Source organism: Diplotaxodon limnothrissa, linkage group LG6, assembly GCF_057381915.1.
Source record: "Diplotaxodon limnothrissa isolate DT_005_m linkage group LG6, D_limnothrissa_male_GT1.1, whole genome shotgun sequence".
NCBI classification, from domain to species: Eukaryota; Metazoa; Chordata; class Actinopteri; order Cichliformes; family Cichlidae; genus Diplotaxodon; species Diplotaxodon limnothrissa.
Window position 1 is genome coordinate 203,573 of NC_140601.1, and position 71,943 is coordinate 275,515.

At 41.5% G+C, this 71,943-nt stretch overlaps 4 protein-coding genes across 4 annotated transcripts in view; 2 read left to right on the forward strand and 2 right to left on the reverse strand.

Annotated features, from left to right (window-relative positions):
• The first annotated feature begins 6,206 nt into the window (after nucleotides 1-6,206).
• LOC146629836 (fibrocystin-L-like) lies at nucleotides 6,207-25,019 on the forward strand. Its single transcript, XM_085355420.1, has 4 exons — nucleotides 6,207-6,261; nucleotides 6,362-6,439; nucleotides 6,718-6,862; nucleotides 24,851-25,019. The coding sequence occupies exons 1-4, from the start codon at nucleotides 6,207-6,209 to the stop codon at nucleotides 25,017-25,019; spliced, it is 447 nt and encodes a 148-aa protein (XP_085211546.1).
• Nucleotides 23,152-57,420, reverse strand: LOC146629837 (CD48 antigen-like). The gene is made up of 4 exons (XM_085355419.1): nucleotides 57,373-57,420; nucleotides 35,985-36,314; nucleotides 23,378-23,671; nucleotides 23,152-23,261 (listed from the first exon to the last, which is right to left on the reverse strand). The coding sequence occupies exons 1-4, from the start codon at nucleotides 57,410-57,412 to the stop codon at nucleotides 23,152-23,154; spliced, it is 774 nt and encodes a 257-aa protein (XP_085211545.1). The 5' UTR covers nucleotides 57,413-57,420.
• Nucleotides 57,421-63,375: 5,955 nt separating this feature from the next.
• Nucleotides 63,376-64,245, forward strand: LOC146629838 (uncharacterized). The gene has a single exon (XM_085355376.1). The coding sequence runs from the start codon at nucleotides 63,388-63,390 to the stop codon at nucleotides 64,243-64,245; it is 858 nt and encodes a 285-aa protein (XP_085211502.1). The 5' UTR covers nucleotides 63,376-63,387.
• Nucleotides 64,246-67,908: 3,663 nt separating this feature from the next.
• Nucleotides 67,909-71,943, reverse strand: part of pex6 (peroxisomal biogenesis factor 6) — a 21,530-nt gene continuing 17,495 nt past the window's right edge. Inside the window, exons 16-18 of the mRNA XM_085356674.1 lie at nucleotides 71,483-71,560; nucleotides 71,057-71,196; nucleotides 67,909-68,186 (exon numbers count right to left, since the gene is read on the reverse strand). Coding sequence (XP_085212800.1) covers nucleotides 68,050-68,186; nucleotides 71,057-71,196; nucleotides 71,483-71,560 — 355 coding nt within the window. The 3' untranslated portion in view covers nucleotides 67,909-68,049. The remainder of the gene's footprint in view (nucleotides 68,187-71,056; nucleotides 71,197-71,482; nucleotides 71,561-71,943) is intronic.

Here is a 71,943-nt window from a genome sequence, read left to right on the forward strand (position 1 = left end):
CTAGCTTTTAATAAATAATTATCTGACACCCAAAGTTTTAATTTGATGTAAAATGAATAGAAGTCAATTACTGTATATAGTAACTATTAAGTCTAATATAGTACTTTTTCCTTTGGGAAGGTACCATCTGTGCAGTCTGCAATTTTGTTGAAGAAAGATGTTGAATCTATTTAATATTTCTTGAAAAATAATTGATTTCTGTGCATTTTTTTTTCACACTGCATCAAATTAAGGTTGATTACGTCGATTAAGCATCATGAGGTGGAGCGTGAGGGGTGGTTCCCTATTTTTTATTTATTTATTTTTGTTGTTCCTGGGAGTTGGAACCCTATTAGTTAGGTTGCTTAATATTTACGCTAAGTACTCTTTAAAATACCAGAATAGGGAGGATGGTGTAGGTTTAAGTTTATTAGATTGATCAGTATTGCTGAACTATGAAATTTTTTTTTTTTTGCATACAGGTATAACAGAATAGCTTTAGTGTAGTTGTTGTTTTAAACTTGAGTATGAACTTATACAAAATGCAGCAAGATATTTTAAAAAAAAAACAGTTTTGTTGATTAAAAAACACTATATCGGATTCATATCGGTATCGGCAGATATCCAAATTTATGATATCGGAATCGGTATCGGACATAAAAAAGTGGTATCGTGCCATCTCTAGAATACACCCCAACCCAGCACCAGAGCCTGAACTGGTAACAAAGGCAGTGATGAACAGTTCATTCATAAATCTGTGATATAGTTTGTTTAATTTGCATCTGTATTTCACTTCCTTTGAATAACGTAATTTATCTAGTTTCACACTGAGGTTTGAATTTTAGCTCATTGGTTTCTTTCTTTATCCATAGGGTCTAATATGATGTCATCCTACCCTGTGCAGCTACAGGTTTGAGCTGGTAAGGTCAGACACCAGTGTTGGATGAGAAGCCCTGGCTTATAGTCTCTGCTCTAATTAATTTCAGAGGTGTTCTTTCAGGTGCAGGCCGTGTTATTACTGGTCCATTTTGACCAATAACAATTCCTGGTCTCTTCTACTCAGGGCAGGCCACTTGCTTGTAATACACCTCGTCTTGAGCTGCATACTTCACATCTGTGTGACGAGTCTGTGTCCGCAGTGCTCTCCATATTCTCTGCGAACTTTTTGCTTCTGTAAAAACTTTCTTGATGCATCTAAAGCACAAGTGTGACTTGCTGTCACGGCTCAACGGCATGAGGGAACAGGGATGGACACAGGCGCAGAAACCAACCCGGAAGCGAGGTGACAGAAAACAAATTATTTATTTCCGCCCACAGGTAAACAAAGGTGAAACACAAAGCGACGCCACCACACTAGTGGCGCGTAGGATTCGTCGGTGATAATGAGGGCGACCTAGACACCTCTAGGAGACGGCTGAACAGCGGGGACAGCGGGGAGGTAGAAACAGGACTAGGTAGGGGCCGGGGGCACTGGAACAAGAGGAGATCACGATCAGAGGGATCCAGCAGACAACCAATAATCCTCCGCAGTTGAATTGAATTGCCTTACTTGGTTTCAGATGGAGGGGACAGGTGGAGCGGAAAACCCGGAAGCGGTCGAGGCGTGGGGAGGCAGGCAGGTGAGCGGTGGGCCGGCAGGCCACGTTGTGTAAGCAGCTGGCGGCCCAGGTCCAGGAGGACGGGAGCGAGGGGAACAAGATCTCCACTCCGGGTGCTATCGCTGAGGACAAGAAAAGACAGGTCAGTCATCACACGGCGTTAAGACAAGGTTTAGGATGCTCCACTGAACTAACATGGGAATAGCAGATACTCAGGCGATGAGTGGTTGAGAGCGCAGGTCTGATATACCGCTGGCACGATTGCTCACAGGTGGTCAGCCAGGGAGGGGCAACCGGACTCCGCCTAAAGGAGGAGGAGCCGCTGTCTGAGACCTGCAGGTGCCCAACCAGACCATGACACTTGCTGCCTAGAAGGCACAGCAAGGAGTGTTGTATTGTAGCCAAAAATGTGTTCTTTGCCATAAGAGCCCAGTCCATTGCAGTGTTCCACTGGCAGCAGTTACTTGCCTTGACATTTTTATTTCTGGGAGTTCTTGATTGCGTTCCTCAAGCAGTCCATTACTCCATGGGTCGTATGCAGCTGTTGTCTTTACCTCTGTGTTGAAATTTTCTGCCATGTCTCTCACGTCATTGTCATTAAACTCTCCCCCATTGTCACTAAGTTGTTTGAGAGGAGCCACGTGCACGCATCGCGTCATGAACAAAGTGTTTGACAATTTCAAAACATTTCTGTGAGTTTAGGATTCTGCCTGCACTAAACTGGTCAATAATGTGGGGATACCACTCATGGTTAAAGTTCACACAGTTCCACAGACACAGTCTCATTGTATTCAGATGTTGGTGTTGCTAGTGCGAGTTTTCTTGTGTCTTTGACATATCAATATTCACAAACAGTTTTCTGCAGGATTGTGTGGCATTCTGCATCGTTGTCCTAAGCTTTTTAAAGTCACATGTAATCGTGATTCCCGTTTAAATCTTACAGGAAAAAGTAGAATAAAGTTACTCTGTGATGTTTTTTCAACTTGTTTCAATTTTAACGATTCCGTTTTTTGAGCAGAAGGTGTCCTGCTTGCCGTGGTGCTGGGGACAGGAGCTCGGTGAGGGGGCGCTCCTGGCACAACCCCCCTTTGTGTGAAGATGCACCAGCACTGCTGCCCGGTCAAAGTCTTCAATATCATGAGCAACCTCAAACTGTCACCGTGTAAAAGTGGCTCGACACCAAGACACTCACCACTAAGCATGTGCAGCAGGTGCTGCGGTGGAGGGACTAGATTCAGGTGAAACGCTCAGCCGGCTTTTAAACCCGCAGCTCTGTCTTTACCTGATCATTTTTTCCAAATTTAGATTTCTTTGACTGCCAACATTAAGACCGCCAACACTACACGAAGGTGGTGGGAGGGGCACACAGCCTAACAGGACGCTGCTCAGGAGGACGCAGAGACAGCGTGATGGAGGCTGGACTGGGTTCTGCTGCGTACCCGAGGTCATCACAGGTATGTCATCATCGGTGCTGCCGGACTGTGTTTGAACCTCTGAGGAGGTCTTTCTTTTTCTCATGATGAGATGGTGACAATCTGATTATCCCATATGATCATGAAGCATCCTGAAAGAAAACATTCAGCTTTTCGAGCAGCTGTGGCTGCAGATGTTTGCTCTGTGTCAGCTGACCTGTGTTGTGGTGGTTTCTGTGTGAACAGGGGCGGAGGGCTTCTACCAGTAACGAGTCAGGCAGGAGCTGAAGTGGTGCGTCGATGTGGAGAGTAGGTCAGCAGAAGGAGAGCACATGTGGTACAGACATACACATAATCCTTAACATCCTGAACTAAAATGAACCACCAAAACAAACTGAAGGAGGGTATGTTGCGATTGTTCCCAGGATGGCTGGTGTGTGCAGAGTAGATACCTTGTGAAGGGACACTAGAGGGAACATACTGGCGATTGGGGGTTACGGCATCTCTCTTTGTGGGTTACAGGACGCATGTCTGGAAGCGATAGTGAAGTTAAATTGTGTGAAAAAAAGGAGACCATCTGGCTTGTCCAGCGTTGAGTTGGTTTGCCGTCTGTCGTTTGGGTTCGTTGACTATTTTACCCACCTGCACATCAAAGTAAATCATAAAGTCACGTGGCCGCTGAAAGACTACACCGTAAAAAAAATCCTAAAAAAACAGTTATATTCCAGCAGCTGGGGCGCCAAAATAATACCGGAAAATAACGTTCTCATGAAAATACGGTTATTTTCAGTAATGACAATACAGTTTGTTGCCCTACTTTTACATGGGCTTTTGCCTTTTTCAATTGCTTTTAAACATTAAATTAGGAACATTTTAACGTGATTAAACAATGAAATTACCTATAATCAAGGTCATTGAATGCAGCAATATGAATAATAATACTTAAATGTACAGAAACATACAGTTAACTAATAATGGATTGCATTCATATAGCGCTTTATAATTCCCCTCTGGCCGTCACCAGTAGGGGAAGTGTCTTGCCCAAGGACACAACGACCCAAAGTGTCCGAGCCGGGGCTCGAACCGGCAACCTTCTGATTACAAGGCGAACTGCCAACTCTTGAGCCACGATCGCCCTAAATAGCAATAATAGTAATTATTATGTGATTTTAAAAAAGTTTATACGAATCATTTTATATATTTTTCCATAGCATTACATTTGTCATGGTGTCCATGCCTGCCCGGACGGCCCCACAAGGCTACATTTGCTGTTTCGGTTCTCTCCCTCTCTGCCTGGGCGGAGCTCACTGTGGGCTCCCGCCCTTGGCCCACACACCTGACAACAATCACCTGTCATCACCGAGAGCACTATTTGAGGCTGGAACACAGAGCCTCTCATCGCTGGATGATTGTACTACTGACGTTAGTGTTCTCACAGCTCCTGTGGATTTGTGCTTCGTGATTTGTGATTAGTTTGTGACTTCCCTTCTCTTCTGCTTCAGACCTTCCCCCCCGGACCTGCGACCTCCCTGCCGTGTGAACGTGTGTGAGTGTGGGCAAGAGGACGTGAGCGAGTGTGAGAGAGCTACCCTGTGATTCCCTGGAGTTTTGGATTCCCTTCACTGTATACAGTATATATTGTGCACTGGAACTGTAAATAACTGCATTTTGGAGACATCTAACCGCTCTGCGTTTGAGTCCCTATAACCAGATCGTGACAACATTTGAATTTAAATGTTCAATCTTTCAAATAACGGACAGATATTTGTGAAATCATGACACATTTCTGAATTGTTGTCGGAGTGTTAAAGAACAGCTTTGAAATTCTCATGAGTTGTTCGCATAAAAGAAAAATCAACATCATAATGCGGCTATCCCTTCGGCGCCAGCTGTGGGCTGAAGGCTGGAGCCGAACAAAAACACCCTGATAACGACTGTGTTTAGACTCTTCTTCCCACTCCATGCAAGGCCACCTTGTTGGCTGGTAGACTTTACTTAGCCTGGTAGGGCAAAGGACACTGTCTCCGCTGAACTATGGACCAAGGTTTTAATAGTTTTGCAATTTTCATTAGTTTTTATTTTTATTTAGTTTTGACTTCAGATTTTCAATTCTATATCAGTTTTAATTAGTTTTTACCATTTGTTTGGTAGTTTAGTTGAGTTTTTATTTTTTGAAAATCCTTCGTTTCAGTTTAGTTTTTATTAGTTATAGTTATAGTTTTAGTCTTGTTTGCAAAATGAGCCACATACCAGGGGCAAGACTGGTTTTTTTTTTTTTTCTTTCTTTATTATTATTATTATTATTATTATTATTATTATTATTTACTGTTTGCCAGTTTTAGATCTGTTTTCTTTTTATGGTTCAAGGCACAAATTAGTTGAATAGGAAATCTACAATTAATATAAGGTTGCAAGCATCATAAGGAGTTTTATTTATCATTGTTATGATCACAGACAGTTTTGCAAACACTCAAAGACTGAAATGCGAAGCACTACTGTACGATATGTTTTATAAATGAAACGTGGAATAACATGACAATAACAGAATAACATGAAGACCACTTCAAGAGCACATTGTGCAAGTGGAGAATGATTGCACTTTAATGCAAATTTAATCCAACGGTCATGAAACGGTGTGAAAAAGTCAAAGGCTACACAAAGACCATATTTACTGAAGGACTGAACAAATGCAAAACGTGTATAACTTTGCATACTTTAGCTTTTTATAGCTCCACTTCTTCCTCCACATGTTCATCGCTAATTACGTCCCGTGTTCATGGAGCCATTATTTATCACGGTTTTTGACTCACTTTCGCTTTTGTTTTTAAATGCAGACATCTTGAAAATCTGATAAATGCAGCAAAAACTTCTTCCAGTCTCCTCCCAGTTTCAGGTGAGGGGCGGGACCCTGAGCACGTTATAAAAAGGTAGTGCGCGTCCCTGAACTGACAGTTTCCCAATCAACAGGTAAACAAAATTTTCTCACAGCAGGTGAGTTTTGTTCACTTAAATGTCACACTGGAAAATGGAAAATACAATTTTTTAAAATAATATTTGTTTTAATAATTGTACATTTTACCACATATATTTATTCTATGGCTGTCAATAAATTTCAATTATATTTTTGTTATAAATAGTACTTTTGTGTCACGTGATTCACAATCGGTCGAGAGAGGGGCGCAGGTGAGGCAGCAAAGTAACCTGGGAGCTCTTCAGGATGGAGGTCAAGTGGAAGGCCGCAGCTCTCCTCTTCGCTCTTTGGTGTTGCTGCGGTAAGTTAAGTCAACTTCTATTCTAAACTCAGTTGTTTTAGCTCGCTGTTCACACTCGAGGAAAAAAGATTTCTCATGCGGTTTTAATTCAATTTTGCAGATGCTCAGCGCATAACCTCCGTGTCCCCACGCATAGGAAGCGTCAATGGAGCCACACGACTCACCATTCAAGGAGATGGTAGGAGATCCGTAATGAGGTTTAGAAGTAAATTTAAAAAGTAGTGTGGGCATTATTTTACTTTGTAAAACAAGTTATGATGGATTCTTAGATATAAGTCAATTTTAAGCTATTCTGTAGCTAAAAGATGCAGCTGAAGAAGATTTGTTAATGCAGTTGTAACTGTCCTGAGAGTCCTTGTGCCTGCTGGCCTGGTGGGATGATGCTGAAAGATGTGACTCTAAGCCTCAAAAACAATTACCTTCTGAGATTTTGTTGCCCCCTTTTTTCCCTTCCAGGTTTTGCACAGGAGCGGCAGTTCCAGCTGAATCCAGTAGACGACATGTTTGGAAACCGTGTGACCCTGGTGTCAAACACCCTGTCAGTCCCCTGTGATGTGGAGAGAGACTCCACACACCGCAACCAGATTATGTGCTACACCAGGTACAGTCCAGGCATACTTTAGCAGCACGTCTGTATTTACTTATTTCACAAGTTACTTAATTATTTCACAGGCACTTTATATTGTCACTTAAAGACCCTACAATAATACAGAAAAAAACCCAACAATCGGACGAAAAGCTATGAGCAAATACTTGGCAACAGCAGGATAAAAAACTCCATTTTAACAGGAAGAAACCTACGGCAAAGCCAGGCTCAGGGGAGGCGCAGTCATCTGCTGCAAGTGGTTGGGGGTGAGGGAAGGGAGACAGGAAATAAAACACTTTGCCTAAAATAAATTCCCCTCTGAGCGCCCCTAGTCGTCCTTGTGAATAAAAGATTAATTAACTTTCTAGATAACTTAGCTATAATAGCTGTTGTTTAATACTGGTTAATTGATTAGTCCTTGCATATTGGCTCTTTTTTTTTTTTTTTTTTTTTTTTTTTGGTTAAAAAAAGACTGTTAAAAAAAATGGAATTAAGTGTAACAAAATCCCAGTTTCATCATATCCATCCATCTTCTTCCACTTATCCTTGGATAGGTTGCTATTCCAGCTACCATACCCTGGTGCACCCTGGACAGGTCACCAGTCTGTCGCAGGGCTAACACATAGAGACAGACAACCCACATTCCCACCAGGCAACTATAAATGATATATGGCTTTAATATTTAGTAGACACATTTACAACAGCATCTGAAAAGCAGGTAGTGTAGATAAACAGAGCTTAGCCAACTCTAAAGTAACTTGGATGAAATTTAATTTAAACATTAGGAAGCCCAACATTCAATGCTGGCATTACAGCTGTGATAAAACACTGCAACTGACTAGCAATACAATAACACAACACAAAAGCCAAGCCATCATGAGTAAATTTTAAGTGTTTAGTTATACATTAGTAAAACATAAAAAAAAGCAACAAAAAAAAAAAGCACTGAACTGAACTGCAAGTGTTGATCTAAAGGAAAACTCGCTGCTCCAGAGATGTGGTTGTTCAGTTTCTCAGCCCAAATGACAGGAGTCCACACAGAAAAGATGCGTTCCACAAATGCTTGTGAAGCAGGGGCACTAACAAGATCTAAAGCTACTGGGGCAAGTTTTGGATAGACATCCTGTCTTGCTTTCCAGAAATGCAGCGATGCTGTATCTGGTGACTGAAGAATCAGTGAAACATTTGGATCCAGCAGGCAGGCTCCTGCTGGTGTAGCATCAAACTGTGTGGAATCAGGATTAAGAATACCAGCAAACCGTTCCCTTAATTAAAGACTTCAGAAGCACTTGAGCTAAAGGATTCCTAAAAGGACTCGTCAGCAGATGTGCCTCAAGGTTGAGCAGACATGGCACTACTTGTGAGAGTGACTGGCTGTCACTCTGAAGCTGGTCTGTATGAATGGCAAAGGGTTCAAACAGCTTGACAAGGTTCTCCAGCTTGGCCCAATCACTTGTGAGAAGTATCCATCTCCAGCTGCTCAAGCAGTTGGTTTAGTTCAGCTCTGGTTTCTAGCAGTTGTCTCAACATGTCAAAAGTACTGTTCCAACGAGTGGTACAATCCCGGATCAGAGTTTTGCCACACCTTTTGATCATTTCTTCATTTGCCACTGATGATTTTCTTACAGCATGTACCAGTTTTCTTGCTTTAGTTATGACTGAATCAGCAGTCGGGTGTTTCATGGCATCTTTGATTGTGAGCTGGAGAGTGTGTGCTAGGCACGGCATTCTGTGGAACTTGCTGCTCTCCCCATATTCTTGCAGCTCAAGGTCTTAAAAAAACAAAACAGACAATTATAAAACATGTAAACATTATAAACATAGAAGCAATAGTCTAAAAATGTTGTTATATTTCCACTTGAGGTATGTATTTGATTTAATAAAAACTATTTCGTAAACTATGGACATTAGCTCTGTGCTGCAGGTCTCTTAGGTAAGCAGACCTGTTTCAATACGTTTTACTTCTTAATAGTGTTATCCCCATAGCCATGAGTAGGATCACAGCAGAAGCACCGATTAAAGCTTTTACTGGGGATTGTGAGTAATGTGGGCAGCCTTTTATGTGAATTGACTATGTGCACGTTAGCATATGCTACTTCCGGTGCGGAAACTCCTGTGGGGAGCTTTGTTTCCGGTGTCCTATTCGCGCCTGGTTTACGGTCCAAAACAAGTTAAGCAAATGAATGAATCAAGCCGCGATTTACATTTCTATAGATGTCTTGGGCATTTACCCAATATATCTGTAAATGATGTTCATCGACTTGTCGATATTTTTCCCCTGCGCCTCAGAGCAAAAGAGAAAATATTCAAATGTTATATTTCTCAGTATCTGTATACAGCGGTCCCTCGTTTATCGCAGGTGTTATGTTCTAAAAATAACCAGCGATAGGTGAAATCAAGTAGCCAATGTTATTTTTTGACGGTACAACACGTTTCGTGGACATCGTGGACATACAGCACTGCACTTCAGAGTCACACTGCTAGCATTGATGCAGCAATTCTGTACTGTACAGGAGAGACGTCACGGAGGAGATCGTCTGCAGCGATCAGGACGCAGGACACAATGTGATGTAAAAAATAAGCATGCAAACTTGCACTAAAAAATCTGTGAAACAGCGAGGTGAAAGGTGAACCGCGTTATAGCGAGGGACCGCTGTAATTTTGAAGGTAAGTTACAACATACCCTTCGTAAATACTAATGTATAGAAACCGTTACCAGCAATCATTCATTTTTGTGTGGCTTTTTTCACAGTTTGTTAACATGCTGTGTAGGTGTGTACTTGACTAGCTGATCTCGACATAACGGGGAAACATCTGGTTTGACTATTCTTCACCTGTAGTTTGAATGCTGAACATTTGCCTGTTTAAATCATGAGACCAGTCACTATACAGAGATGTGCTTCTGAATGTGGACGATGTGTCTTCTGCTGCAGTGATGCAGTTCTGCTTGTGTTGAGTGATGTAAACAACTGATCGATCTAAACTCTTTAAACGTCAAAATTGATCATTAGATTTTTTGTGACACAACAGTGGTGAGTGTTCCCACCTTCTGCTCTTTGTAACTTAACGCCATCTTTCCGTTTTCGAGTTTTGGACATGATTGTGGAGGATATCTTCACAGTAGTGATTGACCACAAAGTAAAGCTACCGGAAATGTACAACCCCACATCCGGTCTCAAACCAGGAAGTTAGCATTTTCTCGTGCACAGGGTCAATAAAGCATAAACAGCATTGCAATTATTTAGTTTAAATAAAAAAAAAGTTGGGGAACTTTCGTTTACAAAAACAGTGATGTCACGATCCTGGGTCTTAGGACCCAGTGTTTTGAGTTCTAGTTCATTTTGATGTTTATAGTATGTTTAGCTCATTGGGCCTCCTATGTTCATTTGCTTATTAGTTCCCCCTTGTGTTTCAACCCATGTTAAGTCTCCCCTGCCCTTCATGTCTCTCTGTGCCCCCTCTGTTCTGTTTATGGTGTGTCTTTGCATGTTTGAGTTTCTTGTTTTCTGTCACCCTGCATTGTGCATTATGTTCTCATGGTTGGTCTTTTGTTACTCCCTCTAGTCTAGTCTCTTGTGCTCAAAGCTGAGTATTTCCCTCTGTGTATTTTGGTTCTTAGACCTCTGCCTTATGGTTTGTCTCTGTTTCTTAGTTGCTGTCTCCACTGTGTCTAGTTCGCGTCTCTGTGTGATACTTCCTGTTTTACTTTGAAGGTCCATGCCTCATGTGAGTGTTTCTAGTTTTGCGTCTCTGTCTCGTCCAGTCCTGATTTCTCCCAGCTGTGGCCTCCTTCTGTGTCTCATTCCCTCGTTATCCCTCTGTGTATTTAAGCCCTGTGTTTCTCTTTGTCAGTGTCGTAGTCTCCATCATAGCTGTGTGATTTTTCCCTGTGGCTCCTTGTGCTTTAGCTTTCCCAGTTTAGTTTATTTTGTATTGTTTTTCGTGTCCCACTCCACGCCAGCAATAAAGCTGTGTTTTTTGAGTTTACCTTTTGTCTCTGTGAGTTTGCGTTTGGGTCCTCTCCTGCCTGCCACATAGCCGAATCATGACAAGTGAACCTTTACCAGCTACAGCTAGTTTCCATTTCCAGCCTTTCTGCAACATATATGCTGTCTGCAATATAGCTACAGTAAAAGAGAGGAAGTATTCACATACATCAGAAAATTTACTAGGAAACTAACATTATAGCTGCAAATGCTGTAACCCCGGAGAGCAGCCATTTGGCTTTTCTACCTTTAAAACCCAGAGAGTTGCCAAATGGCTTTTAGCTAGGCTTTAGCTTCAGCCAAGTGGAAGCTAAATTGGCTAGTCATTCATATGTAAATTGGGTTGTTACCTGGGAATTCTGGAGGGAGGGGAGTGGGGGTGTGTGATTGAGGGCGTGGGGGAGCTGCTAAAAGCTGTGAACTTCCTTTTGTGTTTCATCTTGATGCATTCTCAATCATCCAGGGAAATAAATCTCCAAAAGTCACCAACTTGGAGTGTTTCAGTTTGCCATCTTAGGGAGAAATCAACACACATGGGTGTATTTCCTTTGTTGCTGAGATTTATTGATAAAAACAGTACAAAAAACCAACCATTTGTACACATATTTACAAATAATAATAAAAAGTGAGTGAGTACATTTCAACATTATACCAGTGGTCTGATGCCACAATGGAGCAAATCGAGCAAAGACTGATAAGTTCGCTGCAATTTCCAGTGTGTGGGGATCATTTGTCACCAACTGCATCACGTGCTACAACCCTGGTCTACATATCACCGTTGATGAACAGCTTTTCCCATCAAAGACTCGGTGTTGTTTCCTGCAGAATATTGCAAGTAAACCTGACAAGTTTGGGATCAAGTTGGATGGTTGGATGGTTCGGGAGTACACTGTCCGCAAAGGAACACGGCGCTGGCCAGTCGCCGTGTTTTATAACATGATTGACATGGCAGCACTGAATGCACATGTGCTGTATCAAGCATGCACCGGGACGAAGGAAAGACGGGTGGACTTCCTGGTGGCGCTTGCAACAGAGTTGGCTCACTCTCATGTAGCTGCGAAGAAGGCAAGAAGAGAACAGTTGCTTCGGACACAACCCTCCACACCTAGCCCTGGAAAAAGAGCCACGTGTCAGGTCAAACACAACTGCAAGAACAATCATGCCACTGTGCGATGTGTTCACTGCAAAAGATACACATGTGGTAAATGCAGACTACAGAAACCATGGCAGTGCCAGGATTGTGAGTGATTGCTGAAAATGTTGAATTGTACTCACTCACTTTTTATTATTATTTGTAAATATTTGTACAAATGGTTGGTTTTTTGTACTGTTTTTATCAATAAATCTCAGCAACAAAGGACATACACCCATGTGTGTTGATTTCTCCCTAAGATGGCAAACTGAAACACTCCAAGTTGGTGACTTTTGGAGATTTATTTCCCTGGATGATTGAGAATGCATCAAGATGAAACACAAAAGGAAGTGCACAGCTTTTAGCAGCTCCCCCACCCCCTCATCCACACACCCCCACTCCCCTCCCTCCAGAATTCCCAGATAACGACCTAATATACATATGAATGACTAGCCAATTTAGCTTCCACTTGGCTGAAGCTAAAGCTTAGCTAAAAGCCTACCAGCCATTTGGCTGCTCTCGGGTTTTATAGGTAGAAAGGTAGAAGCCTGGGGATGCTAGTTAATGCAACGGTTTACATGAGTAAAAAGAAAAAAAATTGACAATGTGTTTGCTCCTATAAAAACACTCACCAAAATCTCCACGTTCCTCACACTCTGTGTCTGACTCCTCCGACTCAGACTCCATCCACATTTCATCTTGGCCCTCTCCAGCAGCTCTTTGCTCATCCTGAGAACCATTGGTATCATCAGTTCGCCTGCGATTCTGAAGAAGCCGTACGGCCTTGACGATGTTGACCCCGTTATCGGTTACAACGAGCAGCACCTTCTCGTTCCCTACAGCCCACTCTTCTAATGTATGATCAATGCAGCGGGCGATGGCCTCCCCGGTATGTGGGTGCTCCAGTCGGTGCAGGTTAAGCAAAGCATGGTGGACCTGGCCTCCAGGTGGGTGGTAAAAACAAGCTGACACATCCATGAAAGATGCTGTTAATCCCCTTTTGCTCCAGCCATCTACACATAGTGTTAGCTTCCTCGCTTCTTTTTTTAGTTCTTTCAGTTTCTGCTTTGCTATATCCATCTTGGCCCCAATGAGACAATTAACTCTTGCAGCGCCTGATGTTCGGAATTTTGGTTCAAGTGAATTGCTAAACTTTTTGAAGGCAATTGACTCACACAGTTGTGTAGATATCCCAGTCTCGATAAACATATTCACCAACGCTTCCTCTCGCTTGTGATGTTCCTGCGAATTGACCAACCAGCAGCCATCCGGTCGCCGTTGGAAGTACTGCATTAATGTTTTTTGTGGGGTTTTCTCAGCGTGCATCACGCTGCCTTGCCTGGGGTTAGCTTCTGTTTCTGGGGATGAGGCTTGGGCGTGCTCCCTTACCTTCTCAAGGTAAGCTAGGTTAGCCTTCTTGTGCGAACTTTTCAAGTGCACTTTAAGGTTTGTGGGATTTTTCCCCTTTAAAAATGTCCCACATATTTTATCTCTTTCCACTACAAGACACTTGCTTTTATCTAAAACACAGTCATATTCGAAGTAATCCCAAATTGGACTCTGGCGCTTTCTCCCGACTTTTGCTGACATGAAGCTACGCGTGGACGGAGCGGCAACACAGATGACTCGACTGAGGTACTTGCCACCTGCTGGCATAATGAGGCACAGCAAGAACGTAACCTGGAAACTACACTTCATTCTCAGCCTAGACTAACGTATGGCACACACACATCAACAAAAACTAAACATGTTTTCTCTATAAATTCAGTTAATTTGACTGAAACTCTTCAAATAAACCATTCCTCTGCAGATGATCTGTTAGCTGTTTGACAACTACTCTTTCAAGGATGTTCGATATGAAAGGAAGGTTGGAGATTGGCCTATAATTAGCTAAGACTGCTGGGTCTAGAGATGCTTTTTGAGTAAAGGTTTAACTACAGCCAGCTTGAAGGCCTGTGGTACATAGCTGATTATTAGAGATAGGTTGATCATATTTAAGATCGAAGCATTAATGGCAGGACTTCTTTGAGCAGTTTTGTAGGAACGGGGTCTAAAAGACACGTTGATGGTTTGGAGGAAGTAATTATTGAAGTTAACTCAGAAAGATCAATTAGAGAAAAAGAGTCTAACTTAACATCAATGGTACTAAGAGTAACTGTAGATAATATTACATCTGTGGGATGATTATTGGTAATTTTTTCTCTAATGATAAAAATTTTATTTGTGAAGAAGTTCATGAAGTCATTACTAGTTAATGTTAAAGGGATGGTTGGCTCAACAGAGCTCTGACTGTTTGTCAGCCTGGCTACAGAGCTGAAGAGAAACCTGGGGTTGTTCTTATTTTCTTCAATCAGTGATGAATAGTAAGATGTTCTGGAGGGCTTTCCTATAAAGCAACAAACTATTTCTCCAGCCTAACTGATCATCTTCTAAATTTGTAACATGCCATTTCCTCTCCAGCGTACGAGTCATCTGCTTTAGGCTACGTGATGGAGAATTATACCACGGAGTCAGGTACTTCTGATTTGAGGACTTAGTTTTCACCGGAGCTACAGTATCCAGAGTCGTACGTAGTGAGGAGGTAAAATTATTAACAAGATGATCGACCTCTGTTGGAGGGCGATCGTGGCTCAAGAGTTGGCAGTTCGTCTTGCAATCTGAAGGTTGCTGGTTCGAGCCCCGGCTTGGACAGTCTTGGTCGTTGTGTCCTTGGGCAAGACACTTCACCTACCGCCTGCTGGTAATGGCCAGAGGGGCTGATGGCGTGATATGGCAGCCTCGCTTCTGTCAGTCTGCCCCTGGGCAGCTGTGGCTACAACTGTAGCTGCCTCCACCAGTGTGTGAATGTGAGAGTGAATAAATAGAGGAATTGTAAAGCGCTTTGAGGGTCTTCAAAAGTGCTATATAAATGCAATCCAATATTGTTCAGATAGCTGCTCTGCTCTATGTTGGTACAGGGCATTGAAGATGATAACAGTGGGTGGATTATATTCTTAGCGCTTTCAGAAAGACATCTACTGTGATGAAGTCTACTCCCCACTGCAGTGTAATCAATTATTGTAAATGTAAATGTTATCAGGAAATGATTTCAAATTCAAATTTTATTTGTCACACACACACACAACCATACACAGTATGACATGGGGGTGAAATGCTTGTAGCTGTACAATGCCCGACCATTAAATGACAGAAGAAAAGTTTTACAATATTTACAATTTACTACAAAAATTTACAAATTAACTTAGGAAATTACAGTAAAGAATGTGCAAATAGCAGAAGAGATTATAAAGATAAGGATTATAAATTATAGGAATTATAGGATTATAGGAAATGTGTGGTGGTGCGTGTGGTGACGTGTGTGAGAGTCCAGTCTTATAGTGACGTGTTTGGGAGAGTCCAGTCCTACACCTGGTTCAGGCCCCGAATAGCCTGGGGGAAGAAGCTCCTCTTCATTCTCTCTGTTTTGGCCTTAAGGGAGCGGAAGCGCTTCCCAGACCTCAACAGTGAGAAGAGTCCATTGTTGGGATGGGAGAGGTCCATCATAATCTTCCTAGCTTTGGACTTGCACCGCTTGGTGTAGATGGACAGCAGGTCAGGGAGCTCTGATTGAATGATGCGTTCTGCCGAGCGCACCACCCTTTGCAGATCTCGTCTGTCCTGCTTGGTGCTGTTCCCAAACCAGGTGCAGATGTTTGCCATCAGGACGCTCTCGATGGTGCAGGAGTAGAAGTTCTTGAGCACCTTCAGTGGCAGATGGAAGTCTCTAAGTCTTCTGAGGAAGAAGATATGCTGACGGGCTTTCTTAACCAGGGTGTTGATGTGACAGGACCATGACAGGTCCTGAGTGATGTGGACACCCAGGTATTGGAAACTGTCCACTCTCTCCACTGGCGTGCCACTGATGATGAGGGGTTTGTAATTCCTCGCCTGCTTTGTAGTGAAGTCCACGATCAGCTCCTTAGTCTTGCTGATGTTTAGGAGGAGGTTATTCTCCTGGCACCAGGTCTCCAGGTTCCTAATCTCCTCCAGGTAGGCCGTCTCGATGTTGTCGGAGATCAGGCCCACAACAGCAGTGTCGTCAGCAAACTTGACAATGGAGGTGGTGTCGGATGTGGCTACACAGTCATAAGTGTACAGTGAGTACAGCAGGGGGCTTAAAACACAGCCCTGAGGCACTCCAGTGCTGAGTGAGATGGAGGGGGAGACTTGTTTTCCTACCCTCACTGATTGGGGTCTGTCTGTGAGGAAGTTGAGGATCCACTGACACAGTGATGAGCTGAGTCCTAGATCCGTCAACTTGGTGAAAAGCTTAGAGGGAATTATTGTGTTGAATGCTGAACTGTAGTCCACGAACAGCATCCTAACATAATTCCCTCTGCCAGTGTCCAGGTGACTCAGGGATGTGTGGAGCAGGTGAGATATGGCATCGTCTGTGGAACGATTAGTCCGGTAAGCAAACTGAAGTGAGTCGATGGTGGGAGGAAGTGAAGAAGTGATGTGATCTCTCATCAGTCTTTCAAAACACTTCATCACAATTGAAGTCAGTGCTACTGGACGGTAGTCATTGTGGCAAGCGGGCTGTTGTTTCTTTGGAACAGGGACAATAATGGACCGTTTGAAGCACGTGGGAACCACAGGCTTGGGCCAGGGAGAGGTTGAAGATCTCCGTGAACACCGGTGCTAGTTGATCAGCGCAGGCTCTAAGGACCCGGCCAGGGATTGCATCTGGTCCTGTTGCCTTCCTGGTGTTCACCCTCCTGAAGGTGTTCCTCACAGCATGCTCTGTGATGACGAATGCATTTTCTTCACTGGTGCACTCCGAGCACGCGCAGCCGTTTGTTGTTTTAATTGCTGCGGCGTCGAAGCGAGCATAAAACGTGTTCAGCTCATCAGCCAGTGAAGCATCTGCATTCATCATTGAAGAAGCTGGTCGTTTATAGTCAGATCAGACAGGAGAGGGTTTTCAGGAAACACTGTTAAATGTTCAGTTTCTATGCCATATGTTAAAACAAGATCTAGAGTGTGATTAAAGTGGTGGGTGGGTTCTTTTACATGTTGAGAGAAGCCAATTGAGTCTAATAACAGATTAAATGCCATGTTGAAGCTGTCATTTTTAGCATCTATATGAATGTTAAAATCACGCACAATAATTATTTTATCTGAGCTGAGCACTAAATCAGGGTGGACGAGGCTAAGCATCAGGCTTTGAAATAAATTAAAAGTCTGTCTTAGTCTTTGGTTGATTGATAGGCTGATGTGAAAAATCGCTGCCACACCACCTCCTCGGCCTGTGCTTCAAGGTTTCTGATGGCTAGAATTAGAGATAGCACAATACCACTTTTTTATGTCCGATATCAAGATCATACATTGGGATATCTGCCGATACCAATATGAATCCGGTATAGTCTATTTTTTTAACTGTTTTTGTATAAGTTCATTTTTAAACACACGACATCCTTGTAATAACACATTTGTAACATTTTTTTCACGTTAACATTAGAGGTGGGTTCTTCAGAAATATCAACATTTCAACCTTCTCAGCTGTCAGCCTGCTTCTCCTTTCATTAATAATAATGGAGGCTGTATCAAAGAGTCTCGCTCTCCACAATTGTTGTAGGTGCACAGAGAAATTTAGCTGCAGAGTGGGAAAGCTAAGTTTGTTGACTTGCCAGTACAGCAGTGGATTGTCTGAGCGTTGAATGGCAAGTTTGCACTTCAATGTGTGCACTTGTCGTGGCTAACTGAGGAACAGGATCTAGAGTGTTTTCCTTCAGGATTTCATCAAAAACACTTTCAAGTCTGCTATGCCTGGAAGATTCCACCTGTGGAGTCTTCTTTGCTGGCTCCAAGACTACTGAACATGATGTCCCTTCTGCTGGCTCTGAGGTATCTAATATAGTTCTCCTCAAAAACTCCTCCTTCTTTCCCACCTCTGCAATCAAAGCATCTTTTGCTAGTTTTCAGGTTTCTACACTTTTGAAGTACCTGAGCCAGGTTCTGCCGGAGGTTTCTTCCTGTTAAAAGGGAGTTTTTCCTTCCCACTGTTGCCAAAGTGCTTGCTCATAGAGGGTCATATGATATTTGGGTTTTTCCCTGTATCTATTATTATAGGATATACTGTACAATATAAAGCGCCTTAAGGCGACTTATGTTGTGATTTGGCGCTATATAAATAAAATTGAATTGAATATATATATATATATATATATATATATATATATATATACACACACACACACACACACACAGTGGGGCAAAAAAGTATTTAGTCAGCCACCGATTGTGCAAGTTCCCCCACCTAAAATGATGACAGAGGTCAGTAATTTGCACCAGAGGTACACTTCAACTGTGAGAGACAGAATGTGAAAAAAAAATCCATGAATCCACATGGTAGGATTTGTAAACAATTTATTCATAAATCAGGGTGGAAAATAAGTGTTAGGGAAAATATTCTAAAACACTTCTTCAGTAAAGACTCAGAGAAGAGAAACACACAGAACTTCTTGCTAGCAAGGGCAGCCTCCAGACTGAGACTCGCACTAAGAAACTGCCCCAATCTTTATTTATACTTCAGTAGGTGTGTGTGTGTGTGTGTGTGTGTGTGTGTGTGTGTGTGTGTGTGTGTGTCCTGCTGATCAAAGGGTCATGAGAGCACAAAAGGTACATCCTTGGTCAGGAAAGGGGGTAGTCTCCCCCACCCTAGATAACATGGTGAGGAAGTCCAGCAGTTCATCTATATGTAAAGAAGCACTTAAACTAAAACAGACATAGCTACGTTAATCCTGCCGTAAAACAATAAAACAAGGTATGAGCTCTCATGCTCCCAGACGTGGGGGTGCATTCCTGGGATGCACCCCAAGCCTGCAGCCTGTTAGAGATCACACACAATTAATTATATGCCTCTAAGTATACATGGTTGAATATTTCCTAATACAAATAACTACATGCAGTATTCTACCATATGCAAACTTATATCACTAAAAGATTATACTGACTACTAAATACAATTTTCCATTGACATTCCCTCCTGTTGTCAGAAAAACTTTAAGTGAGATACCAGTTTGTCATTAATCACACAAAGTCTTCATGTTCCAACAGGTCGGGGTCATTATCATCATCATCACTTGTCATGGCTATTTATGCAGCAACAGTAGAAAATATTACGCGGTTAATCATGAGTTTTATACATGGCAATATACACGTTACAAAGACACAAAATAAAAGTAAAAATATCCCAACTCCGATGAGTAGTCTTTTTAGCACCTGTAACCAGGAACTTTATGCACATTGCATCAAGCAAAAATTTTATTATATGCAAGAAGAAATGTGTTTAAGATTTAAACCAATGTTCTGCATATTCCAGCATATAAAATAAAATAATGTTCTTGTGTTTACACTCTTGTGTTTAAGGGTTTTTTTCACTGTAGAAAGAAGTTTTCTTCACACAAAGTGAACAGCAGACGCTAATATTTTTGTCACTTTTTAATGAATCAAACTCAAAATAATGTGAGTACTTCCAAAGTTTAAACACTACATGGTCGTACTCCCTCCTGCACTCCATGTTATCCATTGTTGATGTGCACACGTCTGTTGCTGCCACAGGCATCACACGCTCGTACGTTATTGTCGTGAGACACTCTCACAAACACCCAAGTAGCTACCACAACTAAAACAAGCTAGCTGCAGTAGGCTAACATTAGCTTTTAATAAAGAAATTACTTCCAGATGTTTCTTTAGGTTGGAGTTTTAGACGCTGAGAGCAACTTGGTTGCTGACAAACTTTCACTGAGCACTGAGCACACAGCACGAGACTGGCAAAGTAAAATAGGAAAGACGAGACAGGCACAGAGACACGGACTTGACACTAAGACCAGGAGAAGCATAGATGTGAAACATGAGTAGATCAGACATGAAACAAAGAACACGGAGGAAGCATAGAGACAGACATCCAGAGACTAGAAACTAACAATGCAATCAAAGACTATTAATAAAAACAAAACACCAGGACCATGACATTTGTATTATATGCACTTTGAGAAAAAATAAGAATGAACTACTCTTAATGTTCTTTTGTAAAGCATCCTTGGGTTTCTTTTAATGTGTTTGCAGCAGAATGGCCGCCCCTCCCCGAGCCCTGTTCTTCTGGAAGTTTCTTCCTGTTAAAAGGGAGATTTTCCATCCCAGTGTTGCAAAGTGATTGCTCACAGGGGGCCATTTGATTATTGGGGTTTCTGTGTATTATTCACCTTACCTTATGATATTTCTGGTTGAGATCCAAAATCAAATTTTAAAGGACTTTTGAAAAGAATTATGTCCCATGTCCTGTGTAGCTCTAAAGCGGATGTGTTGACACCAGAGATGGGCGTTACTGTAATCCGATTACTTTTTCCAAGTAACGAGTAAAGTAAGGGATTACTATTGCAAAAACGGTAATTAGATTACCTTTACTTTCCCGTAGGAACGCTGCGTTACTGCGTTACTAAAACCGTGATTTTTTGCGAGAATGTCTCATGACAGTGACGTAAGCAAGTGCGACGTTCGTGACAACAGCTGTGTGCAGATCAACAGTGGATCATATATCGAGTGCAGGAGAGAGTATGAGCGTGCAGCGTTTAAAGCGTGGAAGTACTGACCTTACTTTGAGTTTGATTCCATAAAAAGTGACAAAAACATTAGCGTCCGTTGTGCGTGGGAAGAAAACTTCTTTTTACAGCGGAAAAAAAACCCCTAAACTTCAAAGCAAGCACCGAGTGCGACGTAATGGGAAACTCGCAGAGAAACTCGCGGATTCTTCCACTGACCGCAGCGGCACACCTGCACCAGGGTAAACCTCCGCCTACCCGACTCCTGCTTTACAGGTGAAAATAGAGCAAAAGGACCGCTACACTGTTCCAAAAAATAGTAATGTCAAATTACTTTACTGTGTATTTTACGGTTGTGTACTGTTTTTCTAGAATATCATTACATTTACATAAGTAGACTGTGATCTGACACGTCAAATGTAAAATAACAAAACATCACTGTAAATGTAATAAAACACAATTTACTTGTTTGTTAAATATATTTTGTTGTACATATGCATATTTAGATTGTAAAAATACATCCAGAAATGTCTCCCATCATGCCTTGGGACATGTGCTGCTGTTTGGATGTTCTTGTTTTATTGTTTATGGTTACGTTACTTTTAACTGTTATCTTGGTTGTTGTGTTTACGCCGTGGTGCAGCGTCACTGACAGTTGTTATTTTGTAGAGAGAGTGCTGTACCATGAGTGACTTCTGTTGTGCTGTTGTTGAAGCTTGAGGCACATTGTAACACCGGCAAGTGTTTTAATAAAGAGCTCCCCCTATCAGCTTGGGGTTAAATAACAAGCTCAATCTCTCTCTGTGAGCTTCGTTGTTAAGATTTCTCTGCATGCCACAATGTAAAACATTGCACGGACACGCTGTGCTAATTATACATTTTGAAAAATAAATGTAGAGGTAGGAATTGCAATTAATATAAATAACATGACGCTAAGCATCGGCCAATGAATGTGAACTAACAACAAGGTCGCGGGTATGGCTGCGACCGTAGGAAAAAACCCCTAATATGAAGGTATTTTACTGCATTTCACAGTAATCTTCTGTTCTTCTAGAATATCATTAAAGTTATGTAAGTAGACTCTGACTTCACATTTTGAATGTAAATCAACGTTAAATCTGTAATGTAATAAAACATAATTGTCATGATTGTTAAATGTCTGTACATATGCATATTTAGATACAGATTCACAAAGGTATCATGATTTCACAAATATCTGTCCGTTATTTGAAAGATTGAACTGTTGAATTCAAATGTAATGCTATGGAAAAGTATATAACATGATCCCTATAAGCTTGTGTTACATCACATAAGTATTATTATCATTGCTAGTTAGGCCGTTCGTGGCTCAAGAGTTGGCAGTTCGCCTTGTGATCAGAAAATTGCTGGTTCGAGCCCCGGCTCGGACACTCTCCGTCGTTGTGTCCGTGGTCAAGACTCTTCACCTACCGCCTACTAGTGATGGCCAAAGGGGCCGATGGTGCGATATGGCAGCCTCGCCTCTGTCCCAGGGCATGCAATCAATTATTATTGAAACCAACTGTTAACTGTATATTTCTGTACATTTACGTAGTATGATTCATATTGCCACATTCAGTGACCTTGTTTATAGGTAATTTCATTGTTTGATCACGTAAAAATGTTCCTAATTTAATGGCCTGCATTTGTATAGTGCTTTTCTAGTCCCTAAGGACCCCAAAGCGCTTCACACTACATCCAGTCATCCACCCATTCACACACTGGTGATGGCAGCTACTTTGTAGCCACAGCTGCCCTGGGGCGCAGTGACAGAGGCGAGGCTGCCGGACACTGGCGCCACCGGGCCCTCTGACCACCACCAGTAGGCCAACATGGGGTTAGTATCTTGCCCAAGGATATTTGGCATGCAGGCAGGGGGGCAGCCTGGGATTGAACCACCGACCTTCTGATTAGTGGCTGACCTGCTCTGCCACCTGAGCTACAGCCAGCCTTAATGTCTAAAAGCACTTGGAAAAGGCAGAATCCCATGTGAACTTAGGGCAACAAACTCTATTTTCATCACTGAAAATAACCGTATTTTTATGGGACAGTTATTTTCTGTTATTTTACGGTCGTATTTTGGCGCCCCAGCTGCCAGAATATCACCGTTTTTTTAAGATGTTTTTTTTAACAGTGTAGTCTTTGACTATTTATTTTCTGCTGTGTTTTACTTGCATCTATTTGAAAGAGTGAGTGTAAACACACACAAAAAAATTATTTTATGTGCTGGAATATGCAGAAAATAGGTTTAAATATTAAACTAATTTCTTCCAGTCAGAGAATGTTGCATATAATTACATTTTTGCTTGATGCATAAAGTTAAAAGATTAAAACTAATAAAACAAGTTTTAAAAAGGGACTTTTCCATTTGATTACATTTTGTATGATGGATTATGTAGAAAAAGTAGAATTGGGCTGAAAGATCTATCACTTTAGAAAATAAGTAATCAGTAAAGTAATGGGATTACTTTTTTGGGGAAGTAATCAGTAATTAGTTACTGATTACTTTTTTCAAGTAACTTGACCAACACTGGTTGACACACTGCATTTTGTGAAGCTTGAGAAAAACTTCGGTGCACATGTGGTTCATCTTCGGAGTCTGATGTGGTCCACAACAAGAATAATCAAGGCCATGCCAAAGACAGTAGAGATAACCAGTCTTACTGTAGATTCAGTCTGACACCAGCTCCTGGACTCTTGGGGGGGAGAGAAGAGCTTGGGGCTTAGATATTCTTTAATCATAAGACTGTGATAAACAAAAAAATAATAGTTCTAGTTTAATAAAGGTGAAAATGATTTATCACCATCTTACCTCCAGACCCCATCTTAATAGTTGTGTCTTCTCCTGATAGTTTGGTCACCTTTTTTTCAACAGGGTTTTCAGCTACACAGCTGTAACTGCTGCTGTCATGGGATTCTATTTCCAGAGTGAGATACAGATTGGAGGACAGATCAGGACTGCTAACATTTGTCAATCTTCCCTCCTGTCTGTACCAGGACAGGACCAGGTCTTGGCTGTTGTGCACTGAGCACTCCACTGTGACTGCGGAACAGCTTTTGTTAATGAAAGACGATCTGACTGTAATGGAGGGAGTACCAAGAGAACCTGATGAAGGAAAGAGAGTGAAAATATGATTGATGTGATTTGATAAGTGCTGACAGAGTTATCATACTGATGAAGTCTATGACTTTACTAACTGTAGCTGTGGGCTCATAGATACTCTGCAAACAGAGCAAAGGGATATAAACAAAACTGTTTAAATATAGAGTAGCTCTCCCAACTCTTTCTTGACACAAAATGTAATTGTGATTACTATGATTAATTGAAAATAGCTCTTTAATCGAGTAAACTAAAGCTCAAATGTATTTACAAAGCACATTTTAAAAAAAACATTTAAAAAACTCAGGTTGATCAAAGCGTCTAATAAAAGTCAGGAAATAAAAAAGGAGGGAACAGGGAAATAAGTAAATAGATCTAACCATGACTGAAAAAGACACAGGAAACACAATGAGCAATCAGACCCAAATGCCAGTGTGTAAAAATAAGTTTCAAGTTTTTAAAGACTGAATGGAGGGAGCAGATTTGACTGTGGGCAATCACAGAGAAGTCTCCTCTGAGTTTAAATCTGGAGCACATGACAGTTAGAAGCATATGATCAGCTGACTGGAGGGACCTGGAAGCTGAAGTCGGAAATGTAGGAATGAGCCAAACCATGAAGGACTTTGTAGAGAAACACGAGGACCTTGAAAATGATTCTGAACCTCGCTGGCTACTTCATGGAGCACATGAAGTAGCTATGCTCATGAAGAGCTATGCACATGAAGTAGCTATGCGCATGAAGTAGCTATGCTCATGAAGTAGCTATGCTCATGAAGTAGCTATGCACATGAAGGAGCTATGCTCACGAAGTAGCTATGCTCATGAAGAGCTATGCACATGAAGTAGCTATGCTCATGAAGTAGCTATGCTCATGAAGAGCTATGCACATGAAGGAGCTATGCTCATGTAACCCAGTGTTAATTTGGTTATCTGATATTGTGTGATATTCAGTATATATGTATATATCTATATTGGGTGTTATAAAATGTTCTTCTGAGTTTTTTTTTACTTGCTATTGGTTTGCGGCTGCTTTACGACAGTCGACTGTGGTAGTACATCCTAGCGGGAGGGGCTATGAGCTTACGTGGCTTGTAGCTGTGCCAGAGAGCAAGCTTGGGTGAGCTAGCGGGGAATATCTCCTTCTGCAGTAGCCTTAAAAAAGACTATTGTTCATTCTCCTGCCAGACGCCTCGCTGCTGTGCTGCCTTACTGCTGTGCTGTCTCGCTGGTGCCATTAAAGGACAAGCGGCTGCCATCCATTCATCCATCCGGACTTCGATTATTTGGACCGAAGTACTCACACACACGCCCGCACTCAGTGCCATACACTCTCTTTATTTTGCTGGCCAGCTAACATCATTGTTTTTTTTTTCTTTTTGCATTCACAAAGACTATCCAAAGACATTTTGGTTATTGTCAAATAGACACTCTCTGATTACGGACTGAGGAGGTTGTGGTGTTACAACCCCAGGACTGAGAAAAAGGACTCTTTACATAATATATTCACTTGTCTCCTGGTTAGGAGAAGTGACTATTGATGGAAATATTTTTCTTCTTCTTGTCTTTATTTACATTGTATCCCAAAGAAGTTTTAAGTTGTTCAGGTTGAAACATTTGCACTTAAAGTCTGTTAAGTTTCCTTTGATGTATCAGTGTCAAGCTGATGTTTAAGAGGGTATGTTAAGGACAGATGTGCTCCAGTCCATCCAATCCTTTAAAGTGCTGGACACCGATGGTAAATTGCCATCAGACCCTAAATAAATTGTCCTCTGCTGTTATCCATATTGCTTCACTCATTCTTTGGTGAGTAGACGTATTGGTTACAACTAAAAGTAGTAGGAAAAATTGGCGCCCGAACAGGGACTTGAGCGCATCACTAACTTTATCCTGAAGCACATGCACAGACATCTGTGAATTCATCGACTGCTTTGCAGAGAGAGACAATGGAGTTTTGTGACAGGTATGGTTTTGATCCAGAGTACACTGTTTTGTTAAAAGGGGCTAAAGCCAAGATTAAACTACAAGAGGTGCAAAGAGCATTTGCTTTGCTGGATCTCGTTGTCAAAATTCAACAAATAGATAGTCTCCCTGACACGATTTTGTGTCAGTTCATGGAGTGCATTACCCCAATGCTCTTAGATGGAGAACATTCAGCAGATGGGGAGTGTTGGGAGGTTATTCAGATAGATGAGTACTGTCCTCAGGGACCTGACAGTTTTCACCTGGTGCATGATGTGGTCCCCCTTGCTCGAGCAATTGATGATGTGACTGCTAGTTTCAGAGAACAAGTGAACGAACTGGCATTAGCATATAATGTGAGCCCCATGACTTTAAATCAGGCTGCAGTGAGCCACATGTGTGGGAAAAATGATACATATAAGGGGTTAGCTACCTCAACTCCTACCTTGGGAGTTAAAACTCAGTCCACACCCGGTCCCAGGTCAACTGCTGCCTGTGATGATGGCCATGTGCCCAAGGCTAAACAGGCACTTGATGCGGACTCCCTGCTTGTTGATCCTGTGCCAGCGGAGGTTCAGAGAGTTATCGTGGAGCACATTGTAAAACATGACTCGCCCATGCATACTCCCTCTGCTTTTGAGCTCCGCTCATTTTCAGGAAATTCTCCAAAACCCCCTAATGAGGTAGAGTACAGGGTATGGCGACTTAGAGCTAAACAGGTACTAAATGACTCTACCCTTTCCGAAGGGCAGCAGCGCCGTGTTTTCCTCGATAGCTTGGCTAGCCCTGCTTTGAATGTAGCCCTTTCTATTGGGTCTCAAGCACCACCAAAAGACTACCTCGATGAGCTCGACAAGGCTTATGGCAATGTCACTGGAGGTGAAGAGCTGTATATCCAGTACCTAGAGACTCATCAGAATAGTGGAGAAAAGGAATCTGATTACTTGCGCAGACTCCAGACGTTGCTGCAGGAGGTAGTTGACGGTAACGGCAGGCCTTCTGGCACCCTCCCACAGCACTGGATGCTTGTACCAGAGAGCAACTGGAGGAAAAGGAAAAAAAAAGAAGAGGAGTGGAGGAAGTATGTTCGCCCCCTTGTACATGCTTATAACTGTACAAAACATGACGCAACTGGAGAAGCGCCCTTCCTTCTGATGTTTGGTAGAGAGCCACGGCTGCCGATGACACTTGCATTGCTCAATAACTTTTTCCTGTCATTACAACAACAGATTGCTGGGTTAGTGCAATCTCTGTCGGGTGATAGTGACGGGGACGTCACACTTTAAGCAGGGGTGGATGTAACCCAGTGTTAATTTGGTTATCTGATATTGTGTGATATTCAGTATATATGTATATATCTATATTGGGTGTTATAAAATGTTCTTCAATGATTTTGAGTTTTTTTTTACTTGCTATTGGTTTGCGGCTGCTTTACGACAGTCGACTGTGGTAGTACATCCTAGCGGGAGGGGCTATGAGCTCACGTGGCTTGTAGCTGTGCCAGAGAGCAAGCTTGGGTGAGCTAGCGGGGAATATCTCCTTCTGCAGTAGCCTTAAAAAAGACTATTGTTCGTTCTCCTGCCAGACGCCTCGCTGCTGTGCTGCCTTACTGCTGTGCTGCCTTACTGCTGTGCTGTCTCGCTGGTGCCATTAAAGGACAAGCGGAGGGGAAAGGGAAAAAAATTCAGTGGAAGCATGTGTGTGAATGAGAAGGACACAGTTGGAAAAGTGAAAGTTCGAGGAGTAGAGATAGCAAAGGTAGATGAGTTTAAGTAACAGGAATGTAAAGGAACTGTGAATGCACAAGAGAGGTGAAGAAGAGAGTGCAGGCATGGTGGAATGGGTGGAGGCAAGTCTCCGACTGATTTGTGAAAGAATGGTAACAGCAAGAGTGAAAGGGGAATGAGACCTGCTATGATGCATGGTTCGGAGACAGGCACTGTTAGATTTGTATTGTTGATTGTCATTTATGCTTAGAAACATTTACCCACATATGCTTAGAAGTGTATAACCATTTGTAGATTGAAAGAATGTCTCATCCTAGGAGGTCTGTAACAGCTCTGTGTAGCATGAAGGGGGAGTGCGTTCACTCCCTCTACAGAGTGTTCCGGCGTAGATCACACCTCCTAGGAGAGGTCGTATCTTTTCTTATTGATTTATGGTATAGCAAGCACACGTATATCTGTTTAAGTATAAGAGCCTTTTGTTCAGATGGACCGCTAGACTCCTGGCACCAGCTTTGGGGAGTCTTCACAGGGTCACATCTGGACACCACACACACACACACACACACACACACACACAGTATTCTTTGTTCACATGTATACCTATGTAAGATGTCATATGTTAATGACCCTATGCATATTCATGTAACCACAATAAAAGGAGTGCTATGGGGAGCCTGGCTGAGAGTCTGACGGAGGTCAAGTGGTGGAACGACACTCGGCTCCAGCCAGCTTTCCCTCATGCATGAGTAAAACCAGCCTGCTTGTGTCTTGCTTTGCAGTGTAACTATATTGTCTTCAACGTTCCAGCGGATAGGTACAAGCTACAAACCTATCATTAATTGGTCCTTCGAGCCGGATCCCTGGAGTCGACATTCACCGGGGGGAGAAGAGGCACGCGGAAAGACTGACGTCAGCCAGGAAGTTCCTGTGGATTCGCTGTCTGTCCTTTCTCCTCGATGAATGGCGATCGGCGGGATTCGAGGCTGATATTACACGCTAAGCAACACCAAGTAAGTTTAGAGTCCAACTCTATAACTGTACGTCTTCGCCGCTCAGTGGGGCGTTGTCCGTGGCCGCTCAGTGGGGCTAAAATTCGCCATCTAAGTGGGGCGATGTACAAAGCCGCTCAGTGGGGTTTTTTGTACAGAAGCATTAAGTCGCAGAGTTGCGCAGTTCGAACTTTTTTTTGTTCGCCGTCTTAGTGGGGCGAAATACAGACCGCTGTGTGGGGTACTGTAGTGAGTTCTCCACCGCTCAGTGGGGTGTTGAGAAGTTCCGCGGGGTCCAGATTGTGCTGGACAATAGGCCTATTTTGTGTTGTTGTCATTGTCGTCGTCGTTGTTGTTGTTGTTGTTGTGTGAGTGTGTGCGTTGCAGAACATGTGGTCTGTGACACCGACTGTTGTTGTTATCATGGGTTTCTAAGCAACCAAGAGTGAGTCGGAGGGAGACAGACGTTTGTGCTGGACTTTGCTCCTGGCAGCACAAAGTATTTATGTAAAAAAGAGAGAGAGCGACGGCTTCACAGCTGCGCGGGTTCACGCGAGCGCGGTCACGCGGACCTGAGCCGTGCGGTTAATCGCAGGCTTATAAATGGAAGAGATTCAAATGTTAGAAGTTTTCAGAAAACACACCAGCCTTGGAGAGCTGTGGAGAAGGCCAGCCCACATCAGCAGCACTTAAGATATGCTCTGGTGAATGGCTTTCCCCCCACCCCTTGCTGACACAATGTTTATTCTTTAGCTTGCCCTGATCGACAGCAGCCTGTGTGCCAGACCATAGATGTAATTGAGGTGGATAGTTGTTAAAAGTAATCTACATTAAGCTTGTGGTTGCTTAAATTCAGTACAATGACATGTGAGGTGAAGTGATATAGGTAAATATTTAAACTAATGAAGTGCATAGAGGCACTTGACCTGTGTGAAAGACTGTCGTCTTGTTATGAGCCATTGTTGAGATATGGAGCACACCTGTGAAAACAACTAATATGCTGAACCCTGTATGAAACATCTAAAAGTACATGATGGAGGAGCTGTGTTGAATATGAACAACACAGCTCTGTGGGCAGAGCATGCAACTACTGTGTGATGTTGCGTTGCAGTTTTTTTTCTGAGCTGATGAGCAAGCTACACATTATCAGATCAAGAGCTGTCTGGGAACTACTCAAAGAGGGGGAAACAGGGAGTGTGCAGCGTTTCCGTGAGCAGTTTTCCTGCATCTTGACTTGTGTGTAGAGTGTTCATAACATCAGCATCATGTTTTTGTTTATTTGTTTTGTTGGGTCGAAAATAATTAAATAAACGTGTGATCATGCTTATGGATTACCATGGCACATATCACCAGCCACGTGATTTATTTATGCAGATGAAAAAGTGAGTGTGAATGTGTCTGACATCACAGTGTTTTTGTGCACTGTGCAAAAGTAATTGCCTTTGATTGTGAGTGAGAGCGGTGATTCTGCAGGTCACCAGCTATTGTAACGGGAAAAAAAAAAGAGTGAAAAAGAGACAAAAATTACATTGTAGACGAAGAAAAATAATCATGGGAAAAAGGTTTCGTGTTGATCAGCCGAAAAACAACTACAATGTCATTTTATGCTTTTAAGAAAGGACTGTTCACACAAACACAGACAGAGAGAGAGAGAGAGAGATGTGTGTTGATTAAGCAGCGATGATAATAATGAAATGTCTTAGTTTGTCACTTTCAGGTGAAAAGCAGACCTGAATCAATTTTCCACATGCAGCGGTCGGAAGAAAGTTATAGTTTAACATCATTGGAAACGTGCAGGCCAAGTTTCTGGCTGACTTATTACAGCGCAATGTGTATGTGTCTCTCAACCTCACAAGCAAGTGCTCACTCCTCCCTGAAGACAAGGAATGCAGCTCCAAAGAGCAATAACATGGCAGATAAAGACAGCAGCAAGTCCTGAGCAAAGAGTCCCAGTAAAGCAGCAGCAATGTGGACAAACAGCATCAGAGAAGAAGAGCAAACCCATCATCCTGACTGATCGGATGAATGGCACTGTGTCTACAACAAGCTGAAACTTCACTGTGCATGTGAAGAAAACGTTTGAGGAGAACTGAACAGTTGGAGTTTGACATTTGCCACCTGTGGAGTAAAATGGCAAGAAGAGACAGTGGAACACAGGACAAAGCTGAAGGAGAACTGCCGGGACTGTTGAAGTGGGAGAGGACAAAAGAGTGAGAGGACAGAGTGAGAAGACTAGGTGAGAACACATAGGAATTATTTAATGTGGGAAATCAAAATTTGGGTTAGCAAACCTGGGGAAAAAGAAAACTGACTGCTTAAGTTGGAAAATTGTGAAGGAGTCTGAAACATATACAAACATATACAAAATCACACAGAACATGCCTTAACCCTACTAATACAAACACAAAATAACTCATGAAGATTAGACATTTTAAGCGTGAGTCTGTTTATCATCTTGTCCAAGTCACCTCGTGTGATGCAAAGACCAGTGGAACTCATAGCACAGAACATGCTCTGTTGGAGATGCAGCTCCACAGACATGCTTGTTATCTTTCATCAGTGTTAAAATAGTGTCAATTTAGCAGACACTTGTTATCAAATACTGAATTTATCCAATAAAAAAAATTGACTCTCTAGGTTGCAGGACAACAGTTTAACTTTTGTGGGAAAAAAGATCCTGGTTTGACCAACCAGTGATCAGACAATAAATTTAGTTATTAATATAGTAAATTGGGAGAAGCTTCCTGCTTGATTGATGCAGCACAAGTAATTTACTGTATGAGGGAAATTCTCTTTTAGTGATAACATTTTGAACATGCATTTCTGTTGTCCTGTCAACTTAGTGGGTTAATAGCTGATATGCAAATTAGTTGATTGGTTTTTAGATTAATGAAAGGTGACTGAATTCTAGCACGAGTGAATGGGATGTGTTGGAGTTTGTTAGAGTGGAGACTCTAAAACACTGAGTTTCCTGTTTTGATGTGCGAGTGAATCCTGTATTTAGATACACAACTCTGAATACGTCAGAACAAACGTCTTTTGTGAAGTGCATGACAGCATGTCACATGTTTTATGATGAAGGGAAAAAGGAAAAATTGAATAAAATAGATCTGTGGCTTAAATGAGTGAAGAGCACAGACCGGGTGATTAAACTCATAGCTAATATGACATTAGGGTTATGTTGTGTGTTGTGCAGTTGATGGTTGGTTTGGAGTGAATCTAGCTGATGATTCTTCTCCTGTTGTGAAGATGATGAGGAGTTTGTGTCATGACTTAACAAGGCCTTTTTATTTTGATACTTTCACAGTGCACTGAGAGTTTGGTTTGATAATCTCTGTTATTTTTTATTTTTCATTTTTGAACAAGCACTGATTTTGCTTGTGAATTTCTTTTCTTTGAGCAGATCTGCAAGTCGGGAATTAAAAGCGTTACACATCGTCAAGAAAATTGTTGCAAGTGAGTTTCTCCACATTTAAAATGGGTTCAGGAGAAAGCCACTTATTTGGGACAATTAGGAAATGAGAGTCCCCCCCAAAAAGGATTCAACGAGGAAATCCAGTCTAAATTATTTTTCTTTTTGAAATAACGTTGTTTTGCTGAGCGTGGAAACGAATGCGATGATAATTTCCACAATTAGCAAAAGAAGGAACCACTGACTGAATGAGTAAGAATTTTAAAATAACTGACTGACTGACTGAACATGATTGTGTGAAGTTAACCCCCACCTGACAAAGGTGCAGATGAACCCATGTGTTTCCTTTTACAGGAGCAGAAAGATGACAGCAACACTCGAGGTTGCATGATGATTTAACCTTTTAAATGCCATTTTCTGTGTCTGTGCATTTATCAGGTGTGTTATTCATAGGCTTGTGTTGCTCACAGAGGGAGCTGTGACAAAGTATGCATACGCCTGCGCAAGCGCTAATATTTGCATTTTCTTTTCTTACAGCATGCCAGTTCTTCATGTGAATTGATGATGCGATTTATACCAGGACAACTGGTTGATGTTTTTTCCTACTACAGGATTTCTGGGTTTATGTGTGAGGAAAACTGTGTTTACCGGTTATGAGTAGTGATGCTGTTACATTGTGTTTTTGGGAAAATGTGACGGTTACTTTGATGATATGTGTTAGGTATTTTAGTACCATGGGAGCATTTACTGGATATTGTTTTATAGTGACATTATACAGGAAAACTCTGTCATTCAACAAGGTTGAAATACCACAGAGATCACTCCCTCAGCTACATTAGTTTCTTAATCTTTTAGACGCCTGTTGAAGGCCAAATGGTTTGTTTCAGATTTCACTAATGAAAGAACTCTTCGTTTTGTGCCTTGAAAATATGTCGCTGAGATAATCACAATTGTAGCTGAACTGATACACTACACAAAGGATGCTTCTTCACCCAAGGGCAGGAAGACGCTGCCTTATCTTGTTCTGTACTGGTTTAAACTGATAAATCTGCTGTCTCATGAATTTTACCCTCTATATAAACTGTTGTACTTGTGAATAAAGTTGAGTCACTTTGGGAAGACAATCTAAAGCAGTCTCTGTTTTCTTGTTCTCCCAAGCTGCTCCCGAGCTGCTCGTACTAACACGCTGAATGGCATGCTTGAATATTACTTGAGAATATATTTGACTGTGTTACAGACTAAGGGACATTCTCTGCTGATAGGTGAAGGTACATTCTCTGCTGATAGACGTCCACGCCTCGGAGGAAGCCGATCCACGGAGTAGGCCCTGGAAACCGTTTCCTTCAATATGAATAACATATTTTCCACAGCAATGGATGGTTGATTTTATGGTGTTTTTATGGCACCTCTGGAATGTGGTTGGCCGACGCCTGCCCACCAGGATAATCAATGTGTGTTGCTAATGTTTGTTTTTTGAGACTGCATGTACAAGATTCAGCAGAAGCGGACAAGTGACATGAGACAAACAAATAAGAGATGCGGTGTTATGGAATAGTTAATATGGGCTCATTTGCTGGCCACTCTTGAGCCCATAAATAATATATGAGTGGAGTGACTTTGCTTAAGAGCAGTCACTGATTACGTTAATGTTGACTGAGTACATGGGATGATCCATGTCTGAGGCGACTTATGAAAATAATTGTAGTTTACTGATTTGAGAAAACCTGCACATGACACTTGTCTTGCTGATGTTGAATGCTTCTTGTTCTTATGATACAATTGTTTACAGGTATGTAGTTTGATTTCACTTCCAGATCTTGTTTTCCAGGCCATGATGGTGTGTATGCAGGCTCCTGGGAGAGCCCGGTGTTAAGCAAACTTAATATGCAAAACACACTAGCATTTTTGTTGCAGGATTATAGGTCCAGGGTGGTGCTGCTCCTGGGGAGGAGATGCCCTGATGTTGCCTGGGATATGATCTAGCTAATCTTTTTCTTTAAGACAGGAATCCAGGTTTGGTGAGTTGACGCATGGGTGTGTCCATGCGTCAAGAGGAGGGGTCCAAGGATTAACAATGTTTTTTATTAAACAATGTTTTCTATTATTGTTGCAGTGATTTGTGTGATTAACAGTTTATTTACAGGTATTAAACCTATGCAAGTGGTGCATCCATGTTCAGATGAGGCTTTGATGGCCTATAAGTGAAGTTCACTGAACTAAAGAATGTTGTTTGATGATTGTTGACATGCTCTCCAAATAGAAGTTTTCCCTCCTAGCAAGGAAATACAGGTGCAGCAGTAATCTCCTGAGAAATCTTAAGAGGCCAGTGAGAAGCAAGAACCATTCCAGGCATAGCTGACAGCCCAGGCAGTGGTTGAGGTCAAAGGTCGAGCTGGTTGGGGCCCATCATGAGATCAGACTTTGGAGCCACAGCAAGGACCATGAAACTGCGTTGGACTGAGAGCTGTGCCACGGGGGGTTTCCAGAGGCCAACAGAGGAGATTGTGGACAACAGACGGGCACCTGAAGGATGAGGGGAGCGTGCCAAGCTCCATCGACAACGCAGAGGGAGTCTAAGGATGGTGGTGATAACAGCAGTTTCCTATGAGGTCTGCAGCTTTGGAAATAGCTGAGACCCATGTTGACAAACAACAAAACTAACTGGTATGTTTGAATGTTTATTCTACATACATTTGGACTCTGGTCCTATGGACAATGATGGAAACAACTGGAAGAGACATTCATGACGCCCTGCAGAGCTCAAACCACCCTGCAGAGAGACATGTGATTTGCACACCCGGAGGAAGCATCACCAAGCTGAGATGTTTTTGAAAATGTTACTTTCTTATTTTCACTATTAAATTAACAATTTCTTTGTTTGCTTGTAGGATGCAGGTTGCCATTGGATGAGATTAATGAGGAATGGGATAACTGCTAATACATTTGTTAAACTGTGTACTTTTACAGTAATTTAGGGTGATTTGACATATGCTGAGTATAAAAATGTTTGCATTAAAACTGTCAGTCATGAGGTATTCATAACTGGGAATTTTTCTAGCATAAAGGTCAATAAGGGGGGAAATGTTAGATTTGTATTGTTGATTGTCATTTATGCTTAGAAACATTTACCCACATATGCTTAGAAGTGTATAACCATTTGTAGATTGAAAGAATGTCTCATCCTAGGAGGTCTGTAACAGCTCTGTGTAGCATGAAGGGGGAGTGCGTTCACTCCCTCTACAGAGTGTTCCGGCGTAGATCACACCTCCTAGGAGAGTTCGTATCTTTTCTTATTGATTTATGGTATAGCAAGCACACGTATATCTGTTTAAGTATAAGAGCCTTTTGTTCAGATGGACCGCTAGACTCCTGGCACCAGCTTTGGGGAGTCTTCACAGGGTCACATCTGGACACCACACACACACACACACACACACACACACACACACAGTATTCTTTGTTCACATGTATACCTATGTAAGATGTCATATGTTAATGACCCTATGCATATTCATGTAACCACAATAAAAGGAGTGCTATGGGGAGCCTGGCTGAGAGTCTGACGGAGGTCAAGTGGTGGAACGACACTCGGCTCCAGCCAGCTTTCCCTCATGCATGAGTAAAACCAGCCTGCTTGTGTCTTGCTTTGCAGTGTAACTATATTGTCTTCAACGTTCCAGCGGATAGGTACAAGCTACAAACCTATCAGGCACTAACAAAAAGAGGATTTGAAGCTGTGTGGTATGAGGAAAAGAGGACGAGCACATGGCTGTGGCTCAGGTGGTAGAGCAGGTCAGCTACTAATTAGAAGGTTGGTGGTTCGATCCCTGGCTTCCCCAGTCTGCATATCCCTGGCAAGATACTAACCCCAAGTTGCCCTCCGATGTGTTCATTGGAGTATGAATGTGTGTGAAGGTAGTTTAGTTTGCACTTGTGTTTGGAAGTGCATGGGTGAATGAGGCATGTTGTATACAGGGAGAGTAGAAAAGCGCTGTATAAGAATCAGTCCATTTACCAGAAGGTTCATGAATGTAGTGAAGGAGGACATGCAGAGGGCCTTTGTAACAGAGGAGAATGCTAGAAATGAGGTGAGATGGAGGCTAATGTATCTAAACAGAGCAGCAGTAAGGAGTTGTTGTGCATCTTTTCATGAATCAGTGTGGGAAAAAAATGTTGCCTTTTTATTAAATTGTTTTCAAGGTCTAGTGACGCGAGTGAGCGGATGTACTTACAATAAACAGTCAGGTTAAACTGCTTCCATAAGATGGTGTCGCTGATGGCCTGCCACTTGTAGATGCCTGAGTCCTGGACGCTGAGCTGTGTGATGGTCAAAGCTCCAGTCTGACTGTCCAGCTGCAGTCTGTCTTTAAAACGCACATCATAGTCACTCTTCACCACTCTCTTCTTTATGGTGGCAAGTCGCATGTTTGGATTTTCGGCTCCAAAAGTCCATATTATCTTGGCATTACTTGGACTTTCTCCTGTCTGTAGGGTGACATCTGCTCTCTCTTTTGCTTTCACAGCAGTCTTTCCTTCATTTCCACCAAAACAACACAGTATTCCTGAGAGAGAGAAGATGTGGCTCCATGAGAATTCCTTGTGAAAATGCTAAAATTACTTTTGCGTAAATGTCTTGAAGCATGTTTAATCATCCAGGTAAGCCAATCTGTTCATCTGGTTGTAACGTTTTCAGTTGAGAAATGTTTCTCCCACTGAAAATGCTATGTAAATGTTTTCTTATATGTTTCCAATATGACAGACAGAATTTCTCCTCTCACTAAGAGCTACTTTCTTTGTTCAATGATGCTGAAGAGGTCATACAGGTAAATCACCTTTCCTGTTGTTTTTACCACAGTAAAAAATCATCACTGATTAATAATAACAATAAATAAGTCAAAACACCATTAAATTTGTTTTAAAATGGGATGCAAGATTGTTTGTAATAACACTGACTGACTCTGGACTAAGAAGCAATTACTGCAGCTTCAGGCTTCAAAATCTCTCCTGTGTCATTCGACAACTGTGCACAAAGCTTGACCTTCAGTGGGTACTGCACTATTTTGAATTTGCAAGTAACTTACAGTTTTTCTCGATTGCTAAAACACTAAACCCTATTGCCTGAACCCACTTATTGAATCAGTCACTCTTTTGGCAAAACCATAAGCACTTTTCATCTGTTTAGACACATCTTGTCAACACATTGTCATTGTGATGCACCTGTGTTGCATAATGGTGAGCACAGGTGGAAAAAGTCAAACACTGTAGCTCAGGTGGCAGAGCAGGTCAGACACTAACCAGAAGGTTGGTGGTTCGATCCCAGTCTGCATGCCAAATATCCCTAGGCAAGATGCTAACACCATGTTGCTCTCCTTTGCCACATGGTGTTAGCATCTTGCCTAGGGATGCTAACTCCGATGCATCCATCGGAGTGTGAATGGTAGACTACTTAGCTCAGAAAAAAGTGCTTGTGTGTTTGGGTGAATGAATTAGTAGTATAAAGCGCTTTGAGTGCTCAGACAGAGTAGAAAAGCGCTATATAAGAACCAGTCCATTTACCAGTTGAACACAACAACTCAAAATTTATCACACTTGTGGCTAATGATGTGATATCAGATTACAGTTTTTTCTGATTGCTTAAGCACATTTTTTGTAACTATTGGCTAATTTTGCAAAACTCTTCACACAAATAAGAAAACCTGTCACCCAATAATCAAAACATTGTAGTTCTCTTGCAAAAGCGAACACAGCTAGATTAACTCTTCACACCTTCGTAAAAATGGTGTTTCCGTATCAAACAGTACACACAAGCCATCATCTACTAAGCACACAATGCGCCAACTGCACACTGATGGTATGAATACAAAACACATCTGGCTTTTGCTTTCTCTGTGCACAAGGTAGGCTATGTCAGTTTGAGCTCATACTGCTGTCATAGATCCATAAGCATAGAGGGATCCAAACTTCAAGTACTGGTGTTTATTCAAACACATCAAAACAAACACAAGTGTTTATTTCCAAGTATAGGATTATTTGCAATCGCCATAATGACTATATGGGTTACTTGGTCTGCAGTGAACATGCTTCCTCTGCCCCCAGCATCTGGTCATCTAGCAATTCTGTAAAGTAACAATTTCAGTATTTTTACATCAATGGTATTGGTGTGTTTCTCATTGGCATATGGCAGTGCTACAAATCTTTGTGCGAAGTGACTGTACTCACTGATTCTCATTTCAAGATGTCCTTATGGTGCTTGCTACAGTGTAGCGGCTCGAGTTAGGCTGGACCCGTTGGCCAGCTACCCTCAGGGTCATTCCACGGTTGATTACATGGTCCACTATTGTAGCTCTGATGTCATCAGCAATTCTATTTCTTACTCTTCCTACCCTTCCTCTCCCCCCTCCTCATCTTCCTCTCCCCCCTCCTCGTCTTCCTCTTGCTCCTCCTTGTCCTTGTCGTCCTCTTCATCCTACTTCTTCACCTCCACGTCCTCTTCCTCGGCCTCCTCTACTTCTCACTCTTCCTGCTCCCTCCATTGTACTCCGCACACACAGCTTACCTGTATTATAGTGCTTAGGCTGATTGCAAAGTGAACTAATTATCTAAAGAAGTTTTCACATGTGAAAGTGTGCCAGACAGTTGGCAAATTAGTGTTAATGATAGCCATACATGTGTATACTTTTGCTAGGAGTGTGTTGGAAATTTGGTAATTGAGTGTTGTGCAGTGAATTGTGCCTACAGTTTTGCAAAGTGTGTGTTACAAAATTGCAAACTGAGTGCAAAGCAGTTTTTGTGCTTTTAGTTTTGCAAACTCAGTGAGTGGTTTTGCTATAAGTCTGAATAGTTTTAGAGATTGTGCTACAGGAATCACAGTTAGGGTTTAAGCATTCAGAAAAAACTGTAAATCAGAGCTACTGTGATTGACCATGTTCTTGTCCATGGTATGACAATGAAGGAGGCCGGACTAAGGGTACAACCAAACATCAGTAGATTCACCGTGTCCACCATAATCCAAACATTTAGAGAAGAGCACAGGTAGTTACCTTTTTTCACATCATAGTATGTAAATGTTGACAACAGTTACAAGATGGCGCCAGTGTGTGTGGCTCGCCATCTGCCTCTTCCCCTGTTGTGTTTGTTTGTGTTGTTTTTTTTATTGCTAGAGTCAACTCTCTTTTAATGTACAATCGCCAAACTCTGCTGGACCTCCGACTAGTTGCCAGTGATCTTACCAATGCAACTTATACTGGACATAAGACGTTACCTCCATTCCTATCTGGGTTACCAGCTAACCTTTTTCGGATCCTGGCCTCACGGCGAAAGCGTTTCAGATGCCAGGGCAAATGCAGCGGTCTGCTCGTGAAACTTAAGGCGTACTTGGTGCGCTCTTCCCCGGCTTCTTGGAACGAACATGGATCTGTGCCTCACAATGTCTTTTCTCCGCGCTCTCTGGAGCCCATCGATGCCTGGCTGGTGCCCGTTGTTGGCTCGGATCAGATGTCCCAGCCGCGAAGGATTTTCCCTCATCTTTGTCGGCGTAGTGCGAACCTATAGAACCTGCGGTTGCTGTGTCGGGTCTCGCTGTCAGCCACGAACATGCTGACCTCCACCAGGTTTGGATTGGTGAACACTAGATCGCTGAGTAATAAAACTTTTATTGCAAGGGATTTATTTATGACCCAAGGACTGGATTTCCTCTGTATAACTGAGACATGGTTGAGGGCCGGTGAGTCCAGTGCTTTCACAGATCTTTTACCAGATGACTGCTGCTTTTTAAACTCTCCTCGAATATCAGGCAGAGGAGGAGGACTAGCGGTTGTTTTTAAGAAGCAGTATAAATGTAAACCACTGCCCTTATCAACATCACCTAGTAGCTTTGACCTGAGTATGTTTGAGCTAGGTCGCTCTCACACAGTGCTCTGTGCTGTGGTTTACAGACTCCGCAAATACAATAAGGACGTCTTAAATGACTTTTCTGATCTGTTGGCTGAAATTATGCCAAAATACAATCATGTCCTTATTGTTGGGGACTTCAATATTCATGTGTGCTGCCCTGACAAGCCAATGGCAAAGGACTTTTTAAATCTTATTGACTCTTTTGATCTTGTGCAACCTGTGTCTGTGCCTACACAAAAATATGGGCACACGTTGGATCTTGTTTTAACTCACAATTTACCTGTCTCTAACTTAGAGGTTTGTGACATTGTAGGGTCGGATCATAAGCCTGTCTTGTTTGAGGTTTCCCTTTCTTGTACCAAAGTTAATCCTCCTTCTGTTGTTGCTCGGTGCTGTCGTATTTTTAATCCTTCCTCTGCTGGTCAGTTCTCTATTGTTTTTAATCAGAACTGCAACCTTCCTGATTCCAGAAGAGCTGAGTACTCAGTCTGCCAAACTGTTTTAGATTCGGTGGCCCCCTTTAAGCTTAGGCAAGTAAAAGCCAAATCTGAACCCTGGCTGAATGAAGACACCCGGGCTGCCAGAAGAAAGTGTAGGAGAGCTGAACGTAAATGGAAGAAGGATCAACTGCAGGTGTCATACCAAATATTACAAAACTACTGGAATTCCTACCAGAAGACTGTAAAAGATGCTAAGAGGAAACATTTTGCTGCTATTATTCAAGACTATTGACATGGTCCTTCATGCTCCACAGACTGCTGGTGTCGAGTCTTCTCAGGAAACTTGAGAAAACTTCCTGCACTTCTTTATTGATAAAGTGCTATCTGTCAAAGCGCAGACTTCCCAGTCCGTTCTCGACCCTTCTACCCCTGTCCCTAGTTCTGCTGTCTTTGACAGGTTTGAGCCAGTTTCCTTGCTCTGCGTGCAGGAGTTGGTTGCTCACATGAAGCCCTCAGGTTCCCCTTATGATGCTCTCCCTCCTCGATTTTTCAAAGAGGTTTTTCTCACTATAGCATCAGCTGTACAATCCATTGTAAATAGTAGTCTGTCCTCTGGTGTTGTACCTGTCAATCTTAAACATGCAGTGAATCAGCCTCTACTCAAGAAACCTGCTCTTGATCCTGATATTATTGCAAATTACAGACCTATTTCCAAACTGCCTTTTATCTCAAAAATTATTGAAAAGATAGTTAAGTGTCTAAATCCAATCGAGAATCTGTGGCAAGAGCTGAAAACTGCTGTTCACAAATGCTGTCCATCTAATCTGACTGAGCTGGAGCTGTTTTGCAAAGAAGAATGGGCAAAGATTTCAGTCTCTAGATGTGCAAAGCTGGTAGAGACATACGTTAAAGGATTGGCAGCTGTAATTGCAGCAAAAGGTGGTTCTACAAAGTATTGACTCAGGGGGCTGATTAATTACGCACACCCCACTTTGCAGTTATTTATTTGTAAAAAATGTTTGGAATCATGTAGGGCTGCCACGATTAGTCGACTAGTCACGATTACGTCGGCTATCAAAATCGTCAACGACTAATTTAACAGTCGATGCGATGTTTGAAGCTTTGTAAGATCACAAAAGACGCAGGAATAAGTAGCAGGATTTAAGAGTGTAATAACGGACTGAAACAGAAGATGGCAGCACTGCATGTACAAGGATGCCAGCTGCCGTTAAACCCCGAAGAAGAAGAAGCTGTGTCCCAGAATTCATAGCGCGGCCCTGCTCAGTTTCCAACAATGGCGGCAGCTGTTTTTTTTTTTTCCATATATTTTTATTGAAATTTTTTATAGTACAATACAAACAAATGTTGAACACCCTCACATTCACACATCCATCCATACATCAAACCTGCCTACATCACATTCAAATGTAGAAATGAGCATAGTTCTCACAGCAATACAAAAATACAATGGGTTAGGATAGACAAGATTCTCCCCTCCTTTCCTTCTTCTTTTCCTTTTTGTTCATAAATGTCCTTCACCTCCACTCCCTAAAATAGTCATATATGGCTTCCACATATTCACAAAGTCCCATTGTTTGCCCTTGGCAATATATGTCAGTCTTTCCAGGCCTAGAGAGATTGCAATTTCCTTCTTCCAGAGTCCCATGGAGGGAGCATCCATACTCTTCCAACATAGCGCAATGGCTCTTCTGGCTTGAAGTAGTCCGTAGTCCAGTAATTTAGTTTTTTTCCCCGATTGCTTAAATTCCCTTGGATATATTCCAAGTACACAGAGTTTTCCTATTAAAGGGATTTTTACCTTAAACACTTCAGACAGATATTTGATAACATCTTTCCAAAAGTCCTGGATTTTAGGACACTCCCATAGACAATGAAGAAGAGTTCCTTTTTCAACTAGACATTTAGTACAGATGTCCGGAATATCATTGGACATATGATGAAGCTTGACAGGTGTTATATAGGTTCTCATGAGCCATTTATATTGCAGTAGTTTAAAGCGTGTGTTTATTGTTTGTTTTTGTGCTTTTAAGCAAGCCTGGTTCCAGTCATTTTCATCTATGTCCTCTTGGATCTCCCTTCTCCAAGCATCCAGTTTATCTGCTGCTGAGTCTTTGGAGGAAAGCACCAGTAAATTATAATATATAGAGAGAAAACCTTTCCCTTTTGTATTCTTAACACATACCTCCTCTATTTTTGTCAATGGTGGAAGTTCAGCAATCCTTTGCAGTTTTGATGACAAATAGTTTTTCAATTGTAAATATTTAAAAAAATGCTTTGGGGGTATTAAATATTTTTTACACAACTGATCAAATGTGAGCAGCATGCCATCTGCATATAGGTCTTTAATTTTTTGAATGCCTTTATTTTTCCATATTTTAAATCCCCCATCACTTTTACCAGGCGTGAACTTTTCATTTCCCCAAATAGGGGTAAATCGCGAAAGCGATGGAGGATCGCCCACATATTTATGAGCTGCATGCCAAATTATAATTGTATTTTTCAAGAAAGGGTTCCTTGTAGTTTTTTTTAATATCTTAGTGTCTGAAGAATATAGAAAAGTGTGTAAGGGAAGATCTGGAACAGATTTTTGCTCGATGTCAACCCAGGCTGGAGGTGTTGTTGGGCAGAAATAATGGGTGGCTGATGTTAGTTGGGCAGCCATATAATACCATCTGAGGTTGGGGACTTGGAGACCTCCTCTTTCATAGGGCAAGTAAAGTAGTTGTAAGCGGAGCCTTGCCTTCTTATTATTCCAAATAAATTGGTTAAATAGTTTGTTTAAACTGTCAAAAAATGAAGTTGGTAGAGGCAACGGAAGTGTTTGGAAGTAATATAAAAATTTGGGTAAAATTGTCATTTTTAGGATATTTATCCGGCCTATCATAGATACAGGCAGGTTTGTCCAACGGTTTAGCATTTCCGTGACCTCTCCTACAAGGGGATCATAATTTATTGAGGTTATGTCCTTGAGGCTTGGAGTGATCCTAATGCCTAAATATTTAAAGCCTGTTGTAGTTGTCTTAAATGGGGTGGCCACCACAGGGCTTCTTCTTTCTTCCTCATTAAGAAACATTAATTCTGATTTAGAATTGTTAATTTTGTATCCTGAAAATTCTCCAAATGTTTTTATTAATGTTACTAAATTAGGGATACTATCTTTCAGATTAGTCAAAAAAAATATAATATCATCTGCAAATAAAGAAATTAGATGGTCTCTTCCTCCAATTCTTGTCCCTGATATTCCTGCATTTGCTCTCACAGCTATGGCCAGAGGTTCTATTGCTAACACAAAGAGAATTGGTGACAGAGGGCAGCCCTGCCTGGTTGATCGCTGTAAATTAAAGGGTTTTGATACGTTATTATTAGTTAAAACTTGTGCTGTTGGATGTGTATACAATAATCGGATCCATTTCAGGAATGTTTCACCTAGTCCATATCTGGGGAGCACTTGTAAGAGATAATTCCATTCTATTCTATCGAAGGCTTTGCACGCATCTAGTGATAGCAGCGCAGTGTCCTCCCTATTGTTTTTCTCATAAAGTACATTGAGGACACGTCTTATATTATGATAGCCTTGTCTCGTTTTAACAAAACCTTGTTGATCGTCTGTTACCAAATTAGGCACACATTTATCTAGTCTTCTAGAGAGTGCTTTACACAAAATCTTCGTATCACATCCCATAAGACTAATTCCCCTATAAGAGGAGCATTCAGTCGGAGGCTTATTTGGCTTCAATAAAAGGGTTATTGTAGCTAATCTCAGTGAGTCTGGGAGTATTCCGGACTTATATGACTCCTCATACATGTTAAGAAGTGGCAGTATTAATTTATTTTTAAATGTTTTATAGAATTCCATTGGAAGTCCATCAGGACCAGGCGTTTTACCGCTATTCAGGTCGTCTATGGCTTCTGACAGGTCTTTTATTGTTAAATGACTATCAAGGGCTGTTTTATCCTCTTCTGAGAGGGTTTGAAATTTTAACTGATCAAGAAATGCATCTTGTGTTTCTCTGTTTCCCGTATATTCAGATTGGTATAAAGATTGATAAAACTCTCTGAAATTTTCATTTATTTTTAAAGGGTCTGTTGTTATAATACCCGATTTGGACTTTATGTGGGTGATGGCCTTTTCTGCTTGCATCTTTTTTATCCTCCAGGCCAATAATTTTCCTGCCTTCTCTCCTTGGTCATAAAATAATTGTTTGGTCCACATTAAACTTTTTGCCACTTTCTCTGCTGTTAATTTATCATACCTGGCTCTTAGAATAGTCAGATTGTTTAGTTTAGTGGGATCATTGCTCTGGTAAAATTCTGTTTCATTAGATTTAATTTGCCTTTCTAATGATTTTAATTCTTGGTTATATTGCTTACTCTTGTTGCTACTGTAGCTTATAATTTCCCCTCTTATGTAAGCTTTAAATGCTTCCCACCTAATACTAGCTGTGGTTTCATCTTTATTTATTTGAAAATATTGATCAATGCAAGTTTCTATAAATTTGACAAATGATGGGTCCTTTAACAAAAATGTTTGCATCCTCCATCGCTTTACACCTTGATCAACTTCGCCCAATCTAACTGATAGACATACTGCTGCGTGATCACTAATCACAATACTGTTATACCAACAGTTCTCAACACAAGGTAATAACTCTGTAGAGATAAGAAAGTAGTCTATCCGCGAATGACTTTGATACGAACTAGAATAACATGAAAATTCCCTGTTATTTGGATTCCTTGTTCTCCAGACCTCATTTAATCTCAAATCTTTCATATAGTTAAAAAGTATTTTTCTAGTCTGGGTATGAGTAGTGTCAGTTTGAGACGACCTATCCAGGTTAGGGTCCAGGGCGCAATTGAAGTCCCCTCCTATGATATAAAGGCCCTCCAAGGTTGATATTGTGAGAAATAGATTTTCATAGAAGGATGGGTTATCCTCGTTGGGGCCATAGATATTTATCAGGTTTATTTCTAACATGGAGATACGGCCCTGCACAATTACATATCTCCCGTTTGGATCTGTAATCACCCTCGTAGTTTGAAATGGGATTGACTTATGTATAAGAGTAATGACTCCTCTGGCATGTCTAGTAAAAGAAGAGAAATATACCTGACCCTGCCATCTTTTGGTTAATAAATGTATCTCTGATGCAGTAAGATGAGATTCCTGTAGGAAAATAATCCTAGAGTTAAAATGTTTTAGTCAGTTTAATACTTGTTTCAGTTTAGCTAACTTCCGTATCCCCCTAACGTTCCAGGTCGTAATGTTAACCTTCAAAATGTTCTCTTTAGTTGTCCTCTCCATAAAATATTGTCAGACTGTTCACTTAAATAAACAAAGTAAAGGAAAAATTGAAGAAGCAGGTTTGCACATACATTCACACACTCACACATACCAGATAAAGAACTTGTAAACAATTTCTGATTGAACATTTGCATTTCCTTGTTGGAAATGTCTCCCCCCTCCCTTGAACAAATTATTTGGAGGGCGTTAATCCACGTCACTGTGGAGTAACTAGTCAACGCGACCTCTCCAAAACCCCATAAATCAGACAGTGTACACTAACCATATAATGATACTGATTCTTCCCCCATAATAAAGTAAAGTTTACCCTTGGTAGGACAAAACAAAACAAAAAAAAGACTTAGGTGAGGTTCAGCTGTTAATATACAACCCAAAAACGATTGCAATCAAACTTAGAACGAATATGCACTTAAAAACGCCCAGTTATGGTAACATAAGTCCCACATAAATTCGAGCTCAAAATTTTATCTGTCTCTTATCAGTGACTCAATTACTGGTCGGTTATGTTGAAGCAGAGGCAGTCTTATGGAGTGTCTTAATGGTTAACCTGTTGTTTAACCAACTCACTGGTGATGAGCATCCTCTGCTGTTTCCTTCGGCAGATTCTTGTAGAATTTTTCGGCTTCTTGAGGTGTTGAGAAGAGGTGGATCTTCCCACCGTACAGGATTCTGAGTCTGCATGGGTTGTGCTGGAATCCACGGAAGGCATTGATATCAATAAACAGTTTGACAACCGGGTGAAATCCCCGTCGGATCCGAACCGTCTCCGCAGACAGATCCTGTGCAAATGTGATCTTGGCCCCATCATGTGTAATTTGTTGTTTTCTTGCTTCCCGATATACCAGTTCCTTCTCTCGGAATTTTAAGAAACGAATAAGCACCGCTCTGCTCTGGTTTGGTTTCCCGGAGGCAAGCGTGCGATGCACTCGCTCCAGTGTGAATGACTTGTCGGGCGCTAGCCCCAGCCACTTAGGTAGCATGATGTTAATAAAGTCGAAGAGTGATTGTTGCCCTTCTGCTCCCTCTTTTATGCCGAAGATGCGCAGGTTCTTTCGTCGTCCGCGGTTTTCCAAATCATCTGTTTTGGCTTCAAGAAGTGCGATTCGTTTGATAGCCGAGTTCAGTGACGTTTCTGTTTTCTCAAGTGTGCTTTCAACTTCGGCAATGCGGGCTTCGGCCTCTTCGATATGAGCCCCCTGGTTCAATATGTCTTGCTTTACCTCCGAGACTTTACCCTCCAGTGCAGTCACTGCGCTCGCCATCCCAGTCAGTCTTATATCGATGCTGTCCAACTTGGCTCCAAAATCTGACCGGAGTGATTTGAGTTCATCCAAAACCTCGGCTATGCTAGCCATGTTAGCATCTGTGTCGGACGTTGATGGTATAGCGCCTGTCTTGCGTCTTCGGGTAAAGATGTCACACTGTTTCACAGATGAAGCTTTTGACATGTCAGTGCCGTATATTCCAGACCACACTAACAGCATATGCAAGGGTTTTTTATAGAAAGTTTGTACACTGTCCTGAGAGCGACCCCGCTAAGCTGCCATCTTAATGCTTGGCCACGTGACCCCCCCCATGGCGGCAGCTGTTAGTTTTAATATTACTCTTATTATTCTTTCTGGGTCACAAAATAAACATTTAACATATTTTCAGGCGAGAATGTAGCTGTGTAAACCTCAAATATCTGCTCAGTTTGTCAGGACACCACATATTTTCAAAAGCGCTCCGACGTTTTTGGAGACGTCTGTTACCCACTAGCTCGATAGTTAGCCGGGGGCGAGGCTCACTAGAGCCGTGAGAGCACCGGACTCCCGGCAAATCGTTTTCAAACCCACCGCCGTCTTTCGCTACTCAGGTTAAACATGATATATAAGTCACTTAGATAACTTTTTTCAGTATTTTATTTGTTCCTGAGTAAATCGGTTTGGCTGAGATTAAAGTTATAGTTTTTACACAGCTGAATAAATGTCAAGCAGACAGCTGATTATCAGAAGTGTCAGATGCTCGAGAATATACTCCGGTGTCCTGTTATATTTGAGATAGCAAGGAGCAGATGGCTGAGTTTATTAAATCAATCAATCTTTATTTATAAAGCACTTTTCATACAAAAAAAAATGTAGCACAAAGTGCTTTACATAGTTAAAAGCAGCCCACCCCACCCTCCAACTCACTCCCCGCACTCTCATTAACATAACATAAACTACTTTCTATGTAGTGTTTAGTGACTACTCAGTAGAGAATATAATTTAGATTGACTTGAGGCATGATTTGACGGCATAGTTCAGTTTTGAGCACAAATTCAACTGTTTTAGGGTGAAAGTTTGGTTTAGCAAGAAGAGTCAGAGGTTTTGTGAATGTAGCTTGAAAATTGGGTTTTGTGTTCACAGTTTGGGGAAAAGGAGAGCAGCTTTCCAGGAATGTGTCTTAGTAATCGTGAAAAACTGTAACAAACAGTTACCCAAATCATTCAAAGAATAATAATTACAAACTTTAAGTATCTTTTGGTTTCTCTTGTATATTCTTCCACATTTCTATAATATGTGCATCAGCATCAATGTAATCAAAGAGAAATGCAGAAAAAATACTTGCAAAGACCTAGTACAGCTAAAAACTCAGGACTAGTCCTGTTTGTGTGTCTAATGGCCAATGTTGGTCTTGTTTTTTAAATGCAGAAGAAGACCCTCTGATGTCTTCTTCTCTGTTGCAGTATGTATGCAGTCTTGAAGGACAGATAATTTGGCTATGTTCTAGTGTTTGAAACACAAACACAGCTGAACATCATCTGTGTAAAAAAGATATGAGACTTCTTAGTTATTCAGGGTGTGTCAAACTCGGAGGATGTACAGAGCAAACACGATAGCAGTGCAGAACCTAGCAGCTCAACACAAGATGGAGTCGCAGAGGAGGACACAAAATTAGCAACAGGAACTGAAAAGCTTTAGTGAGAGTGACAGAGGAAGAAGCCAGCCAGAGCTGCGACCCTGAGATATAAGTCTCTCAGTCAGGTACTTTGAAAGGCAGCTGAGACTTCCAAGGGTACACAGCAAATTCAAAAGTGTTAAATGTTTTTGTCAGGAATCGCTGTGTGGCAGGCAGGAGGAGGACCCAAACGCAAAACTCACAGACACGGGGATGAACTCAAAATCACAGCTTTAATGCTGGAATGGCAGAACATAGGAAATACAAAACTAAACTGGGAAAAGTAAACTAACATACGCAGAGAGACACAGGGAGATCCACACAACATGAGGGACGACGTCACGCTGAACAGAGGGAGACGCAGACAGAAATACACAGAGGGTTAACGAGGAAAGTGGGAACACACGGGGAACACAGGTGACACTGATAATCATAACGAGACAGGGCGGGGTGAACTGAACATGACATGTACGGGCGTGAGAGTCACAAAGTAAACAGGAAGTGCACAGAGGTTCCGACAGGAGGAGAGAGAGCACGGGGAAAACACAGACATAACGGGCTGGGGAAACATGAAACAACCACAAAGGGAGACGAGGGCTCATAAATACATAGAGGGCACACAGGGGGAAGAGAGAGCACGGGGAGAACTTAGACATAATGGGCAGGGGAAACATGGAATAAAACATACAAGAAAACTAAGAACACTGGGCCAACATGGCCCAGGACCATGACAGTTTTGGTGTTAATAGTCTTCTTGCAAAAGTAGAGTTAATTTTACTCTAAGCAGAGTCACATTCTTTTAATGTAACTCTGAGGTGTAAAATGATAGTAGTTAAAATCGAGTGTTAAAAATGAGTGTTTCTCTGTCAAATCTGGAGGTGTTACAATGGAAACATTAACTCTTGACCTCTTAACTCTGAACTCCTAGAGGGGCTATGACACCAACAGAGTAAATTCACAGACTCCGTCCCCAGCACGGCTCCAATCGAAGCTGAAGTGAAGCCGTTTCAGAACATTTTGCTCTACATATTTGAGTTGTTTGCCATGCTTGGTAAGTCATTTTTTCAAAGATTGTTTCAATTATTATTATGAGCTTTTACTTCTGTGGCTCTTTGGAGTTGAGACAAAGCTGTGTGAAAGGCATTAGCCATGTTGCTCGCTGATAGCATAATATTCTGTTTTAGCTAGCTGAAAGGTATTGTTTGCGGGCAAATACCACAGCCTTGAAAAAAGCTTGCATGTGAATTTTCAGTCAAACGTTTGGTCAAATACACCTAAAACAATGTCTAGAATGTGAAATGTTGGTATAATGGTGCTGCTTGAAGCCTGAAAACGATCGCCCATAAAAAAAAACAACGAGCAAACAGCAGTAGCTGACGTCCTGACTGGGTTCTACGTTAGCATAGATCCCTCCAGAGTTTTGTGCACATGGTTTAGGTAAAAATGAAAAAGGTTGAGGTTTTACATTTAGTTCAGTATTACCTGTTGCCTGTGTCCTTGTCTTTTGGGAAAATACTTTACACAAGTAATGGCTCAAAGAGGATTTGGTGTAAATAAGAGTTAACGTACCAACTCTCCAAAAAAAGTTAAATTAACACTCTCTGGTGTGGACCCATATAGACACTTTAATAGTGTTGAAATCAAATCCGACAGTGTTAATTTGGACATGCTGGATTTGCTGTGTACAAGGGTTGAATATTCACCTGTATCTCTATGCATTAAAATATAATGTGAAATATCATGTTGAAATTTAGACTGAAATGTATCTCAAATGTTGTGAGCAGTTTAAACCTCTGAAAGCTGGCTGGCCACCACTTTTTCTAATATTTTGGAGATAAATTCTGAAGGTGGGAGGGGTCAGTGCTAAATAACAGCTTGTTTAGGTAAACAACCAGAAATTAAAGGCCTGATGTTGTTGAGTGTTCAGAGATATTGATACAAAGATCTTTGAGATTGTCAGCCAGTTAAGGCATGTGGTCAGAGAGCAAGGAGGAGGGCTAATAACGTCTCTGATATCATGAATGCTATTAACAAAAAATACTCTTCATTTCAGTAAACAGTTAGAGAAGAGCTTAAAGGTGTAATGATGTCTCTGATTGTGTTGAAGTTTAAAGATAAATTCAATTTTAAAAATATGTAGCCCTCACATCTTTGACCATATTAAAAGAATATAAGATGACAAAGATGAACCTGGAGTTTGGAAATCCACAAATGTTCCACATTCTGACAACTACGCTTGAAACAGCACGTGCTGTATTTCACACAGGGTAAAGATGTTTCTGTTTGCTGTCTAAAACGGGTGAACAGTGGTCATTGAAAGGATGCACCTGTCATGGTTCTGGGCCATTTGAGCCAGTGTTTTGTGTTCTTGTACTTCATGTCATTTTGTATCACGTTAAGTCTACTTTTGTTATTATTTAGTGCCTGGGTTGTTCTGTTAGTTCAGTTATTAGATTTCTCCCTGTGTTGTTGCCCTCTGTGTGTCTGTGTTTGTATCGTGGTGTGAGTTCTTGTGCCTCGTTGCCCCTCATTTCGTCATGTTTATCTACGTCCCCCAGTTCCTCCATGTCCTCTCTCTCCCTCCAGTGTACTTCCTGTTTAACTTTGATAGTCTCCCATCAGTGTGCATCGTGTTGTGTTTGCTCTTCTCCTGTTTTGTTATCTTTATTTGTGTCAGGTGTGCTCCACGTCTGATCCTTCTGTGCATTTATGTCTGCGTCTCCCTCAGTTCCGTGTCTTATCCTCCCTCATGGCTGTGTCACTCTCCCGGTGTTTCCTCGTGAGTTAGAATTTCCCAGTTTAGTTTTGTATCGCCTTTTCCCAGCAAAGAAAGCTGGGATTTTGGAGTTCACGTCACACCTTGGTGAAGTCTGCTTTTGGATCCTTTCCTGCCTGCACAGCGGTTTCATGACAGAACCATGATCTCTACATCTTTGTTCAGGAAAAAAGCATCACCAATGTTTAAAATAGCAGCAAAGAAAGATGATTAAAAATATTAGAGGTGATAAAATGATGACCCCTATTTAGGGCTGCTCAATTAATCGAATTTTAATCACGATTACGATCTGGGCTTTCAACAATCATTAAAAATGACTGAGCCGATTATTAGCCCCTCCCTCGTGCTTTACTCTCACGCTGCTCCGTGTGGCAAATCGAGCGCACCTCTCTGCATTTCGAACACGTGTCACAACAATTAAGAGGACCCGAGGGAAGCTCGGAAAGCTAAGCAGAAGTTATTTGGAGAGGAGAGTGACTGCCGTTGGTTGAAAAGAGGGGTAAAAAAACTTCAGTGGTGTGGAAACATTATGGGTTCGCGGAGTCAGACGTGGATCAAGTAGACATAGTGTGTAAACTTTGCTACAGTGTCGTAGCTGCACCACAGAGCAACACTGCAAAGTTCACTAAACATAGATGTTTACATTTTTCATTTATTTTTATATTGCAAACATTTGCACTCTCACTGGCACAGACCCTCCGTCTGTGCCAGTGAGAGGTCACCGAGTAGCTCCACTGGCGCTGGCTGTGAGGACATACTGAGACCACTGAGGGTGAGATTCATCATGCACGGAAAACTGATTTCTCATAGCAGCTTGGATGTATAATAGAGTTTGAAGATCATGCACCCAGCGAGAAGAAAGACAATGACACATTAGCAGGAAAGCAAAAAACAAAACAAAAACAACAGGTAGAAGCACCTAAACTGAACACAGGCACCATGTGATGGCCAAACCCATGGCCACACTAAAGTCGGTAACTCTTGTGTATTTTCATTTCTTCATTTGAACACAATAACACACTTTAGTTTCCAATAAATTTATTGACTGGTTTGGATAAATTTGTTCTATTTGTAAGCACGCACATTTAGTTTACTTACATATTCACACCAGTTCGTTAATTTGACTTTTGACTAACCTTTGTTTCTTTACGTCTTACCCTTAAATACAATAGGATAATTGGACTGCACCACCACCTCCTGAAAGAAAAAGTATTAGCATTTAATTGGATATTGAGTTTAGGATTCAATACTTTTGATTTTCTTATTTGATCTTTAGTTTAATAACAAACCAGACTGTGCTGCATTCTTTGTTTATGATTGTGTTTTGTTTAGTATCCCCATTGTGTGTCAAAGTGGTCTGATCAGCCATTATATGCAATGGGGGGGCGGTTTCACACCAGCCTATTAATCAACCAAAGACCCAGACAGACTTTTAATTCATTTGAAAGCCTGATGCTTAGCCTCATCCACCCCAGCTGTGAAACTCAGAAACCAGTCTTACTTGTTATCATCTATCGTCCACCTTAGCCTTACACAGAGTTTCTGTCTGATTTCTCAGACTTTTTATCTGATTTAGTTCTGAGCTCAGATAAAATAATTATTGTGGGTGATTTTAACATCCATGTAGATGCTAAAAATGACAGCCTCAACATGGCATTTAATCTGTTATTAGACTCAATTGGCTTCTGTCAAAATGTAAAAGAACCCACCCACCACTTTAATCACACTCTAGATCTTGTTTTAACATATGGCATAGAAACTGAACATTTAACAGTGTTTCCTGAAAACCCTCTCCTGTCTGATCATTTCCTGATAACATTTACATTTACAATAATTGATTACACAGCAGTGGAGAGTAGACTTTATCAAAGTAGATGTCTTTCTGAAAGCGCTGTAACTAAGTTTAAGAATATAATCCACCCACTGTTATCATCTTCAATGCCCTGTACCAACATAGAGCAGAGCAGCTATCTGAACGCCACCCCAACAGAGGTCGATTATCTTGTTAATAATTTCACTTCCTCACTACGTACGACTCTGGATACTGTAGCTCCTGTGAAAACTAAGGCCTCTAATCAGAAGTACCTGACTCTGTGGTATAATTCTCAAACACGTAGCCTAAAGCAGATGACTCGTAAATTGGAGAGTTACAAATTTAGAGGATCATCATTTAGCCTGGAGAAATAGTTTGCTGCTTTATAAGAAAGCCCTCCGCAAAGCCAGAACATCTTACTATTCATCACTGATTGAAGAAAATAAGAACAACCCCAGGTTTCTCTTCAGCTCTGTAGCCAGGCTGACAAACAGTCAGAGCTCTGTTGAGCCAACCATCCCTTTAACGTTAACTAGTAATGACTTCATGAACTTCTTCACAAATAACATTTTTATCATTAGAGAAAAAATTACCAATAATCATCCCACAGATGTAATATTATCTACAGCTACTCTTAGTACCATTGATGTTAAGTTAGACTCTTTTTCTCTAATTGATCTTTCTGAGTTAACTTCAATAATTACTTCCTCCAAACCATCAACGTGTCTTTTAGACCCCATTCCTACAAAACTGCTCAAAGAAGTCCTGCCATTAATTAATTCTTCGATCTTAAATATGATCAACCTATCTCTAATAATCAGCTATGTACCACAGGCCTTCAGGCTGGCTGTAGTTAAACCTTTACTCAAAAAGCATCTCTAGACCCAGCAGTCTTAGCTAGTTATAGGCCAATCTTCAACCTTCCTTTCATATCGAACATCCTTGAAAGAGTAGTTGTCAAACAGCTAACAGATCATCTGCAGAGGAATGGTTTATTTGAAGAGTTTCAGTCAGGTTTCAGAGCTCATCACAGCACAGAAACAGCTTTAGTGAAGGTTACAAATGATCTTCTAATGGCCTCTGACAGTGGACTCATCTCTGTGCTTGTCCTGCTAGACCTCAGTGCAGCGTTCGATACTGTCGACCATAATATCCTATTAGAGCGATTAGAACATGCTGTAGGTATTACAGGTACTGCACTGCAGTGGTTTGTATAATATCTATCTAATAGACTCCAGTTTGTGCATGTAAATGGAGAGTCCTCTTCACACACTGAGGTTAATTATGGAGTTCCACAGGGTTCAGTGCTAGGACCAATTCTGTTTACATTATACATGCTTCCCTTAGGCAGCATCATTAGAAGACATAGCATACATTTACACTGCTATGCAGATGACACCCAGCTCTATCTGTCCATGAAGCCAGATAACACACACCAATGAGTTAAACTGCAGGAATGTCTTAAAGACATAAAGACCTGGATGGCCGCTAACTTTCTGCTTCTTAATTCAGATCAAACTGAGGTTATTGTACTCGGCCCTGAAAATCTTAGAAATATGGTATCTAAGCAGATTCTTACTCTGGATGGCATTACCTTGGCCTCCAGTAACACTGTGAGGAACCTTGGAGTCATTTTTGACCAGGACATGTCCTTCAACGCACATATTAAACAAATATGTAAGACTGCTTTCTTCCATTTGTGCAACATCTCTAAAGTTAGAAATATCCTGTCTCAGAGTGACGCTGAAAAACTAGTTCATGCATTTATTACTTCCAGGCTGGACGACTGTAATTCATTATTATCAGGAAGTTCTGAAAACTCACTGAAAAGCCTTCAGCTAATCCAAAATGCTGCAGCAAGAGTCCTGACAGGGACTAGAAAGAGAGAGCAGATTTCTCCTGTTTTGGCTTCCCTTCATTGGCTTCCTGTTAAATCCAGAATTCAAAATCCTGCTCCTCACATACAAGGTCTTAAATAATCAGGCCCCATCTTATCTTAATGACCTTGTAGTACCATATCACCCTATTAGAGCACTTCGCTCTCGCTCTGCAGGCCTACTTGTTGTTCCTAGAGTATTTAAAAGTAGAATGGGAGGCAGAGCCTTCAGTTTTCAGGCCCCTCTTCTGTGGAACCAGCTTCCAGTTTGGATTCAGGAGACAGACACTATCTCTACTTTTAAGATCAGGCTTAAAACGTTCCTTTTTGCTAAAGCATATAGTTAGGGCTGGACCAGGTGACCCTGAATCCTCCCTTAGTTATGCTGCAATAGACGTAGGCTGCCGGGGATTCCCATGATGCATTGAGTTTTTCCTTTCCAGTCACCTTTCTCACTCACTATGTGTTAACAGACCTCTCTGCATTGAATCATATCTGTTATTAACCTCTGTCTCTCTTCCACAGCATGTCTTTATCCTGTCTTCCTTCTCTCACCCCAACCAGTCGCAGCAGATGGCCCCGCCCCTCCCTGAGCCTGGTTCTGTTGGAGGTTTCTTCCTGTTAAAAGGGAGTTTTTCCTTCCCACTGTCGCCAAAGTGCTGCTCATAGGGGGTCATATGATTGTTGGGTTTTTCTCTGTATCTGTGAAGCGCCTTGAGGCGACTTTTGTTGTGATTTGGTGCTATATAAATAAAATTGAATTGAATTGAGAGCACCGCTTTCCCCTACTGAGACGCTTGACAGTTTGCCAGAATCTCTTCGAGGCAGTCTGAAAGTCTTTTTCTATGGCCTCTCCGAACTCCTGCCACACCCGAGTTTTTGCTTCAGCCACTACCCGAGCCGCATTCCGCTTGGCCTGTCGGTACCTATCAGCTGCAGGTCTGGTGATACGATTACAAAATGTAGAAAGTAAAGCCAATAAACCTTCAGGTCACAGTAACAGTCTTCATCAATGATCAAGCTGAGTTCGAACGTCCAGAGAGAATTGGTTTAGATATCTAGTAGTTTCTTAGCAAGTTGGAGGGTAATTTTCTACACACAGATACTGAGGATCATGAAATACTTTTTCTTTTTTCTTTTTTAAGCACACTCTGCATAGCGGTAACAAAAACCCCACCGAATTTTCACAAGTTTATGTAGTTCTGAACAGTCCTCCAATCATTTGCAGGATTTCAGGATTCATAAACAACCCTCCTCTAAGCTTTCAGAACATTAAATAGCAACATAGAACAAAAACATTCTTTGTAACATGCAGTAGACTAAAGACAAATACTACATTTGGAAAAAGAAAAGAAAAAAAAGGTGCTAACCACAATGTTTGGGGGGTTGTGAGCCATCTATTCACAGAGTGCTATGTTTCTATGAGATGGAAAGTTTTATGGTAGCCTGCACTAAATGTACACATGCAAATAGCAGCCATTATCTCTGTACTAAACATCAAAGTTAGAAACAAGACTTGAAATCAATTCTTAAACTCCAATTTGTTAAAACACTTGATTTTCTATAAATTTGTTCAATGCCGATTTCATAGATACTACTGTGGGATGCTTGTCTTTATGACTTGTTGATCTAAACCTAAAACTGCCTATAGATTTTTCATCATGGCAGCACAACAACAAGCTCTGAGCACAAGATCCATAGAGGCTGGGGTCTATCACACCAGGCAAGACCCCAGGTGCAGGCTGTATATATACTGGACATAGTGGTGGTAGACGAACAGAAGAAGACGGCCGTAATGATAGATGTAGTGATACTGAATGACAGCAACATGGTTAAGGAAGGAAGAAGGAACACGAGAAGCTGGTGAAGTACCAAGGGCTCAGAGACGAGCTCAAGAAAATGTAGAGGGTAAAGGTAACGGTGGTCCCAATGGTAATCGGAGCACTCGGTGCAGTGACTCCAACAGATCCCAGGAATAACATCCAAGATCTCTGTCCAGAAGAGTGCAGTCGTGGGAATGGTAAATGGACTGATTCTCAAAGCGCTTTACATAACATGCCACATTCACCCAAACACAGTCATTCACACTTTCTTCTATGGTTTTAAGTGCTCACTAACTAACATTCACGCACATTCATACTGTGATGGATGCATCAGAGAGCAACTTGAGGTTTGTATCTTAGATACTAAGGATACTTGGCATGCAGACAGAGACCTCCTGAGCTACAGCCACCCCAGCTAAGATACTGCTCAGGACCCTCAAGCCCTTGAAACTGTCATCACCAACAACAAGGCTTTTACACAGAGTATGCATGTCAATACTTCCTGTGTCATTTCTCATTATTACACATAATTTATGGACATATATGGTTTGATTTCTTTGCATGTGTCGATTGGATGGATTATTGTCGACATCTGGTAAGAATTTCATATCAACAGCACTTTTAGAAATGTATTTACTTGGAAAAGTGGCGTTCAATAGTTATTTTAGCTGCTGTACTGTGTATATATCAAGATAATATGGTTCCTAGAACCATTTTACCAAAAAGATTGGCTGATGAGAAAAACAAGCAAGCTTACCTGCTGTGAAACAAACAAAGAAAAAATATGTTTTTTCCATGCCGCATGCATTTACATGCATCCTCTGACAGTGTGGGGTCACGAGAGATGAGAGTGTGGTGTCACTGCCACAAATTTGCTTCTGGTTCAGCCTTTGCAGCTGCACTTTTCCTGTTGCTGATGTGGGCAGTGATACTGCAGCCGAAACCTTCAACCTGTCATAAAAACAAGAAGACATACATGAATGTATATTTTAGTACAAATAATATAATTGATCTCCAAAAGTTGATTGTGTTCATCTGGACGTTTTCAGTGGGAGAAACGTTTCGTCACTCATCCAACTGACTTCTTCAGTCTCAGCTGACTGCAGGTTTCCAACCTTATAAACAATATATTTGCAGAATGACTGAAACTAGCCCACTGAAGGAACAAAGGCCTGGAAGGACAGTTGGGAGGACAGTTCCTTCATCATTGTTCCTTCAGTGGGTGGTTTCAGTCATTATGCAAATATATCGTTTATAAGGTTGGGGAAACCTGCAGTCAGCTGAGACTGAAGAAGTCAGTTGGATGAGTGACGAAACGTTTCTCCCACTGAAAACGCTACGTCCAGATGAACACAATCAACTTTTGGAGATTTACTTACCTGGATGATGGAGAATGCATCTAGACAATACAATTGATCAAAGAGCTCGTGCATAGTGGTGGATGACGCATTACAGAAACCTAAAATAAAATATCTAATCAGTGTGCAGCATCGAGGAAGCTAAAATAGTGAAATGTGTTTTTTACTCATTTCTTTTGTGAGTTGGATTCATTATATCATTACAATAACTTCTTTAATTTAGTGACTTGAAATGATGTAAATTTGGAGCCATGTTGGTGTATCCGCTCCATTTACGCTCTGACACTGCTTAAGCTGAGAGACGCACATGCAGAGAATGTGTGGGTCTCATACATGGGGATAGCAAACGCCTCCATAGTGCCACAAGATGTCATTGCAGTAGCCTCAGCTCACATGCAGAGAAAAGTCTTGCTCCACCTGTTGAAACTCTCTTGTGCATTTATGACAGTAGCAGGAGTACAGAGCACTAATGGTGTGGTTTGGGAGAAATCGTCTGCTACATAAGACTTTCAGAGATGGTGAAAGAAGAGGGCAGAACAGGATTTAAGTCGTATGTTTGGGTGTTTAGACTGACAACAAGCTTACAAAGGCTGGTTACAAGAAGGGATGGGCATTATATTTCCTATGCAAGCTGAGATATTTCAAAGGTAGCAGCAACATGCTTTGTTTTGTGGTGAGTGCACTGTATTTTGTTGTGGTCTGTTAAGGGAGCACCAAGAACAGCAATTTCAACAATGTTTATGCTAAATTTTCACAATGAGCACGAGGGTTAAAATGTTCTCGTTTCACTATTTCAGGCCTTCTCCTAGGACAGGGGTCGGCAACATGCGGCTCTTTAGTCTTTATACTGCGGCTTCACGTGGTTTGGAAAAAAATGATGTTTGCACGAACATGCTTTTTTTCTTTATCCGGTTGTTCAGTCTGACGTCATTAGCCGTGTCTGGGCCTAAACTCCGCTGCAGGTCCATATGTCAAACGATCACTATGGCATTACTGAGAGTTGAAAAACTGTCTAAAGTCTTTCATCTTTAATAAAATGATCAGCGTTCTGCTCTACCAGGTGTAACAATTGAGTTTAACATCCAGGCATCCATGAAAACGGAATTTATGACATTTAACGGAGTTAGAAGTTAGCAGGGAGTTAGCTCGCTAGCTTCTATCTAAAAAGAATATAGCATGTCCTGACTGCGGGGTTTTGGAAACAAATTCAAACGTACAGCTCTGTTATCACTTCCAGCATAAATGAAGACAGAAAACTAAACAGCAGTGACGTTTGTAGGGTTACTGAAGTTGGGCTAGCTGGTATATAATGATGTGCTACGTGACCGCTAGCGACACAGCTATGTTAGCATAATATAAACAAGCTAACTTTTTTTTCCACTTGATAAAAGTTAACGTGAGTGTTCTCGGTGGTCAGGAACAAATGTAATCGCATGGCAGGATGCTGTAAAAGGACCAAACTTCAGCCAGGAGAACAACTGAGATAATCCATCCACAATACGAGGTTAGTCATTCATATACTGCTGCATGGGCTGGGCTGTGGCTACACCCTAAGGTTTTAAAGACTGAGCTTAAATAAATGATTAGTGGTAATAAAAGCCGAGGGAGGTCAACAGGGATCACTGACTGTTTTAGGAGCTTTTTGAGATCAAATAGAAGAAAATACATAACATTAAACATGTTAACAACACAAAAGCCATATTAAACGCAGACTACTTTAGGCCCGGAAGTAGGATTCGTCGCATCATCACTGAACAACTGGATTGACCACTTTACACACATGGTTGCTGTAGCCACACAGCCGGCTGTAGCTGTCCAGCTCACAGCCCACACACACCAACACAACAGCAGAGAGAGCACAGACTGACAGGATGCCGCTCAGGTGCCTCCCCTGCAGCGGCACTGCAGACCACACTGCGACACACACATTAGCCATGTAAAATAAATATTTATCCAGATATTTTGCAAATATTTATTTTTCAGTTGATTTTTTCCAATTATTTTTAAAATTCAGGTCAAAGCTCCGCTACAGGCCGCAAAATCCCAAAGGTGATATAAGGATGACGGCTCACTACAGTTTTTGTTTGCTATATGAATAATTTAAGTTCAGCTTTTTAATTCATTTAAAAGAGACCTTCACCTGGGTGTATCTCCTTTTTGTTATATTTTTTTAAGAGTTCAAAATGTGTTCATTACATAAATAAAATTTAATTTTCTCTGTAGCACTTCATGGATTTCATAAGCAACACAATTTAGTTGTTTATACAAAGCGTAAAGGTAAAAAACAATAACAGTGTTATCTTCATTTTAGATGTCAAAAAGTATTTGCTGCTCCCAGTGTTTTCTTTTCTGTGGAAACTGGGTCCAAACGGCTCTTTGGGTGTTAAAGGTTGCTGACCCCTGTGTTAGGACATTAACATGACCTGTAGGGCTGTTTTATTCTAGGACATCACATTGTATTTCACAGTTGTACATCATGTAATCTGTCCTAAACTTCACATGCTTTATAGAAACGACTGCGTGCGTATAATCACCAACAGCTCGCCCAAGCTGTAGCACAGGTCATCTGCCCTCTGTGTTTGCAGCTTTAATTTCTGTCTTTAGCATTTTATATCTGCTGCATTTGAATGCTAGAAAAGGAAAGTTAGACAAATGACTGCATGAGACCTGTGAGATGAGAGCATGTGGCAAGCTATTTTCTGAAGCCTTCATCTTTGTTGTTCCCCCACCCACCCTCAGTGTCTGCTTTCTTTCCCTTCTCTAAGTCTTCTCACATACGTAGCTATAACTTTGCCTCCTTCACATCCTGTCTTTCTTGGGAGCTTGGCATTACTTCACTGAATTGTTCATTTACTGAGTAAGTAAATACTTGCAGTTTTTAGTTTGGTTTGTTACTTTTTAATATTGTATCTTTCTGGTATTATAAAGTTTCCCATTTATTTTAACTCATTTCTTTATTGGACATATTTATTCACCTCCTTGTCTTCTGCCTACCTGTTGTAAATGTTCTTCATTCTCAAAGAACAAACGTTTCCTGTGTTTCAGTATGAGAGAAATCTATCTGAATTGAAGGTAATAAAATATGTAACATGCGGCTAGAATCAGCTTCAGTCCTGGGATGATTTAACTAAACTGAAACGGAGTTTCCTTTTACAGAGATTCATAAGAGTTCAGCAGCTGTCATTATTCATGAGGAACTCTAATGTGGTCACTGCAATGAAAGCTTCATTACAGTGACCACACTATAAATATTTAACATGGTGGGCCACGTGCAGATCTCAGTGATCTGAAGTGGACTGAAGCAGTGAAACTCACTTTGTTGTCAGTGAAAAGAACAATTAGTCCTGTGTATAGAACAGTCAGAATTCACAGGTGCCAGTTAGAAAACCCCCTGATTACTGCAGTTGCTGTTGCAAAGTTGCAGATAGGTGCAAAATCGATTTCCTGTTTTTTCAGTGAAACACAGATGCAGAGTGCACAGAACTAACCACATCCTGAGCCTGAACGAGTGTGAGTCAGTGAACAGGGCAAATATAACCTTTTTACTTTAACATTTGGCATTCTCGTTATTAGTGGAGTGTTCTGTGCAAACGGTTTTCATGGCTTCACAAAAACTGTAGACTCAGTTTCCTGTTCTTTGCTAACAGGAGTGGAAGCCAGTGTGGTTTTCTGTTGTCCATCTCCTTAAAGCTTCATGTGTTAGCATTCCAAGGTGCTCTTTTTGAAATGCACAACGAAGAGTACACAACACAAATAGAGAAAGGTTATTACAGTTGTCTTCCTGTCTGCTCAAAACAGCCTGGCCATTCTGACCTCTGGCATCAACAAGGCGTTCTCACACAGGAAGCTGCTGCTGCTCTATTTCTGACCAGTTTCTTTGTAGACTGTAGACATGGTTATATGGGGAAATCCCAGTAGATCAGCAGTTACTGAAATACTCAGTACAACCAGATTCACTTAAATCACCTTTCTTCGCCGTTCTGATGTCATCTCGACCATGACTGCATTCCTACATGCATTTAGTTGCTGCCATGTGATTTGCTGATTTGCATTAACAAGCAGCTGACCAGGTGTACCTCGTGAAGTTTTCAGCGAGTGTCCGTGTGCTTTTCATCAGTCAGTCTTGTATTTTTAATTATCCTAAAAGCAACTAAAACTCTTATGACAGCATACTTCCTGTAACTAATACAAGCATGACTGATTGTCACTTCACACAGGTGTGTGTCTCATAATCATAGCTGAACATTTTTTTCAGATATCAGTTTATAAAATATGATGTTAATAATGTCAATAGTTCAATTCTAAATAAAATGCAAGTGAAAAACCTGTTTGCCTGGCTTCTAGCTAAATCACAGCTGCTGTAACTGTACAGCGTGTTTATCATTTATGATGTTAAATATAGCAGATTTCTTGCTTCTTCTTCACCTTTGTACCTCTGCTAAAGTAGTTTCATCTCCAATCTGTCAGACTCTATGCATCTGTTGTATACAGTGTAATGCAAAGTTCCCCTCTTAGCAAGCACTCAGTAACGTGGGAAAGAAAAACCTCTGAAAAACCAGAGCAAACTGGTGACGCTGTAACCACGAGACAGACACATGTTCAGAATGGTAATGCAATATGCAGGAGAAGAGATAAGTAGCAGGAAAAAAGACCAGCTGCACAGTGAGGAGACACTAATGTCATATCATGGAAGAATGAAAATAAACATTATAAATCATTTTTTTAAATATTCAGGCAAATGTCTTGAGTCTATTGAGTTATTGAAGTTCTTTAAAACATTTAAAATATGTGCATTAACAATATGTAACTATTTACCTGCTGGATGGAGCTATAGAGTACAGGTACTGCTGTATCTACTGTATACAGTTCCAAATAGAGAGGAAAGTTGCTGGCAAACAATCACATCTGCACATTTACAGAAATTGTTTATTGCAAACAATGTGGGGTTTATGTTTTTACACACACGTCTTCCTGTGTGTGCCTTTGTAGTGTCTACCTGTTGTTGCCGCTGCTTCTTTTTCCAGCTCTCCACCACGGCATGCTTCTTTAGTAGGGGAGGCACCCACTGTTGACCATCTCCCTCCCCACAGCCCCTACTGGTCACCTGGTTCTGCCAGATGTTTCTGATTGTTCAAAGGGAGTTTTTCATTCCCAAAGTGTCATTGTTGGGCTTTCTCTGTATTATTGTAGGGTCTTTACCTTACAATACTAAGCGCCTTGAGGCAACTGTTGTTGTGGTTTGGTGCTATATAAACAAAACTGAATAATCATTTAGTGTTTAAAGAAACATTACCTGACAAATCTGTTCACAGGTTGTTCATTGAGTTTAGAGCTACTGAGGTCATTTCTTGTGATTCACATCATTTTAACTGCAGTTTCTGCTTTTTGTCTTTTTAGTGATCTACAGAGTCACCATGAGGACCAAAGCCATCCTTCTTATGTCAGTGTTTATACTGATACTCTTGATTCCCGTATCTTTTGCTACCGGCACTCAAAACTATACTCTAGAGAACAATACGACATCTACTCAAACTTTAGGCTATTCACACTCTCCCTCTGGAGCTACAAACAGCACAACAACATCCTCCCCAACATCCAATTCAGTTACAACCGTTGTTCCATCAGGTACAACAAATACAGCTCTACCTAGCACAACTTCCTCATCCCCCACAACCGGAAAGGCAGTGAAGATTTGGCTTATTGTCATTCTGTTGGTCATCATGGTTTTGATGGTGCTTGTGGCATATCTCCATCACGTGTGCCAGCAGTCCGGCCATAGCGGCTCTGTGCCCAGGTTCCTATTAGATGTGAGGGAGAGGCTGAGAACCTGGATCAGGAACCTGGAGGACCACCAGGGTGTTCAGGTTTGGCCAGGGGACAAGAGACCAGCAGAGGATGCCATGGAGGAGGATGCCATGGAGGACACAGAAGGAGGACAGGCAGATGAGGGAGAGGTGTGGAGGGGTGGAGAAGGAGCTAATAATGAACTAAGCAACGAGGAAAAAGGAGAACACAAGGAGGAAGACAGCGACACTTCGGATGACTGCTCAAGTTTGGAGGGGGATGATCTGAGGGAGAGGGCACTAAACAGACAGAATGAAGAGGAGGGGAACCAGAGCAAGGACAAGGATGAGGATGAAACGAGTACCTCAAGTGATGAAGGTCAAAGTCATTCAGAAGGAATGAGTGGTGGAAATAAAGATGAAGATTCTGAAGAGACTGCACTTGTAATCTCCCCTCAGCAGGATTTATGTGATGTGACTGTTTTATAGTGAAACGATGCATGAGTGAAGGAGAAGATTCTGACTGTTTTTAATGTTACAGAGTTTAGATAGTTACTTTATCGACACCAAATCAATAAATAAATCAATACATTTGCCTTTTTCATAGTTGTCTCTGTGCTCTACCACTGAAACTCCGATGTAAAAAAAAAAAAAAACACTGTCAGTGTGTGATGATCTTCAAATAAACCTTTAAAAAAATCCTCCTCTGTCTGGAATTAACATGAAATTCAGATGGCACAAAGACAGCTTTTTTACTGATGAGTACATAAGTGAGGGGACTACACCTTACAAAGTTATATTCAAAATACCTTTCTTCAAAAGCACTCCAGTATAATGAGCAGACACCGTCCATGGGCTTTTTCTCCAAAGGCCCATGGACAGGTGATAAGAAGCATCAACACCAACTAATTTAAAGACCTATTTGCCAGATATCAAATATTAAAATAGATTTCTATTTCTCATCAGCCCTACTGTTGCAGATTTATGTGAAAATGTCTATTTATTGCCTTTTCTCACTTCCAGATCTCTTATAGGAAAAAGCTCCAGATTCTGAGGTCGTCTTGAGTTTTTTGGTTACCTGGTTGATGTTGAAGGGGTAAACTATGACAACCCCCTTTTTATAACTAAAATATGGAATTATATTTATTTCCAAAGCCATGTGCTAGAAAGAACATAATCATGTGCAACTAACTTCTTTCACAGGCACAGGTATTCAATGACACTCACACATCTAAATTCAGCAACCTGCTTTGCAGGTGTGTTCAGTTCATGATGGTTTCGATCTTGAAACCTCTTCTTTCTAAGGAAGCTGAGAATATTTCGATTAACCTCCAAACTTCTTAGCAGCCTTTACAGATGCACAGCAAAGAGTGTCCTGACAAACTCCATCACAGTGAGGTAATTCCAACAGCACAGTTTGCCTGTGGAGTACCCCTCCCACCACTACAGGAGATTTACATCACCCAGGTCGGAAAAGGGGCACACAACATCATTAAGGACCGCACCCACCCACGGCACACAGATCACACTCCTGCCACCTGGCAGATGCCTGCGCCCATTCCTCTGGTGAGCCAGCCGTTTCCCTCGTTTTCTGAAGGCTCACTTCAACCACCACTACTTCTGTCCCCTGCCTGGGAACTCGCAAAGCAAGAATTTCATTGCTCAGAGTAACCATTTGTGTTTTGCAGTGTACATGACAATAAACTTTAATCTATTACTGAAGACAACAATGCCATCTGCATACTGGGCTTTTTTGACTTGGGCTTCAATCAAAGAGACCACCACTGCAGTGCAAGGGCTCTTTTATACTGTAGTTTAAGTCGATTTAACTGTAAAAGCAGAGCTGCATAAAACCATTTACCTAATTTTGTGAACAATCCTGATGTGACTCCTATTTAAAGTTGTTTGTCTAGAAAGCTGAGTTTTGTGGAATATTTAATATTGCATTAGCTGTAAATTGGCAGATTTTGTTTTGAATCAGAATCAGAATCAGAATACTTTATTGATCCCTGGGGGAAATTATTTTTTGTTACAGTGCTCCATTTTAAACCAACATTAAGACAAGACAGACAATACGCTAACTAAGAATAGTACAATATATACATATATATACATACATACATACATAAGTCACTTATAAATAAATATTTGGAAAAGAAACATGTGTAGTTGTAGCAGCAAACAGTGTGTTAAGTGGATGCGTTGTACAGGGAGATGGCCACAGGCAGGAATGATTTCCTGTGTCGTTCAGTGGTGCTTTTCGGTAATCTCAGTCTCTCACTGAACGAGCTCCTGTGACTGACCAGCATGTCATGGAGTGGGTGGGAGGTGTTATCCAACATTGTCTTTATCTTGGACAGCATCCGCCTCTCCGACACCACCTTGAGGGAGTCCAGCTCCATCCCCACAACATTGCTGGCCTTACGGATCAGTTTATTAAGTCTGTTGGCATCTGCGACCCTCAGCCTGCTCCCCCAGCATGCAACAGCATAGAGGATCGCACTGGCCACCACAGACTCATAGAAAATCCTCAGCATTTTCTGGCAGATGTTGAAGGACCTCAGTCGCCTCAAAAAATAGAGACGACTCTGGCCCTTCCTGTAAAGTGCTGTGTGAAATAGATGCTTCTGCAAATCTCATTCCAGATGTTGGCATTAGTAGTGATGGAGTGATAGTAGTGATAGGTCTGATTCCCATGTTTCTTTTTTTTTGTAATTGGATGTTGAAGTTGCCTGTGGAAAGATAACATTTATAGTATTAAGCTCAGTATTAAGTGAGTGGACAACTGATTTAAGTTGTAGGTATTGCAGATAAATGTCCGTATCCTGTACGTCTGCATCAAGTGAGAAAATAAGACCAGGATATTACTTTAAAAATGTGCTGCAGGTGTGTGAAGCCTTTTCTAACTCGTATGCACAAGTACAGTGGTTTCATGTTAATTGTAAAGTCAGAATTGTTCGAAATAGCACCATCTAAATAAACTTCTAAGGACACATTTGTTGAAACACTTCCACCAGGCTGTCAGACGGGCTGCTATTGTTAATGATTTCAAACAAAGACACCCCAGAGATCCCTGATAAATTTAAAGTATGCAATTAAATTGTTGCAGGATCACATCATGGCTTCTATTCTTTGGACATGTAATACCAACAATAAAAAAACCCGGAGTGGATAAATTACATCTATTATAAACAGCCCCAAAAAATGAATTCTGTTCATCTGGATGTTTTCAGTGGGAGAAATGTTTTGTCACTCATCCAACTGCCTTCTTCAGTCTCAGCTGACTGCAGGTTTCCAACCTTGTAAACATCTGCATAATGACTGAAACCAGCAGCACTGACGGAACAATGGGCTGGGAGGTCAGTTTATGATCATTAATATGCAAATTCTCATGACCACTGAACAACGCTCACTGATCAACGGCCATGAGTCTCATTCACAGAGAGCTGAATGGCTGCAATCACAGCATGTAAGATGGTGACAGATGGACCCTTAGGCCATCTCTGAATGGAGGATGGGGCCTTTCTCTTTTCACGTAAATGGCCTCCCTTGACTCCGCCCTCAAACCAGCGTTCCTCCCTGTCCAGAAAAGGAAAAAGGATAAAGTTTAAAGTAAAAGTATAATGTTGCACTTGGGGAACTATGAGTATCACTAACATGGCTGACAAAAAGGTCCAACAGATTGTGTCTGCTGCTGATTCTTCTTTTGTGGGAGTTTATGGTATCAGCAGCTTTGTTCATGGTAGTTACGTGTAGAAAAACACTGGCTGTAACTTTGACCTATGCATGCTTACATGCATGACAGACACGAGAAGGAAAGCAGGCTGTGTGGCGAGCGTTGCAGGTGGAACCATGGCTCCAGCACAGAAATAGAAAGATCTTCCTTAACAGCATTAAGCTGCCGCTCAGATTTACTGAAGGTGCTGAAACACGACTCCAGATCGTTCCGACGCCCCGCTTATGTGCCAATTACAAATGATGATGGCAGCTCCACCAAACACAGTGAAATTCTACACCAGTTTTCATCCAGCCAGTCCAGGGTCACAGTGAGCCTACAGGCTGCGAGAGGCCGGGTACACCCGGGACAGACTGACGGTCCAGGGTCACACGGCTAACACAGAGACAGACAAACCACTTTTCATTAGTGTCTTTATTAATTAAATATATTACCAACTTCTGTTTAAATGATTTACATTGCCGTGCAGTATTGTACAGCAGTGATGTTTCTGAGGTGATTTAAATGAAACTGTTGAACATCTGTCAGCCCCATGACGAACAGATGTCTGTGTGTTTCTACTTTGCAGCGAGTTTTTGTTGAATGTCTTTGTATCGCAGGAGCTCCTCATCAGAAACTGATGACTTGAAGTTTTCTAAAGCAGTGGAGAAATCCTCAGTAGAGAGGAGGACAGGAGAGTCTTCAGAGTCTAGACCTGACAGGGAGAGAGGAAGGGATGCAGAGGGTAAAAGGTTTGAAGGGAGAAGAGCAGACAAGTCGCGCCGATCTCACCGCCTGTTCAAAAGTTTAAAGATGTGGAACAGGGATCTTTTTGCATCATTTTTGTCAGACCAGCAGAATCAGCTGTTAACGGGCACAACTTTCAGCTGGCAGACTGCAGCTGCACTCAGACTTTTCTATACATATAGTCCATCAGTGTTTACTACAAATAACAACAAGCACAGAAAGAGGAACAGGAAGTGTATCTTTTGTGATCACATTTTTGTTGTTTTTACACAAATGAAATTGTTAAATGTTGTCATTGTGTTACTTAAATTTGTAAGTCTTAGTTCAAGCAGCATGATCAAAGACATTCTTTTGTTTCTGTTGACCTCCCCAGCCTGTGGGTGGGGGAGGCTGTAGTGTTTCATTACAGGGACACATCCTATGTGAGGGTTCTGTTTCTTATTTAGTGAGGATGTTTTACTTCCTGCCTTTATGACCTCACCTGTGTTCGTGTTTTGTGAGACTGTTAGAGGGGTTAAGCCATACACGGGGGGGAGATTAGCCTTTGGTGAGCAGGAAGTCACACAAACGCACCCCCAAAACACGCACCCCCAAAACACACACACACACACACACACACACACACACACACCCAAAACACACACACACACACAATTTTAACCTTTTGTGACCATAGGGGGATTTTACAATGGGTGCTGCTTGTGTGCACTGTAACTGTTTTCAATAAAAGGCGGCAAGAGGAGGTCGGGGTTGAAGTCGTCTGTGGTTGGATTCAGAGACACCGACCGGGGCTTCCCAAAGAGCTCATCGCACAGTTAGGTGGTGTTTCGATGAGGTGTAGTGTACGGAGCAGTCCCTGCTTCACAGTCAGGGAGAGTAAAGCCTACGTGATTCACCTCAGATTTCGTGGAACAAACAACTAGACACAAAACTGAAGTCAATTCTTGAGTTGGATTTATGTCTTAATGATAGGTGGGTAAACACTAGGATTTAACAGGCAGCAGCAATCTACTATTGCTATTGTTGTTTGACCACGCTTGCAAAGACTCTGTTAATAATCTATACAGTGTATGATCCATCAGAGCACATATAACAAGTTTAAAGCCTGAGAGGCCCAGCAGTACTAGCTGACCACAAATCAGTTTGAGTTTTTGCACAGCTATTCTACCACCGTTGTCAGCCCAACAATTTGAACTGTAGATTACAATGGAAAATCTCACAACCCCATTACACTTATCAGCAGCAGAAGAATGAACAGTTGACTGGAAAACCCTGTTAGAAGGACAAGACCTGCAAAAACAATAGAAATGTCAACATATTACAGAGAGCAGACGGGGAGAGCCCTGTGTATAACTCTTCTGGAGCAAAGAGAAAAACCAGCTTCAGACAAATCTGCTAATGCAACTGTGCTAAAAGGGACTTCCTTCCCTCGAGATCCGGTTAAAAAGTGACAGAGAAGGTCTGAGTAAACAAATCAACAGTAATAACGATAAAATCTGCATTATTTATTACTTTCCCAAAAATGAAAGTTAAGTTCATGGGTAAAGGCAACAACAGGTTAGAAGATATAATTAAAATAAAAATGAAATCAGAAAGAAAAGACCGTTATCACAGTGACAGACCAAACCAATAGTTCCACAATCTTGGGAATAAACTTCCCCAAGAAAGTAATTGGGTCACTTCCCTCGACTGACTCCATGAGATTTGGGATCCTGACATTGTGTTGTCTTCATCCAAATATATCACCAACCATTTGTTCAACCCTCTTGGTTCTCACTCGGGATAAACCTTTTTGATGATCTATTCAACGCCCAAGGCCTTCGTTCATTTCAGGACTTAAGGACACGTTTTTCTTCTTACTTCGTGTATCTGCAGCTCAGATCAGCTTTAAAAGCATATGGTGTCCCCTGGGACTCTCCTCTTCCCTCTCATCCCATGCTGGAATGGATCTTGCCTAACTCTGGCAGACCTTCTGTTTCCAAATTCTACAACAAATTAGCTGAACAGGGTATAAAGCCCCTGCCCATTGAATCTATTTGGGTCAGGGAACTGGGAGGACTACAGGTTAATGTAGACTGGGATACAGTGTGGTCTAATCTGAGTTTGACTTCTAAGAACCTGGCGCATCAATTGAAAACCATACACAGAACATACATTACACCCTGTAGGAGGTTGCAGATGAAACTACAGGCTACGTATCACTGTCACATCTGCAATGATTCGTCACCAGGCTCGTTCTTGCACGTTTTGGGACGGTCCTGTTGTATCCAATTTTTGGGTCTTTGTGAACTCTGTGTTATCTGAGGTGCTGGAAGTTTTTTTATATTCCCAATCCTGGTCTTTGTCTCCTTATGATACCTCTGAAATCTCCTTAAAACAAATAAAATGCAAAATGTTGTTCGCTGGATTCACATCCTCTTCCTCCTGGAACAGGCAATAACTGGTTTTGACTTTGTGTTTGTTCTTTGCTGTCCCTATGCCTTGTGACCAATGTTTGCTTTGCTACTGCAGTTTACAGTTGTGCTGTATATGTCTGTACCCCCCCTCCCCGTTTTAAATCAATAAAATGTTGATCACAAAAAAAAATGTTAATAATTTAAATATAATACTCTAGATCAGATTTCTAATCCCTACACCTAACCAAGGAAGCTAAGAGTAAAATATTTGTGACAAAAGGCCGAAACACCCTGTGAAGTTGAGGCACACAGCTGACAATGTGTCCCCCTGAAAAAGCTTCGGGCTGCCTTTCCTCATAGTAGTCATCGCTTAAGCAATGCATCATCAGGGATTGTAACATCTAGTCCTTTCAATGAATCAGAATGAATCAGGTTTCCTCACCGTCACTGATGAGAGAGATCTTCCTCTTGATGGCTGCCATCGTGGCATCTGAACAAAGAGCGTATAGGTCAGCACCGGTCATGTGAGCAGGGCAGCAGTCCACCACCTCTTGGAGATTCACAGCAGGGTCTAACTGAAATCTGGAACCAAGAAAAAGCTCATTTTAAAAGATGAAGTTAAAGTATAGTACTTACCATTTAAATGGACTGATGCTACGTAAACACAAATTTCTCATGCTCATAATTTCATAATTTTACTTTAATCCGATGACAGGTTCTCTGTACTGAAGCTGTGAAGACCAAAGTATTTAATGAAACATATCAGAATGAAAAATGTCGGAGAAAAAAAGCTCGATGGCTGTTTTTTGTGCCTAGCTTTTTGCAGCTTGTGTAAAGGCCCGGCCTTCGCAGGAAGTGCTGTTCTTACTTTCTGAGGATGGCCTGAAAAACCTGCAGCTGGGAAACACGATCCTCATTGATTCCCATGTAGACCAGCTTATCAAACCTAAGAAGACAAAGTCCAGGAGAGGTTCAGACACACACTGAAATCAGAGAAATCTGTCTAATTGATTCCAAATGAAACATAATGTTATATCTATAACTGCTGTTCCCCGAAGGAGAGGAACGAGGTACAACATGGGGCTGTTCGATGTAACGATATATATCGGATGACGATATAAAAACGTCTGTCGTTTCATTTTACGCTATCGTTTGTTTCGTGGTGTCGCACGTGACACGCTAGTGACACGATCCTGTTTAGACTTTACAAAATAAACTGAATCACGTGAAAGATGCAGAGAGTTTATGAATGAGAAGCAAAAAGAGCCGTCAGGTGCTAAAAAAATAAACCTTAGACTCAAACGTTAGAACAGGCTTTTCCCCGCAGCA

What these genes read in the sequence shown, in the direction of transcription:
- LOC146629836 (XM_085355420.1), top strand. Translation starts at nt 6,207, where the DNA reads ATGGAGGTCAAGTGGAAGGCCGCAGCTCTCCTCTTCGCTCTTTGGTGT. An exon ending in CGCTCTTTGGTGTTGCTGCG is followed by an intron (nt 6,262 to 6,361) that starts GTAAGTTAAGTC and finishes TCAATTTTGCAG; the next exon opens with ATGCTCAGCGCATAACCTCC. An exon ending in CAGATTATGTGCTACACCAG is followed by an intron (nt 6,863 to 24,850) that starts GTACAGTCCAGG and finishes TTCTCCTGCCAG; the next exon opens with ACGCCTCGCTGCTGTGCTGC.
- LOC146629837 (XM_085355419.1), bottom strand. Translation starts at nt 57,412, where the DNA reads ATGGAAAAAACATATTTTTTCTTTGTTTGTTTCACAGCAG. An exon ending in CTTTGTTTGTTTCACAGCAG is followed by an intron (nt 36,315 to 57,372) that starts GTAAGCTTGCTT and finishes TCTCTCTCTCAG; the next exon opens with GAATACTGTGTTGTTTTGGT. An exon ending in TATTAAGATGGGGTCTGGAG is followed by an intron (nt 23,262 to 23,377) that starts GTAAGATGGTGA and finishes CTCCCCCCCAAG; the next exon opens with AGTCCAGGAGCTGGTGTCAG.
- LOC146629838 (XM_085355376.1), top strand. Translation starts at nt 63,388, where the DNA reads ATGAGGACCAAAGCCATCCTTCTTATGTCAGTGTTTATACTGATACTC.